The 69,747-nt window shown below is 40.1% G+C and overlaps 6 protein-coding genes across 8 annotated transcripts in view; 1 reads left to right on the forward strand and 5 right to left on the reverse strand.

The window, feature by feature from the left end:
• Positions 1 to 15,063: 15,063 nt before the first annotated feature.
• Positions 15,064 to 20,600, reverse strand: LOC115675974 (uncharacterized). Of its 3 annotated transcripts, XM_056313455.1 has the most exons (7): positions 20,540 to 20,600; positions 20,415 to 20,507; positions 19,257 to 19,403; positions 18,682 to 18,761; positions 16,569 to 18,449; positions 16,008 to 16,131; positions 15,064 to 15,916 (listed from the first exon to the last, which is right to left on the reverse strand). In XM_056313455.1, the coding sequence occupies exons 3-7, from the start codon at positions 19,393 to 19,395 to the stop codon at positions 15,189 to 15,191; spliced, it is 2,952 nt and encodes a 983-aa protein (XP_056169430.1). In that variant the 5' UTR covers positions 19,396 to 19,403; positions 20,415 to 20,507; positions 20,540 to 20,600; the 3' UTR covers positions 15,064 to 15,188. The 3 variants fall into 3 exon arrangements, with proteins under 3 accessions (XP_056169430.1, XP_030454657.1, XP_056169440.1); XM_030598797.2 differs by having other exon boundaries at positions 20,415 to 20,594; XM_056313465.1 differs by lacking the exons at positions 20,415 to 20,507; positions 20,540 to 20,600 and adding an exon at positions 19,899 to 20,227.
• A 2,359-nt stretch (positions 20,601 to 22,959) lies between these two features.
• LOC115675975 (photosystem I reaction center subunit IV B, chloroplastic-like) lies at positions 22,960 to 24,099 on the forward strand. Its single transcript, XM_030598801.2, has 3 exons — positions 22,960 to 23,356; positions 23,730 to 23,795; positions 23,885 to 24,099. Exons 1-3 carry the CDS (start codon positions 22,967 to 22,969, stop codon positions 23,984 to 23,986), a joined length of 558 nt encoding a protein of 185 aa, XP_030454661.2. The 5' UTR covers positions 22,960 to 22,966; the 3' UTR covers positions 23,987 to 24,099.
• A 1,533-nt stretch (positions 24,100 to 25,632) lies between these two features.
• Positions 25,633 to 29,034, reverse strand: LOC115676213 (protein LOW PSII ACCUMULATION 1, chloroplastic). The gene is made up of 4 exons (XM_056315481.1): positions 28,690 to 29,034; positions 26,516 to 27,088; positions 26,359 to 26,409; positions 25,633 to 26,052 (listed from the first exon to the last, which is right to left on the reverse strand). The coding sequence occupies exons 1-4, from the start codon at positions 28,935 to 28,937 to the stop codon at positions 25,911 to 25,913; spliced, it is 1,014 nt and encodes a 337-aa protein (XP_056171456.1). The 5' UTR covers positions 28,938 to 29,034; the 3' UTR covers positions 25,633 to 25,910.
• A 1,650-nt stretch (positions 29,035 to 30,684) lies between these two features.
• LOC115676252 (glutaredoxin-C5, chloroplastic) lies at positions 30,685 to 33,698 on the reverse strand. Its single transcript, XM_030599129.2, has 5 exons — positions 33,303 to 33,698; positions 33,091 to 33,164; positions 32,207 to 32,281; positions 31,548 to 31,574; positions 30,685 to 31,104 (listed from the first exon to the last, which is right to left on the reverse strand). Exons 1-5 carry the CDS (start codon positions 33,617 to 33,619, stop codon positions 31,037 to 31,039), a joined length of 561 nt encoding a protein of 186 aa, XP_030454989.1. The 5' UTR covers positions 33,620 to 33,698; the 3' UTR covers positions 30,685 to 31,036.
• Positions 33,699 to 39,438: 5,740 nt separating this feature from the next.
• Positions 39,439 to 41,419, reverse strand: LOC115676253 (probable indole-3-pyruvate monooxygenase YUCCA5). The gene is made up of 3 exons (XM_030599130.2): positions 40,547 to 41,419; positions 40,051 to 40,422; positions 39,439 to 39,925 (listed from the first exon to the last, which is right to left on the reverse strand). Exons 1-3 carry the CDS (start codon positions 41,261 to 41,263, stop codon positions 39,701 to 39,703), a joined length of 1,314 nt encoding a protein of 437 aa, XP_030454990.1. The 5' UTR covers positions 41,264 to 41,419; the 3' UTR covers positions 39,439 to 39,700.
• Positions 41,420 to 58,826: 17,407 nt separating this feature from the next.
• Positions 58,827 to 69,747, reverse strand: part of LOC115676037 (myosin-6-like) — a 15,970-nt gene continuing 5,049 nt past the window's right edge. Inside the window, exons 13-38 of the mRNA XM_030598889.2 lie at positions 68,639 to 68,676; positions 68,362 to 68,488; positions 68,065 to 68,235; positions 67,846 to 67,977; positions 67,623 to 67,732; positions 67,484 to 67,544; positions 66,448 to 66,625; positions 66,113 to 66,318; positions 65,776 to 65,895; positions 65,145 to 65,243; positions 64,418 to 64,630; positions 64,153 to 64,292; positions 63,884 to 63,998; positions 63,760 to 63,804; positions 63,582 to 63,665; positions 63,311 to 63,481; positions 62,397 to 62,552; positions 62,085 to 62,276; positions 60,987 to 61,115; positions 60,830 to 60,900; positions 60,640 to 60,739; positions 60,462 to 60,518; positions 59,975 to 60,031; positions 59,591 to 59,671; positions 59,422 to 59,504; positions 58,827 to 59,166 (exon numbers count right to left, since the gene is read on the reverse strand). Of these exons, the coding sequence (XP_030454749.2) occupies positions 59,052 to 59,166; positions 59,422 to 59,504; positions 59,591 to 59,671; positions 59,975 to 60,031; positions 60,462 to 60,518; positions 60,640 to 60,739; positions 60,830 to 60,900; positions 60,987 to 61,115; positions 62,085 to 62,276; positions 62,397 to 62,552; positions 63,311 to 63,481; positions 63,582 to 63,665; positions 63,760 to 63,804; positions 63,884 to 63,998; positions 64,153 to 64,292; positions 64,418 to 64,630; positions 65,145 to 65,243; positions 65,776 to 65,895; positions 66,113 to 66,318; positions 66,448 to 66,625; positions 67,484 to 67,544; positions 67,623 to 67,732; positions 67,846 to 67,977; positions 68,065 to 68,235; positions 68,362 to 68,488; positions 68,639 to 68,676 (3,051 nt within the window). The 3' untranslated portion in view covers positions 58,827 to 59,051. The remainder of the gene's footprint in view (positions 59,167 to 59,421; positions 59,505 to 59,590; positions 59,672 to 59,974; positions 60,032 to 60,461; positions 60,519 to 60,639; positions 60,740 to 60,829; positions 60,901 to 60,986; positions 61,116 to 62,084; positions 62,277 to 62,396; positions 62,553 to 63,310; positions 63,482 to 63,581; positions 63,666 to 63,759; positions 63,805 to 63,883; positions 63,999 to 64,152; positions 64,293 to 64,417; positions 64,631 to 65,144; positions 65,244 to 65,775; positions 65,896 to 66,112; positions 66,319 to 66,447; positions 66,626 to 67,483; positions 67,545 to 67,622; positions 67,733 to 67,845; positions 67,978 to 68,064; positions 68,236 to 68,361; positions 68,489 to 68,638; positions 68,677 to 69,747) is intronic.

Here is a 69,747-nt window from a genome sequence, read left to right on the forward strand (position 1 = left end):
ATACAAAACCGAAGATGTCGGATTGAAGAAATTCATTGTCGGTAAATTTCTGGACTTCAAGATGGTTGATTCAAAGACCGTCTTAAGTCAGGTTCAAGAGCTTCAAGTGATTATGCATGATATTCATGCTGAAGGAATGACTCTAAGTGAGACATTTCAAGTGGCTGCATTCATTGAAAAAATTGCCACCATCCTGGAGAGATTTCAAGAATTATCTCAAACACAAGAGAAAGGAGTTGTCACTTGAAGACTTGATTGTTCGGTTGAGGATAGAGGAAGACAATAGAAATTCCGAAAAGAAAGTTGGCAGCAATTTGGCGGTCTCAAGGGTCAATGTTGTTGAAGAAGGATCAAAACCCAACAAGAAGAGAAAAATGACTAGCAAGTCTGGAGAGGGATTCACCCAAGGCCTGAAGAAGTTCGTTGGCAAGTGCTTCAACTGTGGCAAGTCTGGACATCGAGCCAAAGACTGTAGAGCCAAGAAAAGACAGAAAACTCAGGCTAATGTGGTGGAACAAATTTCCAATGGTGTTGATGATATCAATCTAACTGCTATGATATCCGAGTGTAACATGGTGGGAAACCCCAAGGAGTGGTGGATTGATACTGGAGCAACTCGTCATATTTGCGCCAATAAATCAATGTTCTCATCTTACATGCCTATGGAAGGTGATGAAAAACTCTACATGGGTAATTCATCGACCTCTAAGGTTGAAGGTGTTGGAAAGGTTGCTCTAAAGATGACATCTGGGAAAGTTGTGACACTAAATAATGTGCTACATGTGCCAGACATACGCAAGAATTTAGTGTCCGGATCTCTTCTTAGCAAGAATGGCTTCAAGTTGGTTTTTGTATCCGATAAGTTTGTACTCTCCAAGAATGAGATGTATGTAGGAAAGGGTTACCTCAGTGATGGTCTTTTCAAGTTAAATGTAATGACTGTTGTACCCAATGATGTTATGAATAAAGTTGTTTCTGCTTATGTGCTTGAGTCTCCTAATTTATGGCATGCTAGATTAGGACACGTTAACTATAAGTCGATAAAGAAATTAATGAACATGGGATTATTGCCAAAATTCGAATGTTCTAGTGAGAAATGCCAAGTGTGTGTTGAATCTAAATTTTCTAAGCCTCCTTTTCATTCTGTAGACAATAGAGTCTCAGAACCTTTAGATTTAATACACACAGATATATGCGATATGAAATCAATACCGTCAAGAGGTGGTAATAAGTATTTTATCACATTTATAGATGACTGCTCGAGGTATTGTTATGTTTATTTGCTTAGTAGCAAAGATGAGGCTGTGAATGCCTTTAGAATTTACAAATCCGAAGTTGAAACTCAGTTGAATAAGAAAGTTAAAATGATAAGAAGTGACAGAGGAGGTGAATATGAATTTCCTTTTGAGGAAATTTGTGCTGAGTTTGGTATCGTTCACCAAATGACTCCTCCTTATACGCCGCAATCTAATGGAGTGGCAGAAAGGAAAAACCGGTCTTTAAAGGAAACAATGAATGCATTGTTGAATAGTTCCAGTTTACCACAGAATTTGTGGGGGAAGCTGTTTTGACGGCGAATTTTATTTTAAATCGAGTGCCCCACAGAAAAACACAACAAACTCCCTATGAGAAATGGAAAGGCAGAATGCCTAACTTGAATTATCTCAAAGTGTGGGGGTGTTTGGCTAAGGTTGCGGTTCCTAAGCCTAAAAAGGTTAAGATAGGACCAAAGCGTTGATTGTGTTTTTATCGGATATGCTCGAATAGCAATGCATATCGTTTTCTTGTTCACAAGTCAGAGATCCCAGATATACATGTTAATACGATAATTGAATCAAGGGACGCTTCGTTCTTTGAAAATATATTTCCGTATAACATAGTATATGAGCCAATTGATAATAATAAGAGGTCTCGAGATACTATATCTAGAAATGATCCAATTGAGGATGAACCTAGACGTAGTAAAAGACAAAGGACTTCCACGTCTTTTGGACCTGATTTCTTCACGTATCTGTTAGAGAATGAGCCTCGGACATTCAAAGAAGCTGTGACTTCGCCAGAAGCCCCGTTCTGGAAAGAAGCTATCAATAGTGAAGTTGAATCCATCTTGTCAAACCATACATGGGAATTGGTTGACCTTCCTCCTGGTAATAAACCACTACAATGTAAGTGGATTTTCAAGAGGAAAATGAAAGTGGATGGTGCTATTGATAAATATAAGGCTAGGCTTGTAGTAAAAGGATACAAGCAACGAGAAGGTCTTGATTATTTTGATACTTATTCACCTGTTACTAGAATTACATCCATAAGGATGCTAATTGCCATAGCAGCGGTGTATAAGCTTGAAATCCATCAAATGGATGTTAAGACGGCCTTCTTAAACGGAGATTTGGAAGAAGAAATATATTTGGAACAACCCGAAGGGTTCATTGTTCCAAGTCAAGAGAAGAAAGTATGTCGGCTTATCAAGTCACTCTATGGATTGAAACAAGCACCGAAACAATGGCATGCTAAATTCGACCAAGTCATGTTGTCGAATGGTTTCAAGATCAATGAGTGTGATAAATGTGTATATGTTAAGAACACTCATAATGGTTTTGCCATTTTGTGCTTATATGTAGATGACATGCTTATAATGGGCAGCGATAGTGAGGTTGTTAAGGCGACCAAACGCATGCTCACAAGTAAATTTGATATGAAAGATATGGGGGTTGCAGATGTTATTTTAGGAGTTAAAATCCATAAAACATATGGAGGATTAACTCTATCACAATCCCATTATATTGAGACGATTCTTGGAAAGTGCAAGAATCTAGATATTGTACCGGTAAAGACTCCTATAGATGTTAATTTACATCTTTCGAAGAATACTGGTGAAAGTAAGGCTCAAAATGAGTATGCTAGTATACTAGGCAGTTTAATGTATGTCATGAATGGTACTAGGCCGGACATAGCTTGTGCGGTTAGCAAGCTAAGTCGATTTACAGTTAGTCCAAATGAAAATCATTGGAAAGCAATGAAACGTTTATTGGGCTACTTAAAGCATACTCAAGATTATGCTTTGCATTATACAGAATATCCAGCGGTACTTGAAGGATACTGTGATGCAAATTGGATAACCGGCACTAAAGACACAAAATCGACAAGTGGATATGTATTCACACTTGGGGGAGCGGCAGTGTCTTGGAAATCATCCAAACAAACTTGTATTGCTAGATCCACTATGGAATCAGAATTTATTGCTTTGGATAAAGCCGGTGAAGAAGCAGAGTGGCTTCGAAATTTCTTGGAAGATATTCCTAATTGGCCTAAACCAGTGCCCGCTGTATGTATACATTGTGACAGTCAAGCGGCAATAGGAAGAGCAAGGAATGTCATGTATAACGGTAAGTCTCGACACATACGTCGAAGACATGACACAGTAAGACAACTTCTCTCTAGTGGAATTATCACCATTGACTATGTGAAGTCAAAAGATAATATTGCGGATCCATTGACAAAAGGCCTAACTGGAGAGATGGTTGCAAAAACATCAAGGGGAATGGGTTTAAGGCCTATAAACAAGTCATCATAGCGGAAACCCTACCTAGTTGACTGGAGATCCCAAGATTTAGGTTCAAAGGGACAACTAAGTTATGAAGACGAGTGTAAATCTTGTTAAATTTTTACTCATTCCCGGATGAAGACAAGTACTAATATGTGAAGGTTAAGCAAAAGCTTTTAATGATTCTGAATTGAGTATGTGATATACTATATGTTCAGAAATCACCTATGTGAGTGTGAAGTGAGGGCCGCTTACGTGAGAATTGAAAAGGCCGAATTCTCTAAAACACTCATGAGACCAGGCGGTGTTCATGGCCAAAACGAACACAACGGTGAGAACCAATTTTGTTCGAGAAACTGGTTGTGTGATTTCTATTGTCTAGGCTTACACCAAAGGTCGACGGTTCAAAGACATCAAGTCTCGATTGACGAGTAAGTCCGATAGGTTTCACTAAGGAAAGTTCAAGGTCTCAGACTACTTATCCTGATGCAACGTTTTCTCATGGAATAATCGCACATTGCATCTCATGCATACACAAAGAGTCATGATATCTGAACTTCTCATTCATGTGGGGGATTGTTGGGATTTTGGAACCAAAATCCCATAGAATTGAATGAGAAGTGTGTGGGTGAAAGTGTCCCACATAGGGTAGAAGAGAGATGGGAGATGGGTTCAAATAGTTGAGCCTCACAAATGGGTTTGGGCCCCAAGGGGTACCCCACTTTTGTGGAAGAGAGAGGACCTACGTCAAGCTAGGTCGGTCCACCTCCCGCGCGCGCGCCGCCGCCGCCGTCCGTCCGGCCGGCTCGGTTCGGTTCCGGGTCCACTCTCTATCGGTTTTTATTTTTTTCGAACAGACACGTTGTTTAGAATTTATTTATTTATTTATTTATTTTTGGACAAATAAACATGTATGTTCGTGAGGTTCGGTTCGCCCGAACAGAAAACCGAAGCCCTTCTCGCGACTGTTCATGAACCGAACCGGTTCAAGCGAACCTTCGCTACTATTCACGAAAACTCGCGACTCTTCATTTTTCGTCACTTGAATAAGACCGAACAGTTTAGTTCGGAATAGAAATATCACTTCGTGGCATTCATTTTTCCTAGACGCACTCTACGCATATTCGCTTCATCATTGTCATTTGGTGCGATTGTTCTGCAAAATTGCGTTCGTTGGAGTCCTCCGAATACGTACCGCTTCGGAGGAACGAGATCCGTTCTATCCTGGGAGACGATTGTCCAATATCCTCGGGTACTGATTGAGGGGCCAAATTCGTCTTAAGGACACGACGTTAATTCGTTGGGCTCGGATCAACATTCTGCTTATTTGGTTGTACTGCTTTCAGGTTAGTTTTTTCCTAACGTTTGATTTTAATTTCTGATATACGAACTTAGCCGACTACACTATGTACTTGCACGTGCCCAAATTCTGGTGGCTAACAACGAAAGATCGATTGAAAACGTATCTTGCAAATTTGCAATCCTTCAAACTCACCAGAATTGTTGCTGTTAACCACGAGAACATGTATGAAAACAAAACTGCAGTTGAACTGTTGAGAATATCCTGCTGAAATGCAATTGTGGGGATGTTCACTCATGATATCACACATCAAATCACATAATCACATAGTTTAGGAGACAAGAATCTCTTAAGACTAAGAGTATTGAAGTATTAAGACCTTTAGTAAGTGAATTAACATAATCACATAATTTATATCTTAATTGTTGATGGATTTGATTGACTCAAACTTTGGGAATTTCCCAATTTTCAATTAGTATATTAAAATCTTCAATATTTTTTTCTTCTCTTACCACATGACCCTAATCTGCAGATTTTTGTGATGTTGAACTAGGAGACGATATTCACCTTAATAAATTCATTCTTAACAAATATGTTTGTTCACATCTTAATCTACCAACTGGTGCTGACCAACGTACTCACTACCTCCTTCGAGAATCACTGCCGGTGCCAGACCCCAACTGGACAAACCAAACCTCATCTAAGGGAGTGTCTAACACAAATGTTAAATTTGATTTATTAAATAGAAAAACATATCCCCTTGGCTCCAATACCATATATATGATCCTTGAGACAATCAGGAGACAAATATAATCTATTCTTTACTTCAATGCTTGTGAAGCCCAGTTCAGTTGGGACCAAACAAAGCACAACAATTCAGGCAAGCCCGTATCCAACATACTGAATACTGATATTTCAAAGGCATTTGAGCCAAAGCTAGCATTTCCTAAATCTCTTAATCCAATGCAAGTTCCACCTAGGATTGGTTTTGAGTATTCTTCGGAATGCTAATTCAAGGGTTACTGAACTTTTTCCCTACTGACTTTGCCCTTACTCAACTATCTAAATTCCGATTTGAACCATACAGCTTAAAAGTGCATATCTGACCGGCATCGCGTGACGTCACTAGCAAGCCCAAATGTGATCACCGACGAGTCAGATCTGGCACCGACGGCCCTCGCCTGAGGTTGCACAACCTCGGGCGAGGCCCAAGGTGTCGCAACCTCGGAGTCCCGCCAAATAAAATCACAACGTTCATCTTGCAAAATCATGAGTCTCTTCTCCTAGTATGCTATGCACCTGCCTCCGTGAGGATCTTGTGCATTAGATACCCGAGGTCAAAGAGCTCTATGCCTTGGATAAGTGCAAAACACAATGCTAAAAGTCAGTCTAGTTTGGGTATGGCCTAAGAAAGGCACCGTAGGGATAGAATACATGCATCGGTTCTTTCTTATTTTTGGCATAGCCCCTTTTGAGGTCATGCAACCTTTGGTAGTCCGCGACTTGGGTCGCAGTGGCTCGGTGCCGGAGCTGGGTGGCCTAATCCATAGTCCTCAGGTGAGTCGTTCAGTGTGTCTTTTTTTTTTTTTTACGTTTAATTTTTCATTTTAAAAATTACTTTTCTGATTGGATATGGAAGTTTCGTGAAAAGGGTTGCCAAAACGCTATTTTGCATTTCGTGAAAATCCTACGGTCTGAAGTCAATTGCATTTACACAAAAGACTTTTTTCAAATGCTCTCCCGGACGCATCCCGAATAGAAAGGCGAACACCCTTTTTTCTTTACATTTTTGTATTCCATTCCATTGTCAATCAGTCATAATCCTAATTTAACCGATATAGGGAATATTTCTTTGTTTCCTTTCTTCTTTTTTGTTAGGCAAAAAAGAGAATACTATATTCGTAATCGGACAAACGCAAAAGATAGACGACCATCTAGTCCAATCAATTAATAGTTACCCGAATAGAACCTATTTTGGGTGACTTAAAATGAGCACATAATTTTAAGCTTTTCCAATTTAAATGCCATTTCTTATATTCGAGAAAAAAGCCCACAAGAGATCATGATTAATTAAATGTCAAGGTTATCGCGCCGCGCTTTCGCACGCTAAGGAGGTACTTTCATTTGTCACAAATGAGGAAACTGTCCCCAAATGAGCTACTAAGGTCCGAAACTGATATTTCGCCCAAACATCTCACAAACATCCCATCGCTGGACAAATGAGGGTCTCTCTCAATCCGTGACGACGGGTTTTAGTTTTTTATCTTTCTATTTAGTCTAAATTTTAATTTGGAGTAGTCACTAGTCATTATTGGTAAGCTGACTAGGAACCTAATCAGGGTACGGGAGAAATATCTTGATTCTGCAAACCAGAGATTCTGAGTAAGGGGACTTGGTTACGTTAATGATTCCACATTGAAATCAGCAACGCCCTTTCGGTACCTAAAATAATACGATGTGTCTAATGTGTCACACGAGTTTTCGAGGTCTAATTGTCCAAATCCGTAAGGCTTTTCATTCAATGAATTATGTTTTCTTTTCGCTAAATCGAACATTCCATTGCATCAGAAAAGTACAATATTACCCAAAAGAGTTAGAGCCGACATCAACATGATAAATTAAAGAAGACTCCGCTAACACTAAGTTTTTTATTCTAGGCGGGAGATCATTAAAGAAGAAAGACGAAGCATTTCCCAAATGATAAAAAGCCCATTTTGCAAGCTCATGAGCAGCATCATTACTAGATTTGTTGATCCGCTTGAAACTCCATTCTGGGTTATTGCTGAGAAGTAAGCGAGTGTCCGAGACGCAAGGATGAATACACCAAGGACAAATGCCCTTTTGTTGAATAGCATCAATTAACACCTTACAATCACTTTCAAAAACCGCTTTGTGGATGCCGAGGGATTGAGCAGCTTTGCATGCGAGAAGAAGAGCTGCAGCTTCGACTTCCACTAGCGAGTTCCATCTTCCTCGTCTTGTCCACGCTTGAACAACTGAGCCTCTATACGATCGTGCAATAATACCTATGGCACATCTGTTATCTTTCCACGCACCATCTACATTAAATTTCAACTCTTGGTTTGATGGAGGAATCCAAGAGTTTGACCTTACCCCAATAAAATCAGGTTTCTCGCTTAACCTAACTTTGTCCTCCCTCTTGAACATATTTGAATATTCCAAGAAATCTTGTATGATCATCTGAATCGCGTGGGAAGGCACCGGAATAGTCTGTTCATGTAGCTTTGCATTCCTGTAACGCCACATTATAGTGCAAAGAATTGCTGCATAAAGGGTGAAGAGCTTGCAATCCACTCCTGTTGTCTGTGCTATTTTTCCTGGATCAAGAAAGTGATTCACCATATCTTCCGGAGACCTGAAGTTCCAAGCAGACGAGATAATACCCCATGGGCTCTGTCTCCACAAAATTTGGGCTAGAGGACATCTTGTGAACAATTGTACTGAATTTTCCTCCGAAGCCCCACACAACGGGCAAGAGGGGTCTGGGATATGGATCAATTGAAACAAGTTAGCTCGACAAGGTAAAACGTTAGACACTATCCTCCACAACATCATTTTGTGTCGCTCATGAGCTCTAGCTTTCCAGATTTTGTTCCAAATCCCACTATTGTTACCATTTTCATTTTGCAACTTTATGAGTTTGTAAGCAGATTTAACAGAAAACACTCCATCGATAGTTGGATGCCAGATCAGTTTGTCTACCCCAATGGAGTTTGGCACATGGATATGAAGGATGGCTTGTACTGAGGTTGGGCAAAATGTCTGATTTAGACTTAATACATCCCAAGTTTTTGTCCCTGGGATAAAGAAGCTTTCTGTGCTTCAAAGCAGGGTCTTGATCAATAAAAGAAGGCATATGAGTTGAGACATTAGGAATCCAGGGGTGATTTCCGACCTCGATCAACTTTCCATCCCCTATTTGATATAAAGTTCCCAGATTAAGTATTTTCCTGGTATCTATTATTGTCTTCCACAGAGGAGAGGCTGATGCCTTGACCTTGTGATTCCAGAAATTTGAGGTTTGCAGATATTTCCCTTCAAGTACTCGAACCCATAATTTGCCTCTATCTTGGATCATTCCCCAACCGAGCTTCAAAAGCAAAGCATTGTTGAAGTCCCTATTCTGCCGAAAACCCATTCCTCCACTCTTTTTGTTTCTACACAGAGAATCCCAACATTTAGGTGTAAAATATTTGTTTTTCTCGGTTGGCACACCCCACCAGAATTTCCTTATAGAGGCATCGAGTCTGTTACTCATACCCCGAGGCAGCCGACTAGATTGCATAGCATAAATTGGTATGCTCTAAACAACCGATCGGATATATGTTGCTCTCCCCGCCCAAGATAGTGTCTTTCTTTTCCAAGAGCTAAGTTTATTGTCAACTTGTTGTTCAAGGAATTGATATTTTGTTCTACTTTTTCCTGGATTGAAGAGGGGATTCCAAGGTACAGTGATTCAGGATCTGTCTTTCGCATGTGGAGCTCATCCATACAAAACTTTTTCATGCCCACAGAAGTATTTTTAGAAAAAAAGACCGACGACTTCTGATGATTCAAGCTTTGACCGAACCACGAGCAATAAATTTCAAGGCATTCCTTCAGTGCTCTCACTTGATGTTTAGTGGCTCCAACAAATAACAACAAGTCATCGGCATACATAAGGTGAGTCAAAGGCGGACTTTTTCGCCCTACTCTTGTACCTGTAATAATCTTTAGATCCTCTGCTCTAGATAGAATTCTGGAGAGAAGTTCAGTATATATCACAAACAGGTATGGAGAGATAGGGTCCCCTTGTTGAAGCCCCTTCTGAGGTTTAAAACTTCCCGCTAGTCTACCATTAATGAGAAGAGAATAATGAACCGACGATACACATATTTTGATGAGCCTGCAAAAGTGAGACGAAAACCCCATACTATAGAGTATTGCATCAAGTATATTCCAATCAACTCTATCATAAGCTTTTGACATATCAACCTTGACTCCCGTGAATGGACTCCCCTTTCTTTTCTTCCTCATGGAATGTAAGATTTCCTGTGCAATTACAGAATTCTCTTGAATGCTTCTGCCCAGAACAAAAGCTGATTGCTGAGGTGAAATGATACGACTGAGGAACCCTTTCAGTCTATTTGCCAACAACTTAGAGATAAGTTTATAGCTCACGTTACATAGACTTATGGGCCGAAAATGGTTAAAGGTGTGCAGATTATGAGTTTTTGGGATGAGTACTATAAAATTGAATGAAAAAGTTATGACTGATTAAAATTTCATCAAATATGGGTAACAAAAAATACATATAATATATCATCTTTAAAAAAAAAAATTGGTGACTAATTCATCTATGGCTTGCAAAAAATTACTTTGATGGATTGGTCTTATAGACCATGTAAGAAGTCTTGAGCGGCCAAAGATCAAAATTTTACTATAGTATGCATTTGACCAAAATCGACCAACCTTATATTCACTTTTATTGGCTTTTCATCGTTTCGTACAAGATTTCCTTTCCTTCTTTTATCGGTGATTATTTGTGGCATGTAGTTTTTTGTTTGTTTATGGGCATGCTCATGTGCCTTGTTGTATTGGTCTTGAGACGGAGCTTGAGAGCATGGGAACGTGTCTCTCTTTGTGGATTTTGACTCTTCCCTTTCGGTACAAGTTGATGAGAACAAGCATAATATCAAGCCGAACTGTATTTACTTTACCGGCGTCGATGACATGGAAACAGTTTCCATTGGTTATGCTTCTTGTAGCTTCTTCAAGTAATTTGGGATTGGATGGAGCCTGGTAAGACATTGTGCTTAAAAGATATTGGTACAACATGTTATGCTTAATTCAAAATGAAATATTGCTGTTTGATACTGGCTCTACATACAGATACTTTGCTTGCTTGATGTTTATCATGAAGGACTAGGGTTTTGACATTTCACTAATTGAGGAAGAGAGCCTACCTGCGAAGCTACAAGGTGCAAGCTCGGAATCGGGAAATAAGCTCGATTAATCTAGTCTAGTGGACATTTAGTGGGTTTAGGTTGAGAATCGGGAAGTTTAGCTTTATCAACAATTCCGGGATTTTCTATCCAGTATCATCTCCACTTTGTAAATATTGATATTTCCTTTTGCGAAGGGGCATTAAAGCAGCTTCCTTTTCTAGATTGTGGACAACGTGTTGATCCTGAGTTATTGCAAAAAACCTCAAGAGAAATTCAAACATTAGTAGTCACATGTAGAATTGAGAAAATGTCATGAAATTTGATAGAACAATAAGAAATAATTAGCTAGGAATGCAATAAGGGATATTTAACTGACCGCAAATGAGGAGCAGACGTTCGATTATCATTTGTTAGTATTCTCCAAAAATGGAATGCTAAATTTCATCATGTATCCATTGTCATGCTCATGTTTTGTCACACTTGTTCCCGGTGTTGTCTACCCATCGCCTACCTTAGTCATCCCATCATTCTCATCTTATCGTAGAATAGAGGAGACTTTCCCCAAAATCGACAAAATTTGTAGAAATCACCGGCCGTGGCCTATGCCGCGGCCCGGTGACCATGTGACATACCGAAATTTCCACATCATTAGATGATATTTATATTATAAACCTAAATATTACTTAACTTATAATTCGGATAAATCGTACTTGAGTTGTTAATATTGCGAATTACAGAAAACACGGAGGATGATTTTCCGTGCCCGTAATTATTTTAGACTCAATTAATTTAGTGATGGTTGATGTGTTCGTAGACGGTATAAACTAACGCTATTTTATTTACGACTATTTAAGGTTTTTAGGGAGAACGAACATTTTCTCGAATGTTACGTTTGATAATTTTTTAGTTTTAAATTAATTAAATTAATATCTTCGTAACACTCGATATTGCTTACTCTTAATTCCAGTGGATTTAAGAAGCCATAAATTTCATTATTTATTTTAATTATAGCTAATTTATGTTATTAGATTATCTACTTCTATTAGGGGTGAACATGATGGACCGCCCGGACCGGACCAGCCGGTTTGGTCCGGTTCTCGAGAGTATCGATCTGGTTCCCGGTTCCTAAAAGTGGAACTGGCTTTCGGACGGTCCGGTTCCCAGTTCTAGGATGGGAACCGAACCGAACCAAACTGATAAATATATATTTACTTTTTAAATTTTTTGAAGAAAAAAAGAAAACCTAATATATTCCTGCTTGCCTTTATCAATTTTTTTAAGGATTGATTCCATTGGAACGTGATTGGTTTCATTTGAAAATAGAAAAATAAATATATTTATTTTTTTAAAATAGAAAACCTAATTTAAAAGTACGTGATCAGTTCTAATGGAACTGGACCGAACCGCTAGTCCGGTTCGGTCCACGGTCCTAGGACTAGCCGGTCCGATCCTCGGTCCTAGAAAATGGGAACCGGTCCTTCCAGTCCGGTTTTCGGTTCTTGGGTGGGACCGGACCGGACCAGGAACCGCTCACCCTTAACTTCTACTAAGAAGGAGTGGGAGTGCACCTGGATAAGCTTCAAGTCGACTACTTCATCTTCATAAGCCTCCCTTGTTAAGTCACCTAAAAGACTTCTTGTCATATTAGCAAGTGCACGAGACAACACTTGTTATAATTGAAAGCCAAGACATTTAGGTGTTTTCTTGCATGCAAGAGTACATGAGTGATATCCAAAAGTTTTTGTATGCGGTAATAATATTTTTGGACTTATTAGTATTAAGAATTGACATCGGTTTACTTGTTACGTATTAATTTAGTAGATGCCATGGTAACGTAACAAATATTTATTATATGATTGAACCAATAAAAAAAATTTCCATTTTTTTTGTTTATTTCCCTATTCCCATAAATGTCTTAACCCCTTGCACGTTTTCTCTTAAAGATATGAGCTTAGGTGATAAGATCATGCAATATATCATACAACTTGGCCTTAGTTCATTAATGTATGGGATGGTTATAGCTTATACTTAGCCAAAAGAAATGAAGCCGTTCCACCTTCTCAAAAATATCTCCTTTTTTGGCTTATGATAACATAACTCATATGCCCTAGTTATGATTATGGGGCCCACGCGAAACAATTCCATTAGAACACTTACTCCTTCATTTCTTAAGTTATTAATGTCCCAATTATGATTAAATTTATCTCACCATTTCCTTGCTTACTATGAGTGGGGCTCCGCTCTTTTTTAGTATATGGTTTGTTAAATGGAATGGACTTAACATCTAAAATCTCAATAAATAACATTTGAAATATCCCTGCCAAAAAAAATAGTAAGAGACCTCAAAATGAGGAGTGAGAAAGCGAACGTTATTGGTGACATTGTCCCCTCGGATTCGCATAGGCTACCGCCACGGGTTGGTCTTGTGAACAACGACAAATTCTGTTCTACTTGTGCAGAGAGCTTTTTTAGTAAATATAGTCATTGCTTTGTATAAGTATCTCTCTTTGGTTGTTACCACTATCTTTTTACATGCAGATAGATCTTCACCCCAAATTGATTCAAGATGTTCAGCTCATGCTAATTGAAACTTGGTAACGTAAGAGGAAGCTTAGCACACTCATGATCTTCACTCAGGAACTGTGGCTTGCCTTACTCGAAGAGGGATTTGTTGTGCTCTAGTGTGTAGCAGGTCGAGTTCTGTGATCCTTTAAGCATGTTGAGATTGCATGGAGGCTGAATTTCTTTATTTTTTTGCCTTTTCATTCTCTTTTTAGACTTTCATTACTATGAGGTCTATGATGTACAGATGGTGCTTTTTTTTTATTATGTAAAACTCACTCCAAGATTGAGATGTTAAATGGGTCTCTGTCTATAATATAGTCGCTTTTATGCCACTTTCGCTAATTTGAGGCCATCCAAAAATTTATCATCCAGATGTAATGAGGCGCATCCAGTTCTGAAAGAGGAGGCTGCACGGATTGCAGATAATGCCACTCTCAGCCATAATGAGAAAAGCAAGATTGCAGCTAAATATTCAGCTATGGTGGCGCCTGTTATTTTGACCCTTGAACGTCATCGGCTTCTACAACCCGGAAACCAGTAACGCCACATGAAAGGAGGTTCCGTGAGCAGTACATCGAGCAGCTGAAAGGTGCAATTTTGACGTTTAAGAACCCTCCGAAATCTGCTGCTTCACTTGCAATGTATGGCGGCCATTTGATGGCATTGCTACATTTTTAGCGTCTTATCAGAGGAAGTCTCTCATGGAATAAGGCCAAGTGGTAACATATTGTAACTTTTGTGAACTAGTATGAGCCTGTTATGCTGTCTTACTGGAAAGCTGCAACCCTCTAGCATCCATTTCTTTTCAACCACAATTTCATAAAAGAAAATTTTCTGTTTGCTAGAGAATGCGAGTGAATAGGAACCCAGTCTCTTTCACCGCTATGTACCTGCATGTGGCCAAATTCTAGTGGTTAACAACAAAAGATAGGTTGAAAACGTATCTTGCAATCCTTCAAACCGACCAGAATTGTTGTTGTTAACCACGAGAACATGTATGAAAACAAAATTGTAGTTTAACTGTTGAGGAAACGAATATCCTGCTGAAATGGAAATTGTGGGGTTCTTCACTCATGACATCAGACATCAAATCACATAATCACATAGTTTAGGAGACGAGAATCTATTAAGACTTAGAGAATTTAAGTATTAAGACCTTTAGTAAGTGGTTTAACATAATCACATAATCACATAATTTATATCTTAATTGTTGATGGATTTGATTGAATTGAACTTTGGGAATTTCCCAATTTTCAATTAGTATAATAAAATCTTCAATATTTTTTTCTTCTCTTACCATATGACCCTAATCTAAAGATATTTGTGATATCGAACTAGGAGAAGATATTCACTTTAATAAACTCATTTTTAACAAATATGTTTGTTCACATCTTAGGCTACCAACTAGTGCTGACCAACGGACTACCTACCTCCTTTGGGAATTACTGCCAGACCACAACTGGATAAACTAAACCTCACCTAAGGGAGTGTCTAACACAAATGTTAAATTTGATTTATTAAATTGAATAACATATCCCCCTGGCTCTGATACCATATATACGATCCTTGAGACAATCAGGAGACAAATATAATCCATTCTTTACTTCAATGCTTGTGAAGCCCAGTTCAGTTGGGACCAAACAAAGCCCGTATCCAACATACCGAATGCTGATATTAAAGAAGTAGGCATATTGTCGGATACCGACTTAACCGAAACATTTGCACCATCAAATTATCATATTGGCCGATGAGGACTACCGCAGTTAGATATCAGAATGCTCAAGCAATTGGAGCTACAAAGTAATCTAACTATAAGAGAGAAATGAAAAATTCAGCAGACATTAACTACCACCAAATCAGAAAGAGCCTCAGCCACAAGCGCTTCCAGCAATTCCCCTTCTATTTCCCTCCCTAAATTATCGACCTCCAATCTGAAATGTGCAAGCCAACCTTTCCCGACAACCTCTTCCTTCACAACCCTCTCCATGACCAGGCAATTGTAGTCCTCGTCATCTCCGGACACCCCACGGACCTCAGTAAACCACTCCTTAATCTGGCTCCAAATTATGTCGGCCGTGATAGATGATTTCTCCTCCATGAGCAAATCTCTGGGCCCACAACAGAACCTGTCTACTAGGCACTCCTCTGGCCCGAAGCCAGCAAAGTCCACAATCGCTGCATTGACACAGTCAAATATGAGCTTCCAGTTCGACCTTCTTTGCCTTCTCTTAGCCTCATTTAAAGATTTGTCGTTGTCCACATCTGCATTCTTTTCCCTCGCTGATGGATCCAATGGGCTATGAGGTGAATGCCAACTTGAAACATTGGAGTAGGATTGCGCTGTGCCATCTAGGCTAGATATAGATAAAAGCTTTTCAATGAAGACGAAACAATCTTCCTTTTCCTCCTTGGAACCGGAATAAGTTGTGGAGGGTTTTGACAGACAACGAAATGCTCTTTCTGGATAATCACCCCAGGAAAGAGATCGGGCTATAGATCCAATAGGAGGTGACTTGTCAATCAAATTAGATTTAAGAGACTGGACCGGCCGTTGTTTTCCTGTTATAAATGAGAAACAATATTAGAACATTTATAAAACATTTCTCACTTACACTTTTAGTATATCTGTATAAAATTTAAGCTGCATTACCAGGATATTCAGGAATTACACTAGCATCTTCTTCAAAAGACAGTTCTAAAACTGATACTGGGCTTGGCTGGTCCGGGTTCTCGCCAACGCTTCCCAGAACAGGCTTTGATACAGACAATCCAACCTGCAGAAAAGATGTGCAATCCATCAGATCAGAGTCTGGGTCAAAGCCCAAAGATAAGCAAACGTTATTAAAAAGCACGACCACATTATAAGCCAACTGCAGTTGAATGTCCAACCGAATTGATAACCGTAATTCAACAAAACATAGAGTGATCTCAACAAAAGCATCGAAATTCCACAGGAAAGCTCCTATATGAGCAAGCCGGAGGACCCAGATACAAAGCAAAGACATAGCTATCAGAAGTTACCATATTGACTGATTAGTCATCCAGGGGAGCAATATTGAAAGTTCTAGGTTTTATTTAGAGTGTGATGCATACATAGAAGACATCACCATTCATTTGAAGAGAATACAGCATAGAACTTAGAATCTGCAAAAAGAAATGTCAAATTCGAAGAAGACCTTAAGTTACCCTACAATACAGAAAATTAAACTACCTCTTCAGAGACCCTGCTTTCGTTTTGCACTGCACGCATGGGATGAGTAGTGTTGTTCAGAAGTCCATGTCGAGCAGAATTTACAGAAGCATCATTTTGATTCTCTTCGAAATATTGAGAAGCATGGTTGCTGGACTTGCTACGAGGACAGATAGAAGACTCTGGACTATTGACACCGGTTAAACGAGACTCGTCAACAGATTCACATGTGCCAGATTTTTCTTTGCTCAATCTTTTATTCCTAGATAAGAAAAAATTTGAAACTCTTCCCTTGAATGACAAACTCGGACCTTTTTCCTTAGATTGCTTGTGAACATGCATATCGGATGCCTCAGGATCTGAAGTTCGAGTCCTGACAGCATCACCGTACAACATTGAGGATACAGGGAGAGATTTTGATCTCAGAAGACTCTTTGGTGACTCGGCAACTTCTTCGATTTCGGACGAGTTATTCCTTAGGCAGGAAGCTGATATCCTTGGTTCCTGTTCGATATTGTTGCTGTCTTCCTCACGTCTAATTGACACCTTTGTGTCGGAAAGCGCAAGCATCTCACCCAACGTACCAGAGGTTTTCTGAATATGTCTTTCTTCACGAGCATTCTTATTAGATGCCATAATCGCCCACCTTTCAGACAGACGTTTTTTTGCTTCTCTTGAAACTGTTGATTCGGGAGAAAAAGATGCACGACTCAATGAAGAAGCTGAAAAGGGGCTGTCGAACCTATTGATGCAGTCCCAAGAATGCCTTGAAGCAGGTGACAATACTTCTGAATCACTGCAATTCTCTTGTGGAAACTCATATTCCGATTTGTTAAATGAACTGCCATCACCACTATAGCCATTAGAGAAAACAGAAGATAGTAGTGTTTCATCTCTACGGTGTCCCTTCATACTTTCACGGACATGATGAGTAACCTCCTTGGCCACTTCTCTTGATAATTGCACATCACCATCTTCAGCTTCTTCGAAGAAATTCTCATCAGGCAACTTTTTTGGTATCATGGAAAGTGGCGAAATAGACTTAATTTCATGAGTTTGGCCAAGACTAGGCTTCAAAACCACAATTTGAGTTGGTTGAGAACCATGATCAGTGCCATTACGATTGACATAATCAGGGGAACCAACAGATCTACTTTTACCCCATCTAATCTCTTGGGACACCTCAGCTGGTCTCTTTGCCAGATTTTCATTCTTCTTTCCCATCATGGGATATTTCTCATTGTCAACCATCTTAGATGGTCTAAGAACAGTGATGCGCTTTGTCTCAGGAGGGGCACAAGTCGACTCCAATTCCTGGAGATGCTTAGAAAAGAGATTATTGGGTTCTTTAATAAATTCAAGCAAAAACTCTCTCTTGGAATTCAAAACTTCCAATGCATCTTGCAACTCCTTTGACTGGTTAAATTTTTCATTAGTTGCTTGGCATTTTGCTTCCATGGACTTCTGCTGAAGGAACATCCTTCTGTTCTCTCTTCCTTTTCCACCAAACCTTCCCATATGTGGTGATATTTCCCTTGCAGAATTTGTCTTCTGAGATATCTTTTCTACTTCATAAATGTCTTTGTAATCATCAATCTCTCGGTAATTTAAAGATGCATCCTTCATCTGCTCATGCACAGATGTATCTTCTTCAAGCCAACTTTGACGTGATATTTCTTGTGGAATTAAACAAGGCGACAAGTAGTCTCTCGATGGGCTTACAAATGCAATTGAATCAGGATTTTGACGTGGAAGGCCATCAAAGCCCATCAACTTCGCCACTACATTAGGCGAACCGTGCTTAGACTCCATTTCTCGAGACATTTCTTGTTCAATTAACATCTTCATGGGCGTGGAGTTTGGTTGTCTGTTAGGTGAACTTCTCCTCGAGTTCAAGGTGATCTGCAGTCCCAGAAAAGGCAGGACCAGTAAGGACATAATTTTCAATCCTTTGTTGTGTATGCCCTACGTGCTGTTTTCTCTCTACATTAATCAGGCCGTGAAAATTGGAACATGTATCGAGTATGTTGCAAGTTTTATTTTCCCTTTTCGGGTGGGGTTGGGGAATTGTCTTCCTATCTCTACTATCAGATTAAACTAATCAAACTAACTAATATACATTTGAATGACTTACCATTTTTTCCTCTATGTCATTTCGACGAGATGGACTTGAAATTCTTGGCACGTCTGGTTGACTCCTTGCGAGTGAAGGATCTGCAAAGTGACAACTTTATGTCAAACATGGTTATCTTACATTACCAAGATATACATTAGACAAGAAGTAGGAAGGATGAACACTACAAAAGACGGCAGATTAAATGGAATCTATGTGAATTTGGCCGTGAGCAAAAGAAAAGGGGCACAAAGTAGGCATCTACAGACTTTTACACCTAATTGAAGCCACCAAAGGGTAAAAACCCAGAAAGGGGTCAACCATGAGTCGATAGGTATAAATAGAAGAATCTGTAATGTCTACAAAGGACAAAGAGAATCATTAGAAGGGAGGTACAGGTACGGTCTATGAGAGAGTAATTAAACAAATTAAAATTGGCGCAAGCCAATAAATACATGATTCAAGCAAAAAGAAACTCATATGAACGGAAAACTATCCAACAAAATCAGAGATTCACTGAAGCATAATTATTGGCAATGCTTGGAGTTCTCAAGCACAACAGGTATCTGACAAAGGCCAAGAGGTGCAGTGCACACCATCAAAATGTGGTTTATACGTGAGACGCTTCTTCGAAGCTGCTCCTGCGCTTAGATCAAAAAGGTTCACCATTCTTCCCAGGCATCCTGGAAATTGTTTCTCAGTGCCTTGAGCTTTATCATTCCGAGCTCTATCCATCTCAACACCTGCGACATGATTATGAAAGAAAAGAGGGACTTAAATCAAAACGGCCCATTGAATGAAATGGACCAAATCCACAGAAAGATTGCTGAAATAGAGGAAGAGGGGAAAACCCAGCTTCATAGGCAAGTCAAAGCAAAAGCATGGCGGCGTATGATATTGAGACAGGAACAAAGGGACAAGAGAAACAGATATTCCACTTGGGAGAATGGCAACTCCAGCAATCCTCATTATAGAGACAGGAAAAACTTGCAAAAGTGTCAGGCCCAGTAAAAAGAGATTACTGGGTAGCAAGCAAAGGCATCCTCATCTTGGCACAAGAGACGACACAGACGATCCCCATGTTTACAGATGTTTCAACACGTCGGTCGCGGGTACTACCACAACAGAGTCAGCATCATGCCCTGTACTAATTCCTAGCAGCTTCAATTCAAGAAAGACTGGCACAAACTAACACCAAATCAGTTTCACTTCCCAAATTAGAACCTCAAAGTACGTACCTGGATTCACCTCGGTTCACTCGACAGAGAAGACAGGAATAATCACTGCACAACGCTCAAAAGCCCCAAAATTCAACGCCAATCAATGCACAAAAGCAGATTTCGACCTAAACCCAGAAATCCTTCCAGAGGGGGCAAAAGAAAAAACACACACACACACACACACACAACAGCCGCAGCCGCAGCCAATGCAGCTAGAGAAACTGCATTGAAAAAATCGAAAAGGGCAAGGCCAAAGAAAGGAGCTCAGGCAGGCGAAACTAAGTAAAATTAACCAAATCACGAACAAGAGCACTAAGAAAAACTTGCAATTCCAGCACGTACGCAAACTGAGCCACGAATCACACAAATGCCTGCACACACACGCGCACACACAGATGCACGGGGAAAGGAGACGGCAGCTTTTTTGGTGGGGGGGCAAAAAAGCGAGATCGAGAAGGCACCGAAAGTCGTAAAGGTCGTCAGGTACGGAGAAGCTACTTTCCACTAGAGAGAGAGAGAGAGAGAGAGCGAGACCTTAAGGGAGGGAGCGGTGGATTCCGGCGGCCGGAGCAGGGCATCACGGCGGGGATGCGGCCGGAGCGAGGCCGAGCCAAGGAAGCCTCCCGAGATCCGCTGCAATCTGCAGCGCGCGCTGCGTTTCGGAGCGGATGCGGATGCAGAGAGAGAGAGAGAGAGAGAGAGAGAGAGGAGGAGGAGGAAGAGGAAGAAGTAAGAAATGAGTGTCGCTTTTTGTCCACTGGCTCGACGTCGAACTTGGGGACAAACGGCACTGTTTATTTTATTCCGTTATCACCACCCCCCAGCTTTTTACCCATCTGTATAGTCCCACTCAATCTATATAATTATCTATTATTTCAGCCCTCCTTTTTTTTTCTCGTTCTTTCTTTCTTTTTTTTCAGGATCAATAGTTGTGTAACGAATAAGCATCGGGTAAAAGAAAATCCTTTTTGGACGGAAACTTTTCTAATTAGAAAAAAAAAGAGTTGGAGAGGCTACTCGTTTAAATCGATAATTACATGTCGTAAGTAGTAAGCAAGCGTACTTTCCCAGAATATAATCGGTAGTCTTGTCAAGCGACGAGTTGAAGTACGAGTATAGAGTATAGAGTACCTGTAAATTAATCAATTTATTAACTGCGGCGATAATCGTACGAAGAGAAAAAAAGGAATTTTCGCGTGTGGTGATTGTTGTCATGGGAGCCCGAAATATATCGGGTATCGAGGATTTTGACGGGCAGATATCATGTGGACACGTGGCATCTTCTAGAGACGTTAAAAGATTCTCTAGTGTTGCATGAATAGAGATGTACCTACCATCTACCATGTGCTACGCAATAGTCATACATTCAATTTACACATTAAGATTGAAAATCGGCATTGCACAAGGGAAAGTAGAGAGAGTAATGATGTCCGAAATGCGTATCTATAGGCAACATTGTAAATCTTTCTTTGGACTCACGGAAAATAAATGATTAGAAAAATATTTTCTTAAAAATAAATAATAATTTATATCTAATTATTTTCTTAAAACGATGAAAATACTTTTTAATTTATTCATTTTTCGCAAAACCAAGGTGCGCCTAATCCATCGTCAAACTCAAGCTACTGCAGCCACCCCCAACAATCAATTAATTAATATGACTTATAAAACATCCTTCCCAAAAAAAAGAAAATTAAAAAAAGAACTCCTCATCTACGCACGACGTGCCGTTTCATATAGTTTTATGTCCAAAGTACCTTTTGTCTTATGTGGGTGAGCAAAACGACAAAGCGTAGGCCTCCTAGCCTCACCACCCTCCCCCACCAACAAGAGATTCCCGTTCTATCGAGAATCCTTATCCCCTGGAACGACAAGAACTCATAATTATGTTCCACTTTTACACTCTAATCCTAATCACTTCTTGTTTAATGTATAAAACTTTGTTTAAGATGGTTCAACGTTGTCATATTGAATCCCTTCGTTTGACGAGGGAAAACGACAGGAGGCATTCCCACATGCGCGACGAAGAGGCACCATGAAATGTGGTCGTGGACGACTTGTTGTAGCGTAATATGAGCTCAATTTTTTTGGATTAACTTTTCATTAAAAAAGAATTTGTTGAATGTATTTTCTCATAGCCAATGTCGACCTGTCTCGAAAATTAAAATAATGAAAGAAATCACACGATTTTTCACTAGTGGGCTGTGTAGAATACTGTGGAGTGGTTGAGCTACTCCAAGGTCAAAGTAAATGCAGAATGCAGGCTCTTGCATGAACAGGGTCGGCTGCATCTTTGGGATTGCGTTGACATTTTGTTGGCGTGAGTTCTCAATCTGGTCGAATGGCGAAATTAGATAGGCAACAATAGGCCTGACCTTTCGGGCGTCGGAGGAATTGGGAATGGCTTAAGGCCGGTCGGAATGGCTTAAGGCCGGCCCTACATCGATGTCTTCGCTGTTGAGAGCGACTCTTGTGGAATCGGAGTGCGGAACTGTGCAAGTCCGTTTAGATCTCACTATGCTGCAATTTCATTCGAAAAGAACAACTGCCTCGGGCCATTACCCGGGGGTAACGCAGGCGGAGCTATCTTGCTGGACCAGTGGTTTTGGGAAGATTCAGCCACAGTTTTGTTCAGCAGCTACAAGGAAAAGCTTCTGTAAAGCTCTTCCAGATTTTCCATATGGTAACATAAGAACACTTGCATTGGTGCCTAATCGAAAAGTGGGCGAGGCCCGATTAAACTATTGGGCCTCGAAGTTTAATCCACACCCGCTCGCCATTATAAACATAATGAAATTCATATTAAACTGTATTAAGGAAGATATTAAAGTGATGGAACCAACATAATGTTGTATTATGTGACTATCACTGCTCATCTTATAAGCAGTAGAATGAATGTCGAGAATAATTATTCTCCATTCCAGGAAAAATAGACATGAAGAAATTAGCACTCTTGTTTGCATTTGAACACAGATATGCAAAGGCTGATTTAGAAAACGTGTTATCCACAGAAAGAGGATATGGTGCCTACGTGGCACAACCCCAGTGGAAGCGAAGATTTTGGAAAAGGAATCATCAAAGATCAGATGATTCTCGCTCTCACTTTCTCTCTCCTTAAGATCACACAAGCCCACTTCATTCAAAGCCTCTCTCAATCTTGGTCCTCTGTTACTTTACTCAGCTGTTTTTTTCTCGACACTGAGAGAGAGGGAGAGATACCCACGTACACAAGGATGGCTAGCTGCAGCATGGCTTCAGCTGCTTCTGGGTTTGTGCTCACACCCAACACCCCAACCAATGGGAACTCATCCGCTAAGAGCAACATGGTGTTCTTTGCAAAGAACAATAACACTTCTAGGCTAGTGGTGAGAGCGGCAGAAGAAGCGGCGGCTCCGGTGGCAACCACCACGGCTACAGCAGCAGCAGAAGCTCCAAAGGCCAAGCCACCCCCAATTGGACCCAAGAGAGGAACCAAGGTGAGTCTTGCAATTCACTTCTTCGATTGAATCAAGGTATGAGCATGCTCTGTTCCCTGATATCACTAGGATAAAAGCACACGGTTATGTATTGATTACAAATTACAAGGTAGCATCTTTCTCAAGTGCCTCCTCCTAGGGAATCAATCAATGATCGTAAAGCAATCAAGCACGCTATATTCATTGAAGTAAAACTAGGATTAAATAACTGACATGACCGTTGGAGATGCTCACTTTTGCATCTATTTTATAAGAGAGGCATTTCGTTTCCAGCTTTTGAAAGTATCTAGTCAACATGAAAAGATAAGAGTGTAAGCCTTACTGCTTTTCTGAGGACAAGTTCAACATTTCTTCCGCATATTTTCATCCACAGGTAAAGATTCTCAGGAAGGAGTCGTACTGGTATAATGGAATTGGCTCTGTAGTTGCTGTTGACCAGGTAACATCCATCTTCATCATCCCCATTACTGCACCCCCTTTCGCCGTTATCTGCCTTGTTAATTTTCTGTATCGGTTTCATCCAAGCAGGACCCGAAGACGTGCTATCCGGTCGTGGTTCGTTTCAACAAGGTCAATTATGCAAATGTATCTACAAACAACTATGCATTGGATGAGATCCAAGAAATTTAATGAGCACTGAGGTCGCTGCAGTTGTAGTTCTTGCAAACTATTTTCAGTCTCCCCAACTTATCCTGTAATCTGTATCATATGCCTGAGCATTTTCTCGCATGATCATTTTTCCCCTTCGCAAGTGTTTAATAACTTATGCGAAACCACATGATGAACATATACGGAATTCAAACAATGTGACACATACCTGGTTTACCCTCGTACTGGTGGTGTAGCATGTAGAACATAGAATTTTCTCACTGCCCTACTCTCTTCAGTTGTCCTAGCCTTTTTCCCTGCTCTGTCAAGTCTCAAGTGCAGAAAGTCAGTAACTTGAAATGGCATGTACAACACTTAGGTAGCATAAACCACAGCTTCATATCTTCCTTGTTCAGTTTTTGTGCTGACACCCCATCTTTCCTTCCTGTAGTTAGTCACGCAGATATAAGTGAACAATGTCAATCAGATACATAGGATGAATGATCTTTACTTAAGTCGTCCGACACAATGAAGATGCATTCAGTTCATTCTTCTAACAGAAAATGGATTGAAGAAAAACTGTGTAAATTTCAAAAAATCGTATATGACGCCATCATGCACTCCAAGTTCCTTGTTTAATATGCATGGTTAGAAAATACAGGCGTGTATGGAATGTGTGCCTCACCCAAGGCCTAAGTGGATGAAGAGCTTGTGTGAGTGACTGACTACTGACATTTAGAAAAGAGCAAGTACCAATCTCCAAGTCAAATTGGAGAAAGTTATTTTTAATGAGATTGACTGCAAGTAACTTATCAAATGCTATCTCGTTCGCAAAATCACTCCAACATGTAGGAAATTCAGTAATTTAAAGCCTTTATAATTTTAAAGAGAGTGTTATAGACAGAGAAGCAGGGATCATAGCTTGGCTAAGTATAAGTCATCTTCATCAGCCACATTTCAAGACGCAAGTTCCCAAAATTCTCAAAGGGACTGAAGGTTAAATTATAAAGGATCTTATATCCTGCAACTTCATTCCCCAGGAAATCGGTCCTTAATAGTTTTAGATCACTGAATTTGCGGCATTTAAGTTAAAGACACAATAGGATACCGTCTTGAATAAATGTCCCTAGACAATATACTCAATCTGTGGACAGTAATCTTGTGGAACTATAGCACATCTTTAGTTTTAGACGGTACTCTCAAAGAAAATTCTCCTGATTGAAGACGTATCATTGTGGTAAAGCATAATAAAGAGGAGTTTACCTATACTAGTCCGGAAGTGTAATCTTAAAGTTCCACGATTTTAGAGGATCAGACAAAAGGATGTAACAATATTCTAGCATCTCAGAGGACCTTGTAAGTCCGCTGATTCAATTTGATTTATTAAAGGCCATGGAAATATCTAACAAAGAACAGGCCTTGGACACCTAGACTGTCTTAACCTAATTGTCAACATAAAGCAAACAAAGATCAACAGAAATTAAAGGAAGAAAACTTGTATAAGGAAACAGAGATAGAAATTGTTCCTACGAGGAAATTACAAACTATACGGATTATATAGGTATCAAAAGAACTATATTGGTACAGCAGATAAATAAACAATGCCCATCAATATAAGATGCAAAAACTATGATACTAATTCGTAAATATACACGATTGCATGCTAAGAGAGGGAGAACAACAAGACAGCATGCAAAAGAATGATCTTCATTTATCTATCATCTGTTTCATATACGTTCTTGAAGCAGCCTCAATTTTGCAGTGTGAACGGAACAGGGAAACTTATAGCTGCACAAATGCGTGATACACTGGCTGAGGTTTAAACACAGAGATTAGTGTCACTTATCATCTACCTTCATCCCTTCGTTGGATGTATGCAGCATGAAGAGTTGGAGTGGGAAGGAATTAAAGCTTCAAAAAGGAAAATATCCTTCAACTACAAAAAAATCTGTCATCGCTATGCACGCTAAAGAACCCTTCCATCCATGCCATCAAGTAGTCCAGACCACATTCCCTTGACAGGAGGGAGCTGGACAACAAAGGCATTCCAAGGAGGGTAACCAACACCACTACCACGAACACGACCGTCCATGCGTAGAGATAAATACCTGCAAAAGGGACATGAGCAAACAGATATTTAAAAAAAATTTACTCTCTGAAGTAGATCAACTACCTCTGAAGCATGCATACCACTTGATACGGTGAATCTACATGAGATGCGTCCTTTACCAAAATCTTCTACTTCAAATATTACGAAAGCTCTAATAATTTGATTATGCAAAATTGACATGATTAAACATGGAGAACAGAATAAACGGTAAGGCTTGGTTGCAAGCTTTGCACTAATCGAGGTCACTATATATGCTTATTGAATCTATCAGACAATAATTGTTGATTAACATGCCTCCACTTACACTGGAGAATCAGGAGAAACACCAGCAAGTTTCTTCTGTTGATCTAACCACCTGTGGATCAACAAAAATAAGAAGTCAGAGAGATATCGGCAGAGAATGGGGAAGGAACAGAGAGTAGTGACGCTATCTTTTATGTTTACCAAAATCATACTCTTACTTGGTCCACTCAGAGACATAAACAGGAGCTAACTGCCAAAGCCTCTTCCTTTTGTTGGTAATCTCTTTCATCTCCTCACTCTCGTCAAACTCAAAAGTAGGTGAATTCCCATCTGTGGCAAAAGGCACTACAAGCACCCCTCGATCCAAAAGACTCTCAGTATAAGGTTCACTAAGTTTAAAGGACTCTGTAATAAAGGACACTGGGCCAGCACAGATCACGAGACGAGCAAGTCCTCTCAAAGAGCTTAGAGAAATGATTCTCCTTTCATCTACACGGAGCTTCAGATTTGAAAGGTTTTCCTCTCTAGTGAGTCTAGCCACTTGGGCATTCTTAGCATTGTTCTCCCGATAATAGAGAAATGCAAATATAGAAACAGCCCCAATGTCTATGAGAAGACCTTTGAAAATTTCAGGTACTGCATCAGCTTTAGCGGAGTTTGTCAGAGCAGCAATTAGTTGTGTAGTGGCAATCAAACCTCCAAGAGCACCACTGGCAACGAAAGCAAGGTAGAAGAACATCCGCACAGACCGGAAAGGAGACAGGACCTCACTCCTAATCTTGGCTAATGAACTGAAAAAACCAAATTCCAAATTTTGAGTACCCGGTGGCAAGACTTACAAAGCAGAAACCAATGGAGAAGTTATCACTTCAAGAAACTTGCACCAAAGAAGTGATGAAGAAGCAAGTTGCTTCTTCATCTCTTTAGATTAACCATCCAAGAATATGTAAAACCTTTCAAGATTTTGGCAATTTATTAGAGCTTTCGTAATATTTGAAGTAGAAGATTTGCCAATGAAGATTTACGAAAGCTCTAATAAATTGTCAAAATTCCAACGATTTCTAGTTGCTTCAAGCAACTAGCCAGATTTTAAATCTTTCAAGTATACAACTCCTTTCAGCTGAATAGAACATATTTTGCATCAGACAACGGACATAGCGCATATGGATTAAATGCAACTATATGAGCAACATGTTTTCCTTTTTTACTAGTACTTTTGGAATTGTGCAAAACAAATTAGGAAAACCTCAAACAGGGAAGTACTCGAGCATGACCTAAGCGCATCTGAAATGAAATAGCAACCCCCCTCGAATCCAAATGTTTTTGAGTATGTGCTTAGATAGAAGGCAATACTATTTTGTCCCAAGGAATCACTAGAGTTGCCGAGACAATAGACCAATTTCTTGTTCGCATTTTGTTGAGGGGACATCGAATTCAACCGACGGGACAAGATAATGTACAATGAACAAGATTCAGGAGTGACATATGGTTTGACATTATAATATAACCCACGACCCTTTCAAGCATTTGACAATATAGACACTCGCATGTAACCACAAAGATTGTAGTCATTTCATTGCCGAACCTGGACAAAGCGGCATATTATCTGCTTAAGGAAAAAGACAAGCTGCTGATAATGCTGCAATTAAGATCTTTGGATTAACCATCCAAGAATATGTAAAACCTGAAAATTCAACCAACTAAACCCAATTCCCTGCATTACTCACATCAAAGCACTAGCACCATGATCATGAAGAATTTAGTTTACCAAATACAGCTGGGCTTCATATGCCAAGCTTCGCACATGCCACATCAATCACCAATTCCATTGTTCCAACTATAAGCTTGCAAGTGCACCAACAACCTTTTCACGAACACGACACCGTTATTAGATTCTAAACAGAACTGACCCTTTCCCTAAGCAAATTTGGATTCACAACGAACATAATCTAGGCCGTGACCGATCTCCTCGCGCGAAAAATGGCAGCACTTAATTGCCGAAAACATCCGGTGCCCATCTATCCTCTGACTCTCCAAAAATTAAATCCGCAAAACACATTGACACCCAACTCTACATGATAGAACTCATCCATCCGCACCGTCGGAGGCTATCATTCGGCTTCACTTCTCCAGTTCACCATGACCAATGAAGCGGTTCCCCTCTCTCCCCCCACACCAGCTACGCCTCAACTCGCGCACTATTCTAAGCTATATCGCAGTCTATGCAACTCAGGAAAATCAAATATATATTCCCGCAGCAGAAGTCCAGCTAAAACTAGAGAGCCTACAGCTTCGGCAACCAGACACCAGCTCCAGAAACATCACCGAACTCCACGCAAGCGAAAGCAAACCCCATACAACGCGATAATTCAAAAGGAGTGAAATGACTAGCCTGGCTTCGGTGGACGAGGATGAGGTCGGGGAGGGGGAGGGCTTGTTGGAGGCGGAGCAGGTGACGAAACGGGGGCCCGGGGCACGCCGCCCGGCGGAGGCGGCGGCGTCGGACGGGCGTCGGACGTGGCGCGCTCCGGCGAAGGGCGGCGGAGGCGGGCCTCCGGAGCTGCATTCGACGTGACGAGGCCAGAGGCGGGAGCCAGGAAGCCCGTAGATGGGAAGAGAAACAGAAGCCATGGCCGCCATGGCTACTCTCTCAGCTCCTTCATCACTTTCGCACGCGAAGCGAACTTGCAGTTGCAGAGCGAAATCTGTTTTTTTTTTTTTCCGGTTTTTCTTCGCGCCCTGTGATTTTCCGTTTTCTGTTTTTTCTCTTCTTTTTTTTCCGAAATAAAACAAAAATAATTTGGTAGGCGTGTGTTCGTGCGGTGGGGCCCCGTTCGTGTGTGACCGGCATGATGCCACGCTTGTCGACGCTTCCCCACTTCTCCCTGAAAAAATGTATTTTAAAAAATGGAAATAATAAATTTATGCCAAGTTAGGAAGAAGAAAATTTTGGGATTTTAATTACGTATAAAGTTAGAAACTTTTTTAGTATCGATAGTAGCAACCTGTTGTGAGAGAGAAGATATTGCATGCTTGTGCCAAGTAAGCCAGCCATATTCGACTGCGTTGGTTGATTGACATGTGTACGGATAGGGCCCGTTCTTCGTATTTTTTTTCCAATGCCCCTCTCCTATTGCACAATCTTCTCCGTTACTTTCCCTCTCTTCTCCGTTGCTCTATTCTCCACAAGTCGCCCTTGCCGCCGCGCCATCCTTTGATGTCGAACAGCTCGCTACTCACTCAAGTCTCATGAGATGGAATTGGTGTGGCCATGAGGGTGTCGAGAGCGAGATCGATCACACGACGGTTGTTCAATGGCTATTGGAAGAAGGAAGAAGGAGAAGATGAAGAAGAAGAAGAAGAAGAAGAAGAGAGTGAGAGTAACAGGAAGAAAGAGAATAACGGACAAGATTATAAAAAGGAGAATCGGCATTTCAAAAATACGAAGAATGGACCCTATATGTGCACGTGTCGAATGTCGATCGATAAATGAAGTCGAGTACAACCTACTTGGCACTTGTCAAGTATGCAATATTTTCTTGTTCAGTTCTCGACGACATCATATTTATATCTATTTTTCCATTTGACGAAAAGGTTATTGCATTTCTTTTCTTTTGGGCACTTAAGTTACGAGGAAAATCAAGGGAAATAATTAGAATTTTCAAGAGAAAATTGAAGGAAAAGATTATCAATCCCAATGGAGGCCGTTGAGCGAATGCATGTGTTGAAATTTCCTTGGATCATTCACCAATAAAAGAGAACGATTATAGGATTCTCGCCGTGAAGACTAAAATATGGTCAACAAGACTACATACATATACATAGAGGTGAAGAAGAGAAGAAAATCAAATTTTCTCCGAATTTGGTGATGTTACTATTTTTCTTTATGAAGCCTCAATGGCTCTAATTGTTAAGCTAATTACCCGCACCCTTTAGAAAATTAACACAATCCCCTAACTGCCCAACTCTATCCCTCCCCTCTCTCGGCCTCAGCTCCGCCGTGGCCAACCTCACCGCCTTGTCGTGCCTCATCGGTCCATCACTCAGTCGACGTCAAGCCATTGCTCCCGTCTCTCTCGATCAATCGATCTCGACCGTGTAGTTGCCGGTGGGACGGAGCTCTACTTACTACAGCCGTGGCCCATTGCCGCAATGCAGCGGCTCCATTGTGATTGCTTGAGGTCAAACTACCAGCCGGCCGGAATCTTGCCAGATACTTCCCACAGACAAAATGACGCGGAGAGGGGGGGTTAAGGGAAGGTAAAGTTTCGCAGCAAAATGAGGACTGCAAGATAACCAATTCATACAAATAGAGGCTATACTGTTCCAGAAATGGAGTAGCAACTAGCAAAAGCAAGGTAAACGCAGCTATCTAGCACTCCCACGATTTGGCTGCGGCCGAGGATGTTTATTGGCAAAATTCAATCAACAAGAACATAAACAAAGAAGAATGTCCGTGGACAGTCAGTCTCAGGATTTACCATATATTTTGATTTACTTGGGAGAACATCTCTGGTCCCACAAAAACCCTCATTCACCGCTTGGTTAAGAGTCTCGGAGCTGGCATAATCAGATGATTTGCATCCAGTATGCAATGACAAGCCTCAGCACCACAAGATAAACATTTCGATTACAAAAGTTGATGACAGACAATCAGATGTCGATGAGAAGTAATGTCGCATTGTCTTTCATAGTCTGTCCCCAGGAGTCGATCTCTCCAGAAAGAATAATCAAGCAGGCTAGTTCTTAGTATTAGCCTCTGACAACAGAGGTTCAAGTTCTCTGTTGCGGTGTAATTTCACGGTATCTGCATCACAAGTAAATGACACAGAAATCAACCCCTGCTAAATTTAAATGCCATATCGATAGTGAACTCTGCCTCACCAATGAAAGATACTATAGAATTCGATCAACTTATTCATGGTTAACCAAAGACTCAGGACATCCTTTGCTGACTCAAAATCCTATGTTAAAAAATTACTAATGTCCAAGCAGTTTCCACAGAATGAAGGATGAAAAAAGACAATTATATGAAAAGGCAGCTCATAACATCTAACAAAAGCCGCGCGGACACCTCGGTTATCAAAAAAAAAAAAACATCTAACAAAAAGTTTTACAGGCATTAATACAAGAAGATCACCATAAATTAGAGAGAGGACAGAACTAATGGGTGTAAAGAAGATGGTTAATAGACTAATCTCCAGGCACCATCATGGAACAATGGAATCAAAGGGGTAGAAAGGGTTATACCTGTACAGCCACCGATATGTTTGCCCCCTGCACATGAAGATAGAAATTATCTGACTAGAAGTTAACAAAGAAGAAGAAGAAGAAGATCATAACATCATTAAGATAATCAACGAATTCAAGACATAGAAAGGATGATCTTTCCTCAAAAGTATTTGTGAATTTTTTTTAATGGCACTCCTGACCTACAATTAAGCAAACTAGTTACTAATTTATTTACGCCACTGCTGTAATGAGAAACTTATTACTGTCAATGCTCGAAGTTCTATCTGTTGAAGCTCACAAGTTCAATGCCATATAGAGATACCTTTTTTTCCTCCAATCATAGTATTACATGTATATATATTTGCAGATATTTATTCATGTCTTGGCTACTTCAAACAGGTTAGCTGCCAACTACAAAAGATGGAAATCTAAAATTGACATGAAACTGTCAAATCTTTCCACATCATTCAAGGTAAAAACAATGAGACAGACTATTCTTCTTTTATTTGCTGTTATATTGCCAAGTCTACAGAAAAGCTGTTGTGATTTTCCTTTGTAATAGCCAGTGACTGCATTCCCAGGTTCAGTCAAGGAGCTCTCCCAGACTGAATTTCTTGCTTTTGAAGGAAACTTAATGAGTCGCACTATTTCAAAGTTGACGGAGGAGCATTACGTACCAATGAAAACATTAGGGACGGTATGCTGCCCTGTAAGCCTCTCCAAGACCTTCTGCAGTTGTGGCCCCTGCGGTCCTGACGATATCAAATAGTGTTGGGCCCATGCAAAATTAGATCAGCCACAGAAGGATGAACACTTCTCCAAGAAAAAGGACTGCTTTTGATAGGGACCACCAAAGAGAAATGTGTACTTCGTACAAGCATCGAAAGTTGGATGCGAAATACAAGAACTAAGAATGTAATGCATATCATGGTAGCTAGACCAGTTGTGTGGGTAAAACGCATATACCTGAACCGCCTGCTTCATGCAAGGATCAGCATGGATGGTTGGCTTACCAAAAAATCACAAAAGATAATGCCAAAGCAGCAAAAGAAATGCCAATGGAAGTATGAAAGGATGTGTATCCTCCATATACCTAGACTAACACAGAAAATATAAGCAGCCATTAAAACAAGACTCCCCTTACACCATGACTATGGTAATATAATGATATGTTATTCAAAAAAGTCCTAACCTATGCTTGGTAAGCTCTCACCCGGTAAGCCTGAACTATTCCTTTTTCTTGCTCATAAGCCTGAACTAGTTAAGAGTACAATTTTTCTTGGCTCAATTTCAAAGGGCTCCTGGAGAGAAGTATATCTAATTTTTCCAGCACCATGTTGTGACTTTTTTTGTTGACTAGAATGGCATGTCAACAGCCTCCCATGATGTCTCTCACCTCCAACTCCATGAGAACATCTAGTTTCTATTCTCTTCTCAAAGGGAATTTAGAAACAATTACCATCCGCAACATCGAAGAGACCGGCGCACATAACGAAAATAGCAACTCTGCACTAAAACCAAGACACGAAGTTGAAGGAAGAAAAGGGCAAAGCTGACGAACCTAATTCATCCAATTCAATCACCAGAGGATCCACACCGAGCTTCTTGAACAGAGATTTCACCTCGGACGAGTACCTTCAAGGCAACCCAAGAACAAAAGATTCTTAAATTTCGAATTCACCACTCGAAGCCCATCTCTCTCTCTCTCTCTCTCTCAAAGAATTCACAAACCCACAGGAATCACGATCACGGGCAAGGAAAATCGAAACTCACGAGCACCAAGTCTTGGAGTAAACCACGACGGGGTTCTCGGCCACGGTCTTCCTCACGGCGTCCTCGAGCCGCGACCCGAACGAAGACGAAGACGAAGACGAGGGAGACGGAGAAGACGGTTCGGAAGACGCCGCTTGAACCGAAGCCCGCCGCCGCGCTCCCGAGCCGCCGGAGGAGGAGGCCGATGCCGCCGGAGCCCGACCGCCGTTGACCGGGAGGCGAACGGAGCGAGGGGAGGCGAGGGAGGCGGAGAGGGTCTTGTGGGGAGAGGCGAGAGCGACGGAGGCCAATCTGGGGAGATGGGTCGCCATCGACATGGCTGCCGCCGTGATGGGAAGTCGGAGTTCTCTGCTTCTTCTCGGGGTCGCGACGGAGACGAGACGGGATTTTCGGTAGTATGGAAGCGTCGGTGGTAGTACCAACGGATTGAAAAAAATGGTTCCTTTAAAGCCCATCAGCCAATGAGTTTGGGGGATACAAGGCTAAGCCCAAAAGCCTGTCCTGTCCAATGGGCTGTAGCTATCAAAAGTGGATTGGCATCAGGCAAACCCGTCAAACGATTGGGTCGGTTCGAAAATGGTCCGGCCCAAATTGACCCATTTCCATGCAATACAAATCTAATGACCCCGGCCACGACCCCGACCCATATTGCTAAAACGCTTGCATATTTAACTCAATCTAGAAAAACTTATACCTAAACCGATATAAGAGTATGGAGCGAGTGAACGCAAGATCGAGTGAAAAAAGAGTTATAAAAATAGGTTGGGTCTAAGTAAGTTGTGGATCCATTTAATACTCATATTTTTTTAGGCTTTATTATTCTAAACCCATTTACAACCATTTACTGACATAACAACTCAGTTCATCAAATATAAGTTAAGAAATATGTTTATAATCGATTTTGATATGAAGATACCTCTTTCTGTCCAGTGGAGGATGAAGGGAGCAACGGTTGATTCGGCCGCTCAAGTGAATTTTTTTCTCCTTTTACATTGGCGGTGCATACTATAATTAATCTATTCGGATGAGGGAAAATAGTATATACACTGCCAATGCAAAAGAAAATTTCACATGAGCAGCCTAATCCACTCTTCGAGGATTATAACTACCCGTTCTCTCTAGCTAATGGTGAATTGGGCCACTTGTGTGAAGATTTTTAAGCCGATGGTGTATATCATAATTACTCTATTAGATAAATTAAAATTACGTTCACAAATTCGGCATATCAGGTGACGTGACAATTAACAGGCCTTTATATAGGATGAAATTTGTTTGGTACAATCAAGTATCTTAGAATTGTGGAAGTTCCGTGTCTTACGCTGTGATTGATTTTATCGACCGCGTACGACGGCTGGTCATGATTAAGCTGGTTTTGGTTTCAGGATGCAAGGTTTCTGAGTTGGATTCTGATATGATGTGTTTGGAGAGACAGCCTTGGACATGACAAAAGCACCCGGGGCTGCTTGCGCCGTTGCAAAAACATGGCTCATTTTCAGAGAAACCGTGATCACTGAACTACACGTTTCTTGTGTCAGAACGATAATGTCCCAAATAATACCCCTCTCTCTCACTCTCGCTCTCTCTCTGTGTATGGAAATGTAAAATATGTACCCGAGACTGTCTTATATAAGCTATTAGTTAGTTTCATGCAATATACGACCACAAGGCATGATCAACTGAAGCTATCATGTTAGTTGAAGGGCGGAGCCAAAAAGCCGTTGTATAGCGGGCGCAAACTATACTAAAAGCACAAGAAATGTATAAGAGCGCGCCCATTCATTTTCCGTGTCTCCAATCAGATCGAAATTGTAAGAAACATGCATGGAATTGCAAGCAAGACCATTTTAACATTCAATAAGCTTAGCCTGGAATGTCCGTGATGGAATTGATTCAAATCCTCAGAGCTGAACCGGTGAGTCCTACCTCTGCATGCTATCCATTCATTCCAGTTGTCACTCACAGATTCATTGTGACAAACTAATTAAACCAAACAATGTGCTCTGCCTCTGAAAGGTTGTGTTCCAAGAAACAAGAAAGAGAGAAGAAACTGGGACCTGCTTATGGTGAGGCTAAAACTAAAGGTGGCCATAGCGGAGTCAAATAATGCAGTTGCATCTACAGTGGATATGGTATCCGGAAACATAGAAGCTGTGCTCAAACAAAGGACAAAAGAACACAACACGAGCTGCAAGTGCAACTTAGCAGTCTGCAATTTTGAGGAAAAACTTTTGAGTTGCTGATTTTTGGGTTCAAGAGAATAGGACGTATGGTGTTAAATTATATCTCGAGTTTTGAGCCGTTTACGAAACTCGTTCCCATTGGATAAATGTCCAAGATTTAGCACAAAATATGCACTAGTTACTTCTCTTAGCCAAGTTTGACTATGTGACCAGAGAGAGGACGTTGGACAAAAGAAAGCCACTAAATGACAAAAGAAGAGGGCTCGCTTGTTTGTTTTATTATATATTAGTTTAGGTGGTGGGCTCGAGAAGGGCACACTGTGGCCGCCGGGAGGGTTTTTCTTCGTGCTCTTTCCTCGGACGCCGCACGAGGAAAACCGAGAAGCCTCAGAAGGAGGATCTCGTGTGGGTGGAGAATGAGGCAGCTCTAAGCACGTGGATGTTGTGCTGTGAGTTTATTTTATCCGTTTATTTATAAGCATTTGGGGTTACGGACTTAATTTAGGTGCAGAAAACACTCGAGCGTGTGAGTAATTATAAACTTGGATTTTCCGATTATAGTGAATTATGTGATGTTGACTATCCTCGTAGATATAGGTACCAATACGTCGGACCGAACCACACAAATCTTGAGCGTCCTTTTATAGCTCATCGTTATTTCTCCAGAGATTTTCGCGTTGATATAATTTGTAAGATCCTGGGTTAGCTTCCGCGTTAGTTAATATCGCAACATATGGAGACCATAGACTTGATATCGTTTTATCCTTGTTTTTTCTCTTTTCTCTTTTTACCTTCCATCACTTATGTTTTCAAATCTGCAGTAGCATATGGAGTGCATGTGGGCTGTTCCAAGGAGATCTTGAAGGGATCCTAAGGAACAAAGTCTCTGTGAAGCCACACAAACACAGAGGTTTAAAAATAAAATGAATAGGAGAATGAGATCACTCCCTTTTCGAAAACCAATCTTGTGAGGCTTCCTTCTATTTTCCACTTCATCTGTCGCTATGTTGTTGTTTGGTCTTTGTTTTGTTCCATCCACTCTCCTGAATCCTTCCCACAAGCTTAACATTTGACAGTGGAAATCCTTTTCTTTTTTGGGTTAACATTGAATATTTGGACTTTCGGCTCAATATATCCCCACGAATGCACACAAACAGCCTTATTCATGTGCATTTAAGTGATGGACACGAAAACCTTATCACTTTCAATAGGGCAATATTGGGTAAGCAAGCGTGGAGAATGATAGAAAAAACATCTACGCTGTGGATTCGGCTTTTTAAAGGACTCTATTTTCCTAACACAGACTTCTGGCATGCAAGGAGGGGGCACCAAGCATCGTGGGGATGGCAAAGTTTACTAATTGGAAGGGATGTAATATCAGACTCAGTTCAATGGTCAGTAGGCAATGGAGAATCAATTAGAATCCGTGAAGATAAATGGTTGAAGCAGGGCATAATTACAGGACCTACTAATCGAGAGGATCCTCAGCTTGTTACCGAGTTGATAGACAAACACAACTACTCATGGAAGGAAGAAAAAATCCAAAACAAGTTTGAAGATAGAATCGCTTGTGAAATACTGGCAATCCCCATCCCATCCACATGAGAGGAAGACAGAATAGTATGGACAGCAGCAAAGTCTGGAACCAATTCAGTCAAAAGTGAGTATAATCTACTCAGGGAAGGGGACAAGGACTTAACTCAGAAACAAGCATCGTCCTCTTACCAAAAGCCTAGAACTTTGTGGTGCAAAGTGTGGAATTTGCAGACCCTACCCAAAATCAGAATTTTCATGTGCAATCTATGCCAAAATGCACTCCCTACAAAGGAAAATTTATTCAGACGAAGAGCTTTACCTGACCCGATGTGCCCTTTGTGCAGAACGAGCCCAGAAACAGCAAAACACTTGCTCCTACTCTGTCCCTGGACAACTGAAGTATGGTCAGACCAAAATCTACGCATACGGATACAGAGAGAAGGACTCACCAGCATAGATCGATGGCTTCTAAACTATAAGAGTGACTTACGTGATACACCCAACCTCGAGGTAGTGGCTGAAGTGCTCTGGTTCATTTGGAAAGAGAGGAGCGCAGCCATTTTCCGAGCTAAAATGCCAGATCCACAAGGAGTTGTGTCCGAAACACTTGTAAAGCATGAAAATTTTAAATCTTGGTGCTCGAATCACAAGGTTAACTCAGCAGAAAATCAAAACTCAACCTTCAAATGGATTCCGCCAGCTTTGGGTTCGCTTAAAATCAACGTTGATGGCGCCTTCGTTGCCGGAACTTCTACTGGAGCGATCGCCGGAGTGTGCAGAGACGCCTCCGGAGTGTTGATGGGTGGGTTCGCCGCCCGAGAGGTGAAGGCGCAATCAGCGCTGCATGCTAAAACCCTAGCAGTAATTGAGGGTTTGAAGTTCGCAGCCGAGTGGGGGAGAAGGAAAAGGGCACACGTGTGTTAACTGTGTAGTCTGACTGTCTCACTTTTAGTTCAGACACTTCTGGGAGCAGATCAAGAACCGTGGGAAGTCACTGCACTTATCAAGAACGGCCGGGCCGCACTCTCTTCTTTGCCAAATTTAACTCGCTGTTTCAGAGGGCAAAATAAAACTGAGGATTGGGTCGCCAAAGCCCAACTCCGTCAGTCCCTCCCTCTGAACTAGACCTCTAGCCCTCCCCAACTTTTGTTGGATGTTCTATGTTCAGAAGCCCCGTTGGGTTGTTATCCTACTTTAGCTAGTTGAAATGAAATGAGGTTTATTCGATCAAAAAAAAAAAAGTGATGGACACGAGCCCCAAGGTCATTTTGAGTGGAAAGTATTTTGATTCGAATATAGAATATGCCGTATCCGAATCAAACATTTAACCACTCAACCACTCCTGCAGGAGTAGTGAAAAGCCCATTTTTGAAATTCTGATTGGCCTGATAATCAAGACAGTCCAACTTGGTCCCAATTTCAGCTAGAGAGGCAAGCTTGCCCTACTGTCGGACAATTATTTGGTGTGCATCCCCATTGTTTTGATGCTCATCGAAGCTTGTTTTGTCACTCCACTGAGGATATCATCTATACATATGAACATTTATTGATTTTGGGGCATGGAAGAACACGACCGCAAATAGATCACGCTCATTTAAACTGTACTTTTGGTCTAAGCTAGTACTGCAATTTTGGGTTCAAGTCGGTCTGCTGGTGCGAAGGCCTTCTGGTTCAATTGCTGCAACCTATGTATTGTTTCAGAAGAAAAAAAGAGGAGGAAGACGTGCATTTTGATTCGGTGAATTCGTGCAATGTTGATGGGGACGGAGAAGCCTGCACGTATGTATGAGCTGACGTTTGTATGAGCTGATGTTAAGTCAAAAAGAAGCGATTCGTTCAAATATGACAGGTAAAGTTAAGTAAGTTAACCAATGCAGTTAGAGCTTCAAATCAAGTCATTCCTCAAGAGTAAAATTATGGTTATCATTTAACAATGCTGATCAATTGAATAGTTAGATCAATAGATAGTTCTACAGCTAGTCAAGTTCGACAAAACTTCGAGACCAGAGTAACAATTCCGAAAACTTAATATGGGATGCTTAATCGACAAGTTACCAATTAAAACTGCGAAAGTTTTAGCCCTTTTTTTTCTTTACGGTATTAGCCACGAAACGAAACTTTTGGAGTTTCCTAGAATCGGCGAGCAACTTCCCGAGATGACCAAAGCCAAAGTATATGATCCCTATATATTGAGCAGAGAGTAATGATAGTGATTGACTGCAACTTTTTTAGGATTCATTGTTGATCTCTGTTGGATGAATTCCACAGTGGAAGAATTTTTGCTTCTTTGGACCATGAACTGAAAAAGGCCCGCTCATGTTACTTTCATAGCATTAGAGGAGAAGATTGTAGAGAAACAGATGGATCGAGAAGAAAGACATTTTCTCATTGAACTAGCTGAAACACATTATACAGAGTAAGTAAGCAGTGTCCTAAAACTGGAAAAACATCGAATAGATAACGCAAAAACAAATCAAAATGGGGAAAAAAGAGCCTCATCATCCTCATCAGCTACAAAATGCCCAACTAATCTAAAAACTTGGCCGTTCGGAGAGGGCTCGTCCGTGTGCTACGTCTGTTCTTTTTTGTTTCTCTGACTGAACTAAAGAAGTAACATTCCTACTCATTTTGTACATCCGAGAACAATGCAAAAAAAGGGTGAGTCATGAGTGTTCCTTCAGTTCAGAATTGGGAGATGCATCTCCTGTGGGTAGGAGTGCTAGTTTTCTTTTGCCCCATCTCCTCCTTCCACTCCTTGCCGATGTCTTGCGCGATTTTAATTGCGTCCGAAGATGCGCCGGAGAGCCCTCTCCTCGTGAACCCGACCGCATATAGCCCTGAGTTTCCCTTCCACCCGTTTGGGAACGGTGATTTCGGGAGGCCATCCTTGGAAAAGAACTCGCTTTCCTGCACATCAGATGACCAAAACACTGATCAGTCCTCATTTCCTTAATGTCTCTCTAGAAGTTCCTACTTAATTGAATTGGCCTAGTTTAGGATGGCAGCAAAGGAATTTAGAGCTCTGTTCTCACCTTTAGCCAGGAAGGGACATTGCTGCGGTACCCGGTGGCCAGAATCACCGAGTCCACGTCATGCTTTTCACCATTGACAAGCTCGACTTGGCTATGCGAGAACTTCTTTATCCCGGGAACAACTTTGATCCGCCCCGATCGGATCTTTGCAAGAGCACCGATGTCCAGAACCGGGGTCTTGCCCTTGGTGTTCTTGAGCTCCATTGGACCCACCGATGGCCTCTTCAGCCCGTACTTTTCAACATTGCCGATAACCAACCAAGCCAGGATAAGTAACAGATTATCAACCAACCAGAGTGGGAACCATTTCATCAGTAGAACAGCCAATTCAAATGTAGACTTTCCCAGAACTTCTCTTGGCAAAACATGAACCTGTTCATCATGAAACATGAAATACAGAGTCAGAAATTTAGAACCCAACTCTTTCTTAAAATCACCTTTCCGTTAAAAAATCTGAGAGTATGTGATCCTAATCAAGTATGTGGTAGTAGCTTACCGAGTCACGGACCACCATGGCCGGCGACGCATTGTGGTTGCACAGATCGAGAGACACTTCCATGCCGGAATTGCCACACCCAACGACCAGGACCTTCTTCTCCGCGAACTTCTCGCCGGACTTGTACTCACAGGCGTGCATGACATCTCCACCAAACTCTGCCAGGCCCTCCAAGTCTGGCGTCACACACTCTGCGTTCTCGCCTGTGGCCACGATGAGCCACCGGCAGATGTACTCAACCTCGACCCGGCTGCCCCCTGCCGTGGACACAGTCCGCACGCGCCACAGGCCGCTAGTCTCGTCGTACCTCGCAGACTGCACACACTCCTTGAACTGCGGGTTTATGTCAAACCGCCTAGCGTACGCCTCGAGGTAGTCGATGAACTGCCTCTTGGTCGGGTATTCAGGGAAGTCCTCAGGGAATGGTAGTTTTGGCAGTTGGCAGAACTGCTTAGGCAGATGGAGCTTGAGCCTGTCGTAGGTGCGTTTTTGCCATAACGAGGCAATGCAGTCGGTTTTCTCAAGCACTACGAATGGGACGCCCTGATCGCGGAGCAGGGCCGCCGTGGCCAGGCCAGAAGGCCCAGCCCCGACGATGACCGGCCCACTGATCCAGACGCACCGCCGAGCAAAGGACTCATCGCGGTGGTCGGCTAAATGGAATAGATTTTCCATCGTGGGAATGCCGGGAAGTGCACTTTCTCGAAGGTGTTTCATGTGCAAGATGGAAGTGTTTAATGAAGGTCTAACGGGGGAAGAGAGAGAGCAGAGTGTGTTTGGTTTTGGAAGTTTGAACAAGAGGATTTGACTTGGTTTGAGAGAGAGGTGATCATGGGGGGCTTTAAATAGGGGTTTGGCCTGAGCTTTGCCATGTGGTTGGGGTTTGAGGGGAAGCGTCTCTCTCTCTCCAAATCATATGACTCTGAGTGGCTCTTATTATTTTTATTGTTCAGTTACTTCAACCCACTATTTTATTTGTCACTAACATGTAAGCTCATACATAGCTTAAAAGAATGTGCATTGGATTAGAATATTTGGATATTCTCTTCTCGGAAAATGCCCCGTAATGATCATTGAAGGGTGCGAAAGGAAGTTTTAGTAATACTTCTACAAAACTTTTCGGAAAGACAAGTGCATCAGATACAGGTGGCGACTCGACTCTCCGATCACATCGAACCGGTGTATGTCCAATTGACCATTGCATAGTGCATTAGGTTTCAATCACACAAAATGTTCTGTCTAAACTTATAAGGACGTACCTGATATATAAGAGCAGTAAATATTATAATTCGCAGAAAATCTCGGGCTTTTGTATTGTCCATTCTTTTGCGATGGATGCCTAAGCTAATTACCTTGCGTTACGCACTTCCATGTCGAGGAAAAGGCTCTTGAAAGTGTCCAAGAAATTAGGTGCTAATTCCCATCAGTTCTCCACTTTTCGATTAGCCCAATTATAGTTACTTATATTTCGGTTGGTGAGAAACATCAGAAACCATTAATAATGTCCTAACTGCAAGTTTCGCATGAATCGAGATGACTCTTTGTAGTGTACAAATTATGCTAAAAATGGTCAAGCAACAGGAGAATTAAGGAAGGAGAGCGACCCATCACTCCTCATCCGATTCTTACCGGGCCCCGAATTTTCCTTTAAACCAAAAAAGAAAATTAAAAAATAAAAAGAGAAAGGAAAAAAAATCTGAGCAATTTGACATGCGGCTTTGCTGACTAGGACAGAGCGGTGATGAGCCCACGTGGACCAAACCAAGTTGTATTTCGATTTCCCGGGCCCCACAGAGCCTTCAAAGCCTTGGGATTGTGACTCTTGTGGGGCCCGGATCAGGGCCCACGAAAGCCCACTCCGCCAACTGGGTTTCACACCCCTTCTAGTGCCATGTGTCGGCCCCACAAAATTTCTCGCGAAATTATTTTTATTATGACTATACATTATATATATATAAAAGAGAATCTGCTTTACTGCGGGAAAAAAAATACTAGCACTCATTCACAACCAGAGCTTCGTTCAATTCAATACTCAGAAAGTCATTTTCTAAGTGTTGGAGCCACCTTTGCTTCTCTCTTTCTCTACCCTTTTTGATAGTTTTAATTGGGAATCACCTCAAGCTCCATAGCCATTTCGCGATAAGATTACCTAATTTCATCTCAATTAATAATGAGTCGGTCGAGAAGCTCATAGTGCGGTATTGTTTCCAAGTGGAACTTTACGGCTCCTGCACTTTGATTTTCATTTAACACGAAGCGCTTTAGACTTTTGAATGTGCTCGAAGATTGACAAGTGAAGGTACATACAACTTTTTTCATAATTTAAATCTTTTCCCATTTTTCAAAATCTAAAAAGAGAAGTCATAAATAGCAGTTAGGAGTGGAAATTCTCTACTTTATTTTCACACAAAAGAGAGGCTCACTGCCTATTGACAATAATTAACTTCGATAGCCCTTTGTATAGGCAATCCACTAAGTATCCTAATGGGGAATATGATAATGTATGATTACGAAGTTTAGGAGCATGAATCTCTGCATAAAAAGCAAACAACCTTAACCTTTTGTTCTCGGCAACGGAAAGCTAGTATGAAAGATGTTATATTCCAATCAAATCGATACACATTACGACAAGTGTCCTCAAATCATTTGGAAGGGGATTGACGGGGGTGTTTAGAGCTTTCTCCACAACGTGATCATCATGCTAGGCGATTAAATTAGGAATATAAACCTTCACCATACTAGCCTTTCTTGTACTTGGTGAGATACTCTGAGATGTGCCATGCCAAGTACAACTTCGATTCTGTGAGCAAGGAAGAGTTTCTTTGAGTTGGAAAAATGATGGGTATGTGCCCCACGCCCAACCAAAGTCTAGTGCTTTTGAGAGAGAATTTCATGGGAAGAGAGAGAGAGAGGAAGGAGAGGTAGGCATGTGCATGTAACCTAGAGATCATTCGAGGAGTCTCTCCTTTTCATGAAGAGAGAGAGAGAGAAAGAGAGAGAGATGAGTTCTTGGCTCTTTGGTTTGTATTATATTAGGGTTTTAGGTATTGGGTATGCAGCAGTAGTATGATAGTATCATGATTCCACGAGCTTGCTCTTCACTCCGGGCCAACTTTTCTGAAAAAGAGCCAAGGATACAACAAATGGAATATTACAAAAATGGTTAGGAAAGAGATGGATGGAACTTAGTCATATCCCATGCATATGATCTTTGATGATATGTGCCTTTTTTATCATCCTCCTCGCAGCTTCCCACCAGCCTTGCAGTGCTCCACACTGCTTTAGTTTGGGAGGCTCTGCGTGGAAGTTTGCAACTTTTTCGTAATGATGAGAATGCCCTCTGCATCATTTTCGATAAAAAGTTGTATCGTTTTTGGATTATCTAAAAATCGATTGGAGCCGGCCCCTTTATTTCTTAATATGCAAATTATTGACAATTAATGTCGTGGAAGCAGGAGATAGGATTATATTTTCTTCCATCCATGATTGGAGAAAACTTCCTCGTTATGCATCCGATTGGTAGGTTACAGGTTAATGGACGTCAAGCATATACATATTTAACTGAATTTGAGTGTTAATAATGCGTATGTATTGTGACCCACTAATCAAAAGACTATTAGTGGAGGAAAACCGGTTGTCCATTAGAGTTAAAAGCCTGTATTTTGAGCTATTCACCTTCATCTTCCGGGATGTAAGGCTGCATTGTTCCAATTGCACAAAATATACAGGACAGAGTTTCCGCCTTTTCCTTAGAGTGGTCGAATTCGATGACTACCATGCCATCCTTTTTCTAGGTTGGATTCCGCTACTCGAATAGGTCGGGTGTTCAGATGAAGCTTTTCGTAGTTAGTACTCACTACACGCAATTGTATAACAATACGATCACCTATTGTAGGTTAGACATGGCTTTATAGACGATAGAATCATAAGTACGGAAGCACAAACGAAAATTACCAATAAATAAAAGGATATTGTTATTTATACCCACTCTAATAAACAGAACAAACATATTCACATCAAAAAGGAGCGGAACACAAATGCTATTCGAGTTAAAAATAATGCATCACACATGTTTCTGCACAATTATATACTGCTAACATCTATCATGTCAGCGGTAGAACGAGACATATAAATACAGTACTTTTTCTCATCGCTCTCGACGCATCATACCATCACTCCCCTTCGTTGATAAAGAATCGTACTATCACTTTTTGCCCATGCAATACAAGAATCATAATAGTTTGATCTATGTTTTTTTTTTCCTTTTTTTTTTTTCTTCCTCTACCGCCATTGCTTTAAGGCAAGGTCCTAGGGCTTTCCTTGATGCCTACCTTTTTCTCTTTCTGTAGTCGGCGGTACCTGCACCCTACGAAGCAAAATCGCGTTTTTCGATATATATGATAACTATATAAATATAATATATACACATTGGTGCAGCTAATAAATAATAAACAAAGTGATGTGGAACTTTTCTTTGTGAAATCTATAATGAGTTTCTCTAAGTCACGCGCAAGAGAAAAGTTCGAGAAAGTACTTTGATTTTATAATTTGCATGATTGGTAGCTTTTGGCTGAAACTCTCATATGCCAACTTTCACTTTTAGCAGAAAGTGAAGATCACTCGGCACACCGTGTGTAGAGTTTCGATTCGACTAATCCGCACGGATGCATCTCAACCGCTCCCTCCACGTGAATCGCGTAAGACTACCATGATAATGTGGCGAGCGAGCCCTCAAGCTCGAGTGAAAGATGTTGTAATTTGAATATGAGATCCGATGTGCACAAATCGAGCATTCAACCGCTCAGCTAACGTTTTTTGCTTGTGTGTATTGGACAATGAGGAAAAGCGGTGCCTACATGGCCATCACCATAGTATAGATGGATCATCAATATAAACAAATGTCAATTTAAGATGAAATGACATCAAAATACGACCTTCAATCCATTGCTCTTGCTCTTTAGTGAATATGTGGAATAAGAAGAAGAAAACAAACCAAAGAGAAGTAGCAAATAAGGGTTTCTGCTTTGAGTATCTTCATATTAACTTATGTTTGATGTGCTCTACATTTGGTCGAAGACCATGATTGAAGTTTGGCGCCTTTAAGGCAAATGACCAAAGATATAATAGGATACTAAGGAAATGTTATGTGAGGAAGACTCAGTAGAGGATGACCAAACTTTTAATGAATGCCCTCCATGTGCCCGGTTATACGAAATTTCCTCCAATCCGGGAGGCTTGGATGAAAATACAGCTTTGTACGAGCCATTTTAAAGATGTTTTTTCTCCTCATGATTGCTAACATCTTTGTGGAGCTGCAATGACAGACTGGCCAACCTCAGATTTTCATACCACCGGTGATGGGAAGTAGCTATAGCTCGAACCGAATATTCCAAATGCTTGCAAGACTCTTATAGTAACGCTAAGAGGGGATCGCTAGCTCTGATCACCGATCTCCATCCGTTAACCTCGAGCCCGTTTAGTGTGTGGCTGAGAGTGAGAGACAATGCTATCCATAGTCTAAGTTTCCTTCGCCAGGTTCGACTTTTCTTGGAGTAGCTAGGGTATATACTGCAACATGTTTTTATATGCTCATATAATTTTTAAGTGTTTTATGTCAACAACTCTCTGCCCTATTTCGAAAACCCTAATTGTCCTTTTCTCTATTTCGTGGATTTTGGAATGTTATGGCTGTAGGGTTCATCAACGAAAAACAACGCAGCGGAATATAGAACCCTAGACAGGATCCAACAATGGGTACCTACATGTTGCTCCATTGGAGCTTTCAATTCCATTTTAGCCTACGAGTGCACTCGCGTTTGCATTCATATTAAATTATAGGAATTTAGCGCCTCACCAAAATGTAGGGTATTGTTTGACATTCTACTTTTATATGCTTCTTTGATTCGATGACTTAGCAAGTACTTGATTTTGTGAGATATAGAGATCTTTACACAAGTAATTGTGAGTACCATAAATTTCATACTACGCGAATTTTTGTGTCATAACTTCTCAGCGGATCACTTAAATGCCATAATTTTTTTAAGAACGCTCATTTGAGCTATATTAGCGATTTCCCTTGCCACAAATCCTAGCATTTCATGGCACTTCCGACAAACGTTTATCAAAAAACTATGGCATGTAAGTGATTGGCTGACAAGTTATTTCACTAAAGTGAATGTCGTACGAAAGTTGTGACGCCTGTGGCGTTCTCCCCCCTCCCAGTAAAAAAAAAAATTAGGGCTCCATTTTTTTCTCGAAAAATGAATGATTTGGAAAACATTTGCCTGAAAATAATCGATAGCATCGCTTACAAAAATAAATGAATGAAAGATATTTTCATCGTCCAATAAAATGTTGAGACATAAATTGTTATTGACAATAAAAACATTTATCGACTATATATTTCAAGCGATATAAGCGATCATTTTCAAAAAGATGTCGTCCAAATCATTCATATTTTGCGAAATAAACGCAACGCCAAACCTTAGCCCCAAATAACTTCAAAATTGCTAGTAAACTTTGAAAAGTGAATACTTACACTAAAACCACAATTGTGTGTGCATGACAAGATTCTCTGATAGCATATGGAAAGTAAGCATTGTTTGTTTTTTTTATTTTATGTATGTATTATAGTCAATCATTTATTGGTATGTTCTTGGAGCCTTGAATTTAATAATATATTCTGCGGTTATTTTATTTGTTTTTCAGGGGACGATCTCCCCAATCATTGATGAGATGAGAGGTCAGACAGAGGTATCTTGTTTGACTCTGATCTGATCCCTCTAAAATCTGTGATGGGGCGTGATTGATTCATGCTCTGATCGTTTGATCAATCCGATGGCCGTGAGCGAGAATCGATCGACATTATATATGCATCTATCTAATTGTTTAAGCTTTTAGAACAATTGATAGTAATCTCACAAAATCTTATATGATATTAAAGCAGGGGTCCTGGGTTCAAATTTTTTCAGACCCTAATTGCCTTTCCAATTGCATATTTCCATCTTTTAGGCTTAGGCCAAAGTCCAACCTACATGTGATGGGGAGTGTTAGAATAATTATATATTAAACCATAAATTCATCTAACGGTTTAAGATTTTAGAAGAGTTAGCAGTGATCCTACAAAATCTCATAATGCCTCGATAACTTTCGACCATTGATTCTACGAAGACAAAATTTATATCGACGGTCAAGATTTCACGAAATGCGGAGGAGAGAGCTATGTCAAGTAGGGGTAATTAGTTCCCAGTTCGGTCTCACCCAGAAATTGGGAACCAGGCGAATCCCACCCCATCGATCGTCGCTACGTCGCAAACTTCAACGGAGGAGATGGAACTGGAAAAGCGTGCATCGAGCTAAGGGTGAGAGGCAGGAGGGAAAGAGGAGGTGTGGCCGCGTGAGAGGCAAGCAATTCATTAGTGTTTACACCTCCTCACAACCAAACACTCTTTTTCTTTAAAAAATAAACAAGTTTAAAAAAATAAATAAATCGATCCGGTTCTCATCATTAAATCGAGAACCGGACCAAAAATGATCGGTTCTAATTATATGGAATCGGGAACCGAACTGGCGCCCTCCGGAAATTGCCCAGAACCGGCTGATTCGAATCGATCTAGTCCTAGCAGTTCCCGACTTAGTTGGTCCATGTTGATCACCCCTAATGTCAAGCGCCATATGAAGGAACAAATTGATGCGCTCTCGGCCATCGAGTAAGCGCCGTCGAGTCACGCGAGCTCACCAAACTCGAAAGGGTTGAAGATGCATTGCCTCTTCTCCCACTCCACGCACTTGAAAACCTCTCCTAAAGTTTAAAAAAAATCAACTGAATAAATAACAGTTTCCCAAGAGTATCTTGATGGGAGAGCGCATGACGTAAATAATCATATGGGTGACGTCATGACCCTACTGAAAATGCTTCCCTTCCCCATCATTAAATTAATGCAGGACCAGCTCCCAACGGCCATGTTCTGTTAATGAGGTCGGTAATTCGGTTTGGTCCATTCAATTTCCTTTTGAACTCATCCTTAATCTATTGATTAATATTATAAGCTAGCCATCACCCAGATACCCCGTCAAGGATCATTGCACCTGGCAACTCTTTCTTTTTTTCAAAATTTATTTTCATTTTATTTTTATATTTATATCTTCCTCCTCCCGATTATTGCCTATAACAAGTTAGTTACCGGGCCATAAGCATGCGATTAGCATCGATAATATATATGTCTTATTCTGAATAGTAGGAGACTTGTCTTCATTCTAGGCGCCGCCCTTCCATGTTTGTAGCAGAATTCTTTGCATTTTCTCACATCTATGCACACATTTCTCCTCCATTACTTTATTTTTCCCCTCGATTGAGATCGTATATTAGGGAGTGTCCTTGACCACTTGCCATGCAATAATTGATAAAAAAAAAGATTATGTTTTAAAAAAAAAAAAGACTAAACATGTTATGAGAAAACTAAATTATGAACTTCCTTTATCGAAACTTTAAACCTTATAAATTAATCCGGCATTTGTCGGGTGTTCCATATTGCCATGTTAGGCTCCATTTGTTTAGTGAAAATGGATGGTTTGAAAAATATTTTTCTAAAAATGATCGCTCGTATCGCTTGAAATAATTAGTCAATAAAAAATATTTTTCATTATCGACAATAATTTATGATTAACCATTTTTGTGGATAATGAAAATATTTTTCGTTCATTCATTTTTCTAAATGGTACAACTGATCATTTTTATGAAGATGTTTCCAAATCATTCATTTTCCGTGTAAGAAACAGAGTCTTAGCGTCACATGTGTTAAAAAAAACATCAACAAAAGCAACGTCGGGTTTTTGACACATCACGTGAGCAAATTTGCCGTTTCTCGAGTGATTGGGTGGGACATCCACGACAACCGGTGCGATTTTCCTCGTAAACAATTCAGCACAATGTGAACTGCTAGGGAATCGCATTCACACCAAACAGGGCTCGAGAATGGTCAGATCCATGCACATAGACATTACACATCTGAAGTAGGAGAGAATGGAGTTTGAAGAAAACAATGATGGATGATGCGTCTTGAAATTACACATGTTTTGTTTTGTTTTGTTTTTGTTTAGGTGTTCTTGTTCTTTCAGCCAAGAGAAAGATTCACGCATCAGCCCCACATTTTGTGAAACTACGAGCCAATTCTCGTTTCGTGCCATTTCAATTTTCCCCAGAAAATGTTTGAGCAGCCGTACGAGGAACGCGTCGACCATCTTCCTATGTCTCTCTCCCCTTCGTTTCGCAAAGAGTCACTTCCCTCGGAAAACTCAGAGGAGATTAGGGCCAATGCCGAGGGTTTACTTTCCCGGGAAAATTTATTTTAATATTTCAGAGGTTTTCTTTTCCCAAGAAAGTGCCCTAAATCACTTGATAAAAGTATTGATCATGTTCCGAAACTTATTTTCTTTTAATTTTAAGGAAAAATTACCAAAAATCCTAAATTTTGTCCATTGTCACATATTTACCCTGAACTTTTTTTTGCGATATCAAAAACTCCGAACTATACCCACCGTGACATATTTATCCTAAATTTTTTCTTGCGACATAAAAAATCTCAAACTTGTAATTATGTGACATATTTAACCCTCATTAAGGTTCCATCATATGGTTTTTTTAGCCAAAATAACGTCGTTTTTATTTCATTTAAACCGCATAGGCATTATGTCAACATTGTTTGCCTTCCATGGTCCATGTAGGCATATTTTTAACAGTAAATTCACGGATGGTAAATGTGTTACAAAAGTACAAGTTTGAGTCACGGAAAAAAACTTAGAGCAAATGTATCACGATGGCCCAGTGGGCATACTTCGAGGATTTTGTCGGTTATTTCCCTTAAATTCGTGACGTATTCTTTTTAATGTGCATTGAAATTACTCGTTTGATTTCTAGGTTATTATCAAGTTCCTCTGACACTTTTTGACAATACCCTTACTTCATTTTACTTATCGATGTAATTTACTAATATTTACTTCTACATATCTATCTATTGACGCGTTGACTTGGGGTTTCAGGCGTTTTAGGCACACATGAGAGGTTTTATCCAAGGCCGGCTTTTGCCGGGGTCGGATGATTTTATTGCAAACTTATACAACAATCGTGGAGTGATAAAAATGGTGACGTCACACATATATATTAATTAATAAATAATAAGGTTTATTACTTTGGTGACCATATTCAGTCAATCGTTATCACGACCAAAGTCTCGTTCCCCGGAAGAAGAAAGCCATGTTTTAAATTCGAGTTCATTCAAAGTGAGTCATGTCAGAAGAGCATGAACCTCTATAATCTCAATGAATGAATAAATATATATTTATGTAAATATATATATAAATTTTTTGTGTTCTTGGTCACATGCATTCTTGCTTGCAGCAAATAATGTCTTGTTATATGGATTTCATTCCCAATAAGATGTGAAAAGGCTAAGACAAGGGCATGAGCAAATTTCTATTTTTATTTTAGAAATGAGTTTTCTCATTTTTTGGTACTTTTTTTCTATGCCAATGGTGTATTAGGGTTGCCTAAAATATATGATTAACATTGGGTGATTTGGGAGATTCTAGGAAGATAACTTGCGATTATCATAATGCAAGAAGTATTATTCGAGAGAAATATGAATCCGACATGGCATAGACGTGACTATACTCTTTAATTGCCATAAGTCAACACGTTCCAAACCTTTCATTTCTGTGGAAATTCTGTTTTCACTATACTAAAAAGATTAAATTAGCCAAAGAAGGAAACGACAGCATTGCTTATTTGATAATTTTTCCCGCTTTCTTTATATGGTCGAAAAGAGGTTTCATTCATCTTGTTGCAGATGCTATCTTCATATGGGGGCATGTGATTTGAGCGGCTGCTCATTCATTGCTATGTTGCGATGAACGTGAGGAAGGCTTGTGCCACGCTGCTGACAAAATTTGACCATACCCTATTCTTACTCTTATGAAATCAATTGACAAGACAACAATTTAATGTTGCTGTCTTTTCTCATTTTTTTCCTGATTAATTTATGCAGATGAGAAGCCTAACTAACTTTGTCAACCGTAAAAACTGCTGGAGTTTAATGAGATTACATGTTGGGTGCACATGTTGTATGTCATGATACTCAGCTTCATGGAGCAAAGTTTGACCACAGAATATTCAGTCAGAGAAAGAGCGAGAGAGAGAGAGATTGGAGACCCATGATCGGACCACATGGAAATGGCAGACGAGACAATTGCAACTTGGCGTAACAATAACGTGACAAGCTAGAAACCCTAGCAAGAAACCAAATTAGGTCAGTCAAATGATGCTTCTCCGCTTTAAAGTTTGATTAACCAAACGGCTAACATGTGCAGCAGATAATGATTTGCATCTCCTGACCAACTGCTGCGACCTTCCGGAGGGCAGGCCTCAAAGGCGTTTCATGGATAGCTAAGCGGGCATCGATAATCTTCTCGCAAGGTAGTGCTTGCGCACTGCACAGGCTCAAGATCAGCAGGAACGAAACTCTGTTACTTATGAAATGCAAGGACGCAAAGTTTCATGTGTGAAATATTTTTCTCGGAGGGAAACATAAAAGCACGTGATAATAATGTTTAGGTTAAAAAATTTAGGAGTCAACACCAACCTGAACTAACTGTTGGCATATTTAATTATTTCGAAACAAAACATAAGCCCCGTATAAGCTGTTGATGGCAATCTTAGGGTTGGCATTCAACGCGCAATCTCAACAAATTTTTCCATTCGCGGCCAACAGAAACAGATGCGACTAATCATTGCTAATCAAACCAAAGAAAATCTGCTATTATTTTAATCAATAAGAATAGAATACAACATTTTTTTTTTTTGCATTTGAGGATGAGAGTTTTCTGTCTTGATATTAAAAGCTAGAAAACAAAATTATTAGGTTGATTGAATATTCTGTGACAAAAATTAAGAGGCTCTTCGTTTAAGGGTATATTCATGTATTCAGTTCATTTGACCCATTTAAAAATAGCTAATAGATTAGCAACTTAATAATAAAAGACCAATTAAAAAAAATTACCATAACATTCTAAATTTATCAAAATACCGTCATATTTTATAAAGATTGCATATCAATATCAAATCCAACGTTTTTGGCGAGATTGATAAGTTTAATGTTTAATATGTTTTTTTAAGGAAATAAGTTCCAATTTTTTTGGAATGTTATGCGAAAATACTTTTGGCCAAAAAATTTAGGTGCGAACACAAATCAACCAACTGTATGTATAGTTATTTATTAGGTAATACCACAAAAAACCTCAAACTGATATACTTGTGACAAATTTAGCCCAAACTAATTTTTTGACCACAAAAACTCAAACCGGTACATTTGTAACAAATTTACCATCCCTTGATTTCCGCTAAATTTTACCGTCAAATTTCTGAGTTGAATGACACATGGCAGTTGATGCATATACCAGTTTGGGATTTTACCCCTCCGTTTATCACAGGGTTATCAATTTATGATTTTTCATGGTATTATTCCAATTTAACGGAGAGTAAAATTGTTACAAGTGTACTAGTTTGAGATTATTGGTTGTCAAAAAATTAATATGGATTAAATTTATCACAGGTGTACCAGTTTGAGGCTTTTTATGATCAAAAAATTAAGGGTTAATACCACGAAAAACCCTAAACTGGTACACTTGTGACAAATTTACCCCAAACTATTTTTTTGACCACAAAAAACCCTAAACTGGTACACCTGTGACAATTTTACCCCGAACTATTTTTTTGACCACCAAAAACTCCAAACTGGTACACCTGCGATAATTTTACACCGACCTAATCTTTTAATATTATTTTTTATTTTTTCGAAATTTTTTTATTTTTTCTTTTCTTTTCTTTTTCCTTTCCTTTTCTTTTTTGTTTCCCTTCATCTTCTATATCTTCAACCTATGGCTGGTTGCCGGTCCAGCGATTGGCCAGAGAACCGGGGCCGACGATGTCGGCCCTGCCGGCGGCTGGCGAGGCCGACCTCGCCGAAAAATGGCGAGGTTGGCCTTGCCCACCCCTGGTGAGGTTCGGCCTCGCTAGTTGCCGGCGAGGGGTCGTCCTCACAGTCGCTGGCGAGGTTCGGCCCCGCCAGCAACGGTGAAATCCCAACCATTCCGTCCAGCGATCGCGAAGCCGCATCGCTCCGAGCACGAAGCGTTTCTCTCTCGATTTTCCCTTCCCCGATCGGAGGACCGGAGCCATGGCCGGCGTCTCTCTCAAGTGCGGCAACTGCGACGCCCTCTTGAAGTTTGCGGAGGAAGCTCAAGGGCACGCCGAGCTCACCTCTCACTCCAACTTCTCCGAGTCCACCGAGGTTGTCCTCAATCTCGTCTGCAGCTCCTGCGGGAAGCCCTACCGATCCAAGACGGTACGCCGAATCCCCGCCTTTTGTGGCGTTCTGATATGTTGCGCTGGCCATTGATTTGGTTTCTAAGCGACGGCGAGGTTGGCCTCGCCAGCGACCGGTGGGGCCGAGCCTCGCCCAGCGACGGCGAGGTTGGCTGGGTGGGGCCGAGCCTCGCCAGCGACGGCGAGGATGACCCCTCACCGGCAACTGGCGAGGTCGAACCTTGCCAGGGGTGGACAAGTCCGACCTCGCCATTTGCCGGCAAGGTCGGCCTCGCCCAGCAACAGCGAGGTTGGCCTCGCCAGCGGCCGGCGGGGCCGACCTCGTCGACCCTCGTCTCTAGCTAGTCGTCGGACCGGCAACCGGCCATAGGTTGAAGATAAAGAAGATGAAGGAAAAAAAAAAGGAAAGGAAAAAGAAAAGAAAAGAAAAAATAAAAAAAATCGAAAAAATAAAAAATAATATTAAAAAATTAGGTCGGGGTAAAATTGTCGCAGGTGTACCAGTTTGGGATTTTTGGTAGTCAAAAAAATAGTTCGGGGTAAAATTGTCACAGGTGTACCAATTTGGGGTTTTTTGTGGTAAAAAAAATAGTTTGGGATAAATTTGTCACAAGTGTACTAGTTTAGGGTTTTTCGTGGTATTAACCCAAAAATTAATTTGGAGTAAATTCATCACAGGTGTACCAATTTAGGGTTTTAACCCTTATTTATTTTGAAAAAAAAGCATCATATAAGTTGTTAACAACAATCTTGTGGTTTGCATTCAACATGCAATCTCCACAAATTTTACATTCGCCGCTAAGAGAAACAAACACCAGTGATCATTGATAATCAAACCAAAGAAATTATGCTTTTAATTTAATCAATAAGATCCAGAATACGTTGTTTTAGCATTTGAGGAGTAGAGCTTTTAGTCTACAAAACCAAAATATTAGATTGATTGAATATTCTGTGACAAATTTTAATACCCTCTTCATTGAAGGGTAAATTGATTATTCAATTTAATTAACGCTTTTAAATAGTTGATAGATCAGCAACTAAATAATAAAAGGTCTAAAAAAGCAACATTACCAAATATTCTAAATTTATCAAAATATCCTCATATTTTATAATGATCACATATCAAAATTTAATGCAAATTTCTATCTTTTGTCGCCTTCTCTATACCACACCCCACAATGTATTCCTTGGGGAAAATTTTCAAAAAAATCTTAAACCTATTATACAACAGCCAATTCAGTCCTAAAGATTATTTAATTTGGCCAATTTAGTCCTAAACACTTTAATGATTTGTCAATTTGGACATCCTAATCAATTTTGGCCGGAAATTGCTAACACAAGGGTCCAGTCAATGTCAACTATTCTACGCGGCATGGCCAACTGACGTGGATAATTTTTGCAATTTTTTAAATTTTCTCAATTTTTTTCTCATTTTCATTTCCTTCTCTTTCTTTTTTCCCCCGTCGATTGCCAACCATAGGTGAGGCCTAGCGAAGGCATTGGCCACAGGCGAGGGCTGTCCTCGTCTATGACCCTCGCCTGTGGCCAAAGACTTGCAAAGGGAAAATGAAAAAACGAAAAAATAGAAAAAAAGTAATAACAAATTCGAAAAATTTAAAAGAAATCGTAAAAATCATCCACGTTAGCAAGTTCCGGCCAATTTTGGCTGGAAAGATTAAATTGGCAAATCGTCAAAAGGTTTAAGACTAAATTAGCCAAATTGCAAAATATCTAGGATCGAATTGGTCATCATACAACAAAGTTATGACTTTTTGAATAATTATCTAGCATCCTTTGTCATAAATTGTTATTGTCGACTTTGGTAAAATCACCAACGACCACCACCACCTCTCGCATTGCTCTCTCTCTCTCTCTCTCTCTCTCTCTCTCTCTCTCTAAGCGTGCATATGCGAGTGCGTGTATGCAAGTCTATGTGCATGTATATTGAGGTCTAAACTTCGATGATCTTTTGACAAAAAAAAAAGAAATTTCGATATCTCAATGACCTCGTAACTACTTGAATATAACTCTATTTCCTTTGAAAATTTGACACAAATCTTTGTTAGGAATGAGGGGTCATTGGGAGTGATGACTTTTTTCTATGGTTGGGTAGTTGAGAATTGTTAAAAGGACCCATCTGGGATTGATTTGACGATAAGGACATTTCCATACTTTTGACTCGGGAATCAATAATTGTGGATGCAATTCCTACTCCAGGAAACCCAAATTTAAGTGGAGACCATATTGGTTAGTTGCGGTCGTATCCTTGGATTTTCCCAAAAAAAGAAAAGAAAATAAGAGAAGAGAATGATTAAAAAGATATGTATAAATTTTGATTCAAAGACCTACCCTTTTTTTAGCTAAAGACCTCCCTAAAATCAAAGGTCTTAGGACCATCCATCTATCGACCCCATTTCATTCGCACATGCGTACACAGAATTTGACGATCCAAAAGTTCAAAATCAAGGAAGAAACCGACGAAATTTCGTGGAGTACCACTTGTACCATTATCTCTACTCGAAAGAGCCAAAAACAGTCCCAAACTGATGTAAGACTCGTGAAAGCATGCGTGCAATTACTACAATAGGGCACGTCAAGGTGGACATTGGCGGGAATTTCTTTATCTTACATGTGGAGTACATGGTGAAGTCAATGGCACGCTCGATACACATCGAAAGTCAACTTGCAAAGTAAGACCAAAATGGAACTTAATACCTTCGTCATCACCCATTCAACAGACTCAACTGTCTGACTGGCTCCCGCCGCGTTGATCCTGGATCGTAGCCACTCATTGCACGAGCAAGAAGATGATGATAAGAGATAATATGAGAGAGAGAGAGAGAGAGAGAGATCCATTCTAAATCCCCCTCTTACCAGTCTGTGCGATGGGACTTGAGAGTGACAGACTCGCCCACAACTTTCACCATCAACCCAAGTGAAGACTCGCCCACAACTTTTCACCATCAACCCAAGTGAAGACTTCGATCGAACAAAAAAAACCCTAGTGAAGACAAATCTCGAGAATGATATGATCGTGACTTCTCTTTTTATTATTATTTTCTTGATGATTTTGGTGCCGACTGAGATATGAGTGCGACTAAGGTGAAATGACGGCGGCGTTTTGTACCATTTTGTAGTTTTTTATTTATTTATTTTCATGTTCGTTCCTGCTTTGATCAGCCATTAAAAATAAACACTGAGAACTTCTACGTCTTGAGTTCAAGTATCCGAAAATACAATCTGGGAATGGGTCGGCTGCATTGTATTCATCTTAATTTGAAGACAGTGAAATGAGAACAATCTATTTTCATCAGCTTTCAATGGTGACGAGATCATCACCCTCTCCACGTGATTTGCTTGACTAGGGATGTTCCCGTAGCATTTGAAGAGCGAGAAAGACTATTAACATTGACATCGAGAATTTGGATACATCAATTTCAAGAAAGGCTTATCCCATCATAATCTTTTTCGATATTGCATTTCTCTCCCTAAAGCACATTATCCACTTCGACGTACAATGTCCACATCTCCGAAAAGCTCGACGACGAGCTTTTTTATCTTTATAGTTCAATCGGTAAAAGCCGTTTCGAGCTAAGAAGCACCCGTCAAGAGATTATCGGCCCGATGGCGCCTCTATTTTTGGGGAAAGGAAAGAAAGTTTGGGAATTCGAATCTCCAGTCTCATATTTTCGCTGTGAAAAAAAAAAGGGAGAAACTTATAGAGATGCCGTCGATAAAAGTCAAAAGAAATGACAAGCCCAAATTGCAAACGAGGCAAAGTAAATTGGGCCAAAAGAGAATTGGTAGGATGGTTTGATTGATGAGAAACTGTCAAATTCGTGTGTGGCTGAGAAGCATTCAGTCTCCAATGCATCCATTGGCTCCCCCAAAGAGTGGGGGACCTAAAGAGATTGAATTCCAAAGAAATTAGCTGTTTAAGAGTCACCAACCCTGGACCAAAGTTTCAGAATGTTCAGGTGAACAACGACGGACTCCCACGTGGAGGCCCATCGAAATCCGAGGCCCAATCCCATCCCCACCAGCCATGAAGACCCATCCACCCATCCCTAGCTCACGCAAGTGCCGACCCGTGACCCACGGCGCCACGTGGCGGGCTCCCACGGCACGTTGGACCATGCTAGAATCGTAAATTGATCCATAGCATTAGGGGAGAGAGTTAGAGAGATTACAGTTGTACTGCTTTTGATCATTTTCGTACCAGGGTGGTCCATTGGGGGGGGGGGGGGGGAGGAGCGGGTGGGGTTCCTTGAAGATTAATAACAATGGTTGGTCCCAAAAGATGTTGGGGAGAGACTTTTGTAATGTATTGGTGATTTTGGAAGTGGTTTTGGGCCCTACCCATGTGAATTCCTCATGGGATTGTGGAAAAAATGTGTCTTGTTTTCGAATTTTGACCTTTAGATGCTTGAGAAATCGAGCACTTATTGGGTTTTCAAGAGTCAAATTTTAGCTGCCCCAATCAATGTGGCAACCAAGGACAACGTACATGAGCCGAAACAGATAGAGATATTCCTTTGCAGCATCCCATTATAGAGCTCAGCGATGTCGCCTTTCTTAATGTTGAAGATCTGTGATTGTGAAATCTAGCGATTCAAGTCGGCACGATTCATATACGTGGTATTCAATCTCCCTAGCGTAAGAGCTTGCTGCAATCATCTCTCTATCACGGGCGGGTGACCATGTTCGACTGCGTATAATACAGGAAGCTGTAACGAAACAAAACCACAACAAAATTCTCATTGAAACCTTTCAGTGTGTGCTTTAAATTTTGTACAACAAAGTCAAGGTGGAGAGTGCAATTTCTCAACCACCAAACAAATGAATGGTGAAAATACAAAAAGAAAAAAAAAACACAAAGAACCTAAAACAAACTCAATCAAAAACTATAACCCTGCCGTTTTCCAACTATGCATATTTTACAAGTAGGATGTAATTAATAAATGAATAAATAACATGTCGGCAGGGTATGATGTAGGGCAAAAATTAGACGCCCCAAAGTAGATAAGGAACAAAAAAATTTACAAATCGTCATTGCTTTGCCAAACATTTGAATTCGAAATCGCGACAGATGCTGAGGAGAACCGGGGATTAACGCCATGTCGAGCCTTACAGGTGCAAAAATTGGAAGGCTGGGTTTTCAAGGAGCTCCTCCGCAGGCACCACGTCTTCAAAATCCTTCTCTTGGAGCGAATTGGAAAGTTCATCAACCGAGAAAGGAATGCTGCGTTCCGATGAATTAATTAGTCAACCACGGCAATGGCTTATTGAGAAAGCAGAAATAAAAGGATTCGTCACTGTTGAAGGAGGCGTGTATTCTAAGTTCCTAATGAGGGAACAGAGATGAGGCTATCGTTTCTTTGACTTTCTTTAACCTTATAACTAAACTTACATAATATCTCGCATCATCTAAGGGTCCTTAAGATTAATTTCTTAAACTTATAGAAATAAGAATAGATTGTGCTGAAGTCAATCTCACCTAGAATTATCATCCAACAAAAATGAACTGCTCACAGCACTGTTGGAATCTTCTGTCATCAGTACCCTCATGCTGGATATTACCTGTACGACACATTAGGTGATTCTTGGATTTGGATAAAGAACTATAACAGGCGACTTGAAATGTAACCCATTGCAATAGTACTTACTTCAGGAGACACGCTTTTGGTATTGTAGCTATCATCCCAGTAAAGTGTACATATTCTGTACAGCTGCTGTACACTCAGCATCTGAACAAGCAGCGAGCCAACAGAATTTAAGAGAGAGATCGAGTGAGAGTGTGCACTATCTATTTGCAAAACCCCGCAAAGAAGACAAGGAACATCAGCCAGAGATGCAAGATACACAAGAGACACAAGTAGTTTTGCAGGTTTTGGAATTCATATATTGACTCTAATCAAGGCAAACAAAGTTTTTCCGGTTATTTGCCATAAATTCGCCTTAGAAGTAACCGATAATTTCAAAGAAGCACTTGCTCACAACGCGCACCGGGGGAGGGGGGAGGGGGGAGGAGGGGGTGTTGAGAGAGTTACCGGGCATAGATCATTGGTGATTTCATCATAAGAAATCCTGTACTTCTGATGTATAACCTGTGGATAAAGTCGCATTGCAGGCAAATAATTAGATGAGAAAGTGGCAGATTAGTACTCCAAAGAATAGCATGATTTATAAGTAGTACGGACATCTAGATAACACAGCCAATCCATGGATGACAAAATACCTACCAGAGATTCTCCTTGCCGCATCATTAATAATTATTTTATCACTCAACAAGAATGGAAGATATAAGCAGACATGCATAAACTGGTAATGGACAGTTAAAAAAACAACAGTTCTGCAGTCTCAACAGAAAAGCAAGTCCAAGTATGGTTTAGGCATTTTGTGATTAAAATTTTTTTAACCTAAACCCAAAACAGCAAGCATGCCTTATCGACAGAAAGTTAACAACACAACCCAAAAGGAAGGACAATAACATGGATCGTATAAAAACAATGTGCTTTCGGAGAGATTGAAAGTTACCAAGAATCCCACAGCCTGTCTAATGTGTTTAAGTTCTTCCCAGGACGGGCCTGCGTACTGCAATCAGTGATATCCAACTGTAATTAGTAAGTTTACACAAAAGGAGAACTCCACACACAGGACAATGTAATTGTTTCATTGTAAAATAAAATTAAAAAAGATAATGGTACACAATTACCTCTTCTTTTGCTTGGCAGCACCACAACTCCAACTCAGCCAATCCAGCTTTGACATATTCTCCGTTGCTAAAAGTACAACACTCACGGCGTAGAAGAAGACTGAAATTTCATAGTCCAAGTACACTGATCAGGACCCCCTGATCTCCCAATAATTCAATGGAAATAAACGAAAAAGAAAAAGAAGTATACCTATTGAATAGTTGCACATTGATGAATGAAAATGTCTGAGAGAAAATCTTTTGAACCAGAATCGGAGGCACCTAAAAGTAACAAAATATAAGCTTACATAAAAGTGCACCAAATTTCATGTGGTAGAGTATAATAAATGGGACATGAAGTGACATACAAAATTTTCTTTCAGAGTACAGAGAAGAGTGTTCAAGCACTCAATGATGCTCTGCCAATGACCCAAAGGAGAATCCTTGCCAAAGGACTTTCCAGATCGCAGTACGCTTCCTTTAGATGTTCTCGGAGCCTAAAGTGCGTATGAATATGTCAGTAATGGTTAAATTATAAATTAGGGTACAAGTAACATATTTAAAACAAATACAAACATCTCTGGCAACAATGACAAATGTTGCAAAAGAAAAGGTAAAAGCTAAAAAATAATCTTGGCCACCAGAGGACTTATGGCAACCAGATTAGGATTCCAATGCCTACAATACTCAGCAACTCACAGAGTTCTCTCAGGAAAAAGAGAGTATATACACATAAAACAAACAACATTTTACAAAGAAAAAAGATAAGGGGAAAAGATTCCAGTGAAGCATAGTTTTTGAATGAATATCCCTCTTCCAATTCTGAGCAAATTTGGCTAAAGGCCTAAATGCTATGAATCAGTGGAATCGCCTACAAAATAGCAAACTGCATCCAACTTTACACTTCACCATAAAACCACTGAACTAGTGAGTTGATTTTCCATGGTGATATGCATTTTTAGCCATTCCAACTCAAAATATGATTTCAACCAAAACAAAAACTCAAAATATGATAAAATTCTATCTAGCAATTGTATAATCAAACTACATGCGAAAGGTTACAACAATTGCATTCTTCTTTTATAAGTGCTATATAGTCAAAGAGTACAATACGATCGATTCTCATCTACAACAATCTTTAACTAGCTGCATTGCCTGATAATTAGTTTTTTTTTTTATCTCCTCCCCATCCGAATAAAACGGAAGAGGAATTACTTTTTAATGAAGAGAGACCAGCGAAGAAATCTTCGGTGTCATAATAAACTTTGGTCATAAGGGAAATATATGAACGGGCAAGGAATATCTTTTCAAAAAGAGTAAAAACTGTGAAGCAGTTAATTATTTCTGCAGGGAAATAACATAGAAAAGCAAGCATACAGCAATGGAAGCCAGCCAGTACCATGTATATGGGACCATCTTGCCTTAAATAAGATTTACATTGGAACAGGGAAGTCATTTGGATATACCTGGATACAGAGGGAAAGCAAAGACCCAAGGTCTTTCTTCAAGTTGTCTCTAATAATTCCGTAAATTTTCTCCACGTAAGCTGTGAGCTGTTGCTTAAAAAGCAAAGCTGGGTATTTCGCCTCGACTTGGCGCACTGTTGCAGCTGCCGCAGCAGCGGCAAGGTTTGCGGAAGAAGGGGATGAACGAAATCCCTGAGCATAAAACGTCCGAATTTTCAGAATACATGGAGATTCTAGAAAAATATGCATCGCAAGTTATATGCTACTCTCTAAATCAATCAGTTAACTGAGTGTTTGGAATCCCACACGTACCATGGTCATCCTCCCAAACAATGAAGTTGGAGGGGTAGGCTTCCGATGTGGGGTCGAACCGCTAGATCCAGCGGCCTTCAGACTTCGTTGGAGCAAGAACAACAGTGTGGATGTATTTGATAACCAATAAGCCATATGATCATTGCTATCTTCACTCTGCCAGTTAAAAAAAAGAAACACATTGTCGCTGTCTTAATTTCTAAAAATTCCTGAAGATGAAAACGAAAAACCAATGAAAGCAGACAGTCTAACATAATCGCAATTTGAAACTAATGATATATCTCCAGAAGTTTCTTTAAACAATAAATTAACGAAAAATACAGAGAATGACCTTCAATTAGCAATTTCTTTGTACATAATAAATATGAATTACATAAAACATTAGTCAAAGCATCTTGTTATTTCTTTCTTTCATAGCGGGTTTCCATCAACTTATACTCCAACTTGTGTATAATTTTTTATTTCGTCAGAACTATCTGTGATTTAAAATATATAGGTCCTAAATCATATCACTTTCTACACTTATATATCTACATCGATGATAACAGTTTAAACTTAAAAGTTGACTTAAAAATAATAAACAACTAATATGAGCAAAGAATTCAGCTAACTGGACAATAGACAGAATCACCAGCCCAACTTACTCAATAAAGCAAACAAGAAGCAAGTCAATGAATATCAATGGAACTGGTGAAAACAGCATTGAATGAAGCTAGCATAGTACTAATTGCATCTTCTAGTAAACATATAGGGTATGCATCAGATGTAACTTCCAACATAACCAGATGAAGTAGTGTTTCTATAACATTTCCAAAGTACATTAGACAGGCTCGGATAGATACTCTTATGCTATCTTGATTGCCTTGGGATTCTCATTACTGGGATTGAGTTATGGATGATTTTATTTGGATTACCTCAATTGCAGAACCAATCATCTGAATGAGTCGATCAAATACGCTAGTCCTTTCAGCTTCAAAGGACTTCCAGTGGAGAAGAGACTTATAAATTGTAAATGCTGCTATAGGCTTCCCATGGCTGAAGCCAATGCTCTTCACAACACAGTTAATAAGAGCATCGATGTTCTCCTACAAATTCAGGATATTAAATCAGCAAAAATGAAACAAAGGCTTACCAGGAAGAAAAAAGTTGAAGAAAAGGCATGCCCTGATTTACGCAGGAACATACCTGTTGGCGTTCAATATGGGATCTCCTAAATTTGCTGTCGGATTCTGTACCATACTTCCTCACAGGTGTTGCACTCTGTGGTTCCTGCTTATAAAGATTTTGCAAACAGATACATCAAAGTGAGATACAGTAATGTACATCCAGAACGAGTAGAGATGGTAAAGTTGAGCTTTATTACATTTGTTCTATTCTCCTCAATTACAGGGTGACCATTTTCCAATATCTGCGAGAGTTAAAGATCACAGTGTGAGGGAGGGAGGGAGAGAATCGCAATGCATAAAACTTTGTAAATGCATGTTTACCTGAGATAATGTCATTGGTGAGTTCTCCGACAGCTTTTTCACAGGTGAGTTTAGCAATGTTTGTTGCCGAAGTATTTGGTTCTCAGATTCCATGTCAGAGATCTTCTCGACAAGCCTTCAGATAGGAAGAAAAAAACATTTTGACATGAGAACTAAGGAGAAATCCAAAAGAGGAAAAAGAAGAAAACTGGAAACCAATAGACTGGTTTAGCATTGCATTATCCATTTTTAGTATGGATAGTAACCATAGCAAGCAAGAATAAAATAACCTTTGCATATCCGTCTTCATCTTCATTATCTTTGACTCGGCCTCCAGAGCTTGCTTCAGTCTTTCTTCACTAATCCTTTTTGTCTCCTCATACTTTTTCTCAGTATCATCAATTTTATTTTCCAGAGAATTGACCAAACCCTGCAATTAATAGAAAAAGGCAATTCCCAATATAAAGATAGGACCTCCATTCAAGCATATTAACATTTTATAACTCTTGTAAGTAGATGATGGTGAAGATACAGATACTGCTCCAACTATCTTACCTTGAGTTTTTCGTTTTCACTCGAAAGCTTCTCCATCATGGTATGATCAATGACTGGAACCTCCTGTATAACAGGGACTATCTCTGCTGCTCTTTTTGCAGCTTCCTGTTCCCTTAAAAGCAAATCTTTGGTTTGCTTGAATTGAAGTTGTATGTCATTCAAAGCAGACTGTAGTTTTGCATTTTCTTGATTCTTTGTCTCTTCTAAATCAGCCTGCAAAATTTAGCAAAACGAATAAGAAATTAGAACTTATACGATATGTATACATTACACAAATCCTTGCCTGAGAAACTCATTACTGCTTCTCAACAAATTTCTCTGATTCTAAGCCACAAAGCAACAAGATATGAAAGTTTCTGAATGAAGCAATAAAAAACTAGCCAGCTATCAAGTAACTTTTCAATGACTAAAACTCACAGAAATAATTAAGTTCTTTCAGTTGCCTCATGCTAAATAAATTGCCAAATCCAACCAAGGTTATGAGATGCCTCTTATATTTGTCCAAGGCCTTAATCTTGCATGCATTCAAAACGAGACAGCCAAACCTAGTCCTTGTACTGTGGAGGAAGACCTCCGACCATAGATCAGCACATGTATAGCCTTGCTCTCCACGCAAATGAAACAGCAATAACACTATCGGACCATAATTTCAACAAATAAAATCTAAAGTTAAAAGCTATACCATAGCTGACAGAGACCATAAAGCATACAATGCCATGGAACTTACCCTCATGCGTTTCTCCAGTTGTAATCTCCACGTAAGCTCTTCCACTTGCTTTTCTAACTTATTTTTGGCGGCTTGAAGAGCTCCTGTTTCCCTGGCAGCCTGTTTAAATACAGAGAAAGAACCTATTACTAAATTGAAAAGAACGGGCATGGTCTCCAAATTTTTCAAAAAAGACCACACAGCTCGAAAAGAAACATAGTCAAGGAATGCATGGCAACTTTAATTGTTTATCAAAATTTCCACCCTGAAAATGAGTCCAAGAATTTGACAAGTCAAACATACAATGGTGATAGTAGAACAAGCAAGTCACTAGGTCATTATTTGGCACACTTTTCACTAGCCCTGATGATTTATTTTCCTTCACAAACCACCATTATATCCATGGCTGCCTGTCTCCTTCATCCAACTTCCAACATCAGATTTTCCTAGTAATTCAATGTACCTTTTTTCCTGAAAAATTGCACTTACGACACTGCATCGATATTCTTTTTGTGGACAATTGGAAAGAATTAAATTGATATCAAGACTTATACAACAGATATTATAATCAGAGAACAAGTCTAACTGAAGTTCCACTAAAAATATATCAAACGATCCGGAAAAGGTCGTAAGATGAAAGAAAACAAATCACCATCTTAAGGTTCCGCAGTTCTTTACGAGCAACTCTCCCTCTCCATGCACACTGAGTTGTAATTGCTGCTTTTTTAGTATCCAAATATTGGACCCGTGCCAAGTATCTGCGACAATGACTCTGGAAAAACAACAGAGAGAGATTATTCCAAAGTGATATCAAACAGAAAAGAGATGGATGGCATACTATAAAGATCAGCATGTTAAGCAAAAGAATGATGATAGTATTATGTAAAACCTTTCACAAGGAAAACAGATGACATGAACATTAGCAAAGAGAAAGATTGCTTCGAACTCCTTAGATTGCAAAGCACTCTAGGTGAAAGATGGACACCTACCTGAATAACGATAGCAGCTTTGATTTGCTTTCTCAGTCGTAGCTCACATCGAGCAGCCATCCCACGTAAGCCTGTCTGTATACATATGGCTGATGAATACAAGTCCTTGTATGCTTTTCTAGCAATATGCATACGCAAATCTTTCTGAATCCTGAGGCAGGCAGCTTCACACCGCATGCTCTCATATGCTTGACGTGCAAGTTGTCCTGAAATTGGCAAAAGAAGAACCTTCAGGCATCTATACATAACCAGTTCCCATGTTTAGTATGTGAAATGACGGAAATACAGATCCCACAAAGTAAAAGAGACGAGTATGACACCAACTGAGCATATACCTCGGCAAACAGCTTGAATAAGCATAGTAGACTTTCGGATCAAGACAAAACTTCGCCTTGCCAAATAAGAACGCGTTTTTCTCTGAATGATACTTGCCGATCTCCCTAAGACCTCACTCCGACGAGCATCCAATTCTGCCATTTGACCAGTTCTGAGAAATACTTTTGTTTTACCAATCTGCAAATGCAAATTACATCTTAGTTCATGGGACTTTTACCCAGTGCCAAAAACAATCGTTGCAAAAGACACATTGCGTCGCCCCAATAGAAATCGTAAGCAATCTTAATATGGCTGCAAAACGTTCTACATGACTGAGGCCATTGCGTTGTCCTTAAAGAAATCAAAAGTCACAAAAAGACAAATGACCCTCATCAGCCACTCTAATAATTATAATAACTTGTCACGCAAACACATATAAGGCTGCTACATATACCAATTATACATCACGTACGTGGCCTCGACCTTCCTCAGGTTGCCATTCAGCCTCTCTTCTCTAGGTTCCCTAATTTCTCTCTTGACATAACTATATGTACACGAATGCACTCTGAATGACAGAAACTATGCAAAATCACTCAGGAAGCAAATAAACAGGAATCATTTCATCATCTTTTGATATGATTAACTCAGAGGATGCAGCATCTTTGTGCTTAGACAAGATCAGTATGCATATATGTGCTATTTCAATAGAATAAGAAGCACTGGTCACTTCTTACAACTCTTTTGACACAACGCTGAACAAGGCATACATTTGTATAAATAAATAAATTGAACACTAATGATAGATGAGAACATCACATGCTTGTTCATACATGCTGGTATAGATTAAATTGCCAAAAGGTTCCTAAGTTTGGCTAAAAAATCAACAAGTATCCTGTCTTAGGAGAACACCATATAAAGGGAAAAGCCAAGGATGAAAGCAATCATTCCAGCAAAGAATTCTGAAGGGACTATGATCACTTGACAATGAACATAAAGAAACATTCCACTGCGCCATCAAGTTCTGGAAACAATTTTGGATATCTATCTACTCCATACCTGATAGCCCTTTAATCCCACTTTCTCCAAAAGCCTCTCGCAGATGGTAACCTCATCAGAACTGTCACAACTAATGGATCAGTCCAGGAGGTACAGAGATATGGCATAAACGACAAGTTAACAAAAAGATTCAAGTTACCTGCGGTCAAGAACTTCAGGAGCAAGAATCCCAAATCGGTCCACAAATTCAAAAAAGGGCCTTCTTGTTGGATATCCAGCACAACTTATCCTAATGGCCTCCATAACACCCTAAAGTGCAATGGTGAGAGAGAAAAAAAAAGGTCAGAAAGAAGAATAGCAGCAGATTGGTTTGAGGCAACTAAACTTGTGCCGAGGTAACTGAATTCTAGTAAAAGTACTACCCCACAACGCAGTTGCTGTAGAACATTTTTACTCTCAAAAATGGCTGGCTTGAGAAGATTATTTGGCTTCACACATCGTATATAATGTGGCTCGGTAGCGCTCAAAGTTTCAAGCAATGCTACTAATTGTTGCTGCATGAGTCAATAAGGACACTATTAGTAAGACATAACAAATGATGAAGTCTGCAGTCAGGCATAAGAGATAAAGCAAACATGAACCTTGAATCGAGATCCTATTGATGAGAACTTTGACTGTTTGGAAGACTCCTCAGCCAAAGGCGGAAATAATCCAGAAACAAAAGAACATTGAGAAGCACTCAAGAGCGCTTGATGTTCTGCAATAACATAGTCTTTGTTCTTGTCCAAGAAAAGTTCAGTCTGATAGGTTACCTGCAACATAAGGTCAGCTGTCAATGTCTGTTCTTTAAGTCTGACAATGAATTATCAGTTTTTTCTGCTGATTCTACAACTTGAAGAGCTATCATTCTAATAAACCAAAGAAGAGACCATACTCACATCTCCAGCATAATGACAAATTGTAAAGTCAGTCCGTGACAATTTGGGCTTGCTGAAGCGTTTATGGTTCTTAAATGTCTGGTAAAGCTTCTGAGCAAAGGTTTCATGCGTTGATCTGGGAAACATACTACAAATACAAATTTCGCAAATTCAAACCGCAGAAGAGTCAAAAGATTAAATGAGGATTGCTGGTCTTCCACATTCGCCACATTGATCTATGTTCACAGCACAAAATAAAATGGTTGCAGTGGATATTTTTCCATGATTTTGTACTCACCAGGCTTCATCAAGAAGAGCAATTATGCCACCAGGTTTCTGTAAATGGCAACCAGAAAGAATGTCATGAATAAATAGGAGCAACTGAATTTACTTTGCTTAGAAGTTAAATAAGAAACTGTGCAGCTTTATACAAAGCACTTAGGGAGGATATCCATAAGTATGGTCAAAGAAAAAGCTACTCATATCGAAAACGATAAAACAAATTGTTGAGTCATATTTCCTAGGAACCTTTATGTCTTAGTCCTTTGTAAGCTTTATTGTTTATTCTCACGGTAGAGGTTAAGAATAGAATAGTGATGTGTATTACATCTATTTCTAGATTACTGATGATTCCATCTTTTTAATTGAGTTAATGGTGGAAATACCTTGTGCAATGTTTAACAATGCTGAAGGTACTCCCAGATATCTATGGCCATACAGTTGAAAAGGAAAGAATCTCTTGCCAGATTTCAGCTTGAAAATACTGTCGATATATGTTATTACAACCTGATTCTAGAATTCACAATATATCCAAGGTTCTGCTAGGTGATCATTGTATGCCCATAGCCACTTGTCTCTTTACCTGGCAATATTAACTAAGAGGTATGTAATGTAGTCATAAAGGCAATTTGACTCATAAAATCGGATGATCATAAAGTAATTTTAAGAAAGCAGAGCTAACTCACAGTTGAATAATTTATCTAGTGAACTCGGAGTAAAGTCACAATTTGATTCGGTAAACTTGCCAAACTCGCGAGTCAACTTGTATGAACTTGGTTCTGATTCGACGGGCTATTTTTAATTTGAGGTGCTAGCTCCTCAGACTTTTGGGCTTCTTTAAAGCCCAAAAATTAAGATAAAATTAGCCAGTTGCCAATGAAACACACTTTTATTGATGACAGAGTAGAAGGGAATTTGATTCTCTGGAAAAAACAAGGAATTGAGAAGGAAATGATGAAAGCAAATCCAATCTGCTGTCAGATTAGGGCTCAACAAAAGAGGACCATCTAGGACTCTAGCTTTCTTTCTCAACTGAAACAAACAGAACATCCAGTGTCTCCAAATTACAAATGGAAATGCCACATCATAGCAACTCTGTCAACGGAAATGGAGCTAATGCCGCCAGAA

The sequence above is a fragment of the Syzygium oleosum genome, unplaced genomic scaffold, assembly GCF_021117445.2.
Source record: "Syzygium oleosum isolate NSW1041296 unplaced genomic scaffold, Sole_v2.1 Sole_v2.01, whole genome shotgun sequence".
NCBI lineage: Eukaryota > Viridiplantae > Streptophyta > Magnoliopsida > Myrtales > Myrtaceae > Syzygium > Syzygium oleosum.

Bases quoted from the DNA above. Each gene is read 5' to 3' on its own strand.
- LOC115675974 (XM_056313455.1), bottom strand. From the start codon at position 19,395: ATGGATAGAGCTCGGAATGATAAAGCTCAAGGCACTGAGAAACAATTT. The intron at 18,762-19,256 runs GTGTGCACTGCA...GTCACTTTGCAG, and splicing joins GTATAAACCACATTTTGATG to ATCCTTCACTCGCAAGGAGT. The intron at 18,450-18,681 runs GTAAGTCATTCA...CTGGGACTGCAG, and splicing joins ATGACATAGAGGAAAAAATG to ATCACCTTGAACTCGAGGAG.
- LOC115675975 (XM_030598801.2), top strand. From the start codon at position 22,967: ATGATTCTCGCTCTCACTTTCTCTCTCCTTAAGATCACACAAGCCCAC. The intron at 23,357-23,729 runs GTGAGTCTTGCA...TTTCATCCACAG, and splicing joins GACCCAAGAGAGGAACCAAG to GTAAAGATTCTCAGGAAGGA. The intron at 23,796-23,884 runs GTAACATCCATC...TCATCCAAGCAG, and splicing joins CTGTAGTTGCTGTTGACCAG to GACCCGAAGACGTGCTATCC.
- LOC115676213 (XM_056315481.1), bottom strand. From the start codon at position 28,937: ATGGCGGCCATGGCTTCTGTTTCTCTTCCCATCTACGGGCTTCCTGGC. The intron at 27,089-28,689 runs GCTAGTCATTTC...TGGTTTTTTCAG, and splicing joins TCCTCGTCCACCGAAGCCAG to TTCATTAGCCAAGATTAGGA. The intron at 26,053-26,358 runs GTAAGTGGAGGC...TCCCTTTTGCAG, and splicing joins GTTTCTCCTGATTCTCCAGT to GTATTTATCTCTACGCATGG.
- LOC115676252 (XM_030599129.2), bottom strand. From the start codon at position 33,619: ATGTCGATGGCGACCCATCTCCCCAGATTGGCCTCCGTCGCTCTCGCC. The intron at 31,575-32,206 runs GTACGTAATGCT...CTTCATGTGCAG, and splicing joins CGTCCCTAATGTTTTCATTG to GGGGCAAACATATCGGTGGC. The intron at 31,105-31,547 runs GTATAACCCTTT...CTTGTGATGCAG, and splicing joins ACATATCGGTGGCTGTACAG to ATACCGTGAAATTACACCGC.
- LOC115676253 (XM_030599130.2), bottom strand. From the start codon at position 41,263: ATGAAACACCTTCGAGAAAGTGCACTTCCCGGCATTCCCACGATGGAA. The intron at 40,423-40,546 runs GTAAGCTACTAC...CATGATGAACAG, and splicing joins CCATGGTGGTCCGTGACTCG to GTTCATGTTTTGCCAAGAGA. The intron at 39,926-40,050 runs GTGAGAACAGAG...TCTGATGTGCAG, and splicing joins ATGTCCCTTCCTGGCTAAAG to GAAAGCGAGTTCTTTTCCAA.